Here is a 71928-nt window from a genome sequence, read left to right on the forward strand (position 1 = left end):
TGTACCGTTATATTTGCTAAACTAGCAAATACACATACGTTAATGAATCGTGTCGATTTACGTTTAGGTTCTCATATGTCAACGCATCCTTGGTAGGTCTTAGTTTTGATACTTTATGCTTTAGAAATATGTCAGTAAGGGGAGATCTTGGTTTCATGGATCGCCAGTGGGTTGTGTGGGTCTAATTTCAAGGTTGAACTTGGTCCCCAATTTTAGACTCTAATTCATGATCTACTTTTACCACATATGCTTGCAGACTGAGATATAGAGTGCTTTTCTGGGGGCAGAATCGTGACCTCCTGCTAAAACTGCTTATAAGTTGTAGTGTTTTACCAACCGTTGATTTAGCCTAACAAACTAGCAGCAGGGTTTGATAATCTTCATGGATAATTTTCTAATTAGCAACATAACTTATCAGCAGCTTTTAATTGACAGCAATTATAATTTGTAAGGGTTTAGCGATCCTTTTATGCTTATCCTCACTTTCTTATCTAGAAAGGTTTGGCTGTACTAGTGTTGAGACTTGTACTGATTGACTGATGGTATAATACAGTATTGTATGTACTGTTTTGAGATAAATTGACACAGCTTGAAGATTGAAGAGGGAGGGGGATGTTGAAGCTAATCCAAATTCCTTGTTTATTTTTATCTTTTGGGATTAAGTTTACTCATTGGATTAAGTCTATCATTATTTTTTATCTTTATCTAGTTGATAAAGGTTATCTAGTTGATAAGGTCTATCCTATAGATGTTTATCTTTTAATTGTTCTTATCGCCTGTACATATAAATACTGACGGTTCTCATTTTTACCGGTGCGGCCAACGTTAATCAAATTTTTTTTTTCTAATTATTCTTTTATAGTTTGCTCTATTTGTTTTTGTGAGTTTGCCCCATCAAAGAAAAGGAAGGAGAGAGAAGTCGAGAGAGATGGGTCTGATATTTGGGCAAATGATTTACTAACTTCAATTTGAAGATGGTCAATTAAAAAAACTCCTTTTTTTTCCTGCCTTTCTCTCTCTCTCTCTCTCCCCCCTCCCTTCCTCTCCCCCCCCCCCCCCCCCCAATCTCTCTCTTCCATCGCTTGATTTTTTAAACTAAGGGATGGAACCATATTAGTTCGCCATTGATACATTTCATAGTGGTATAATGAACTTGCTATCAAAGTTTTACACCCCCATGAGAGCCATGGATAGAGTTCGGAGTGGTATGATAAATTTGCTATCAAAGTGTTATATTCCGATGGGACTAGAGGCATCTTGTGCCGTTTCCATGAGAAAATGAGAGAAGAAAAAAAATATAAAAAAAATAAAAAAAAATGAATATAAAAGAAAAATAATGAAGGTAGAGAAAAAGAAAGAAAAGAAGGAAAAAAAAAAAAAGAGACAAGAATGGAAGATATATGATCGAGACTGCTTTCAGAATGACTCAGAATGGTTGCATATTCTATTCTATAGAGAAATTAGGACATCTTCGGATTTAAAACCTTATCTCTGGTTCTAGTATTGCTCAGCTTCAAAATCTCAAATTTTGATCATATTTTTGATTTAAAATCTGCAAGTTAATAAACTTGCCATATTGTCAATATATTCTACAAATAATGTCGCATAGATCAATAATAGTCCCACAAAATTTAAAATAATTCTTTTTTGATGAATAATTTATCTTTTTAGTAATTAAGCAAACCTTTTCTTTGATTTTTTTTTGCCTTGTTGATGAATAATTTTGTATTTTTTAGTAATTAAGCAAACCCTTTTCTTCGTTTTTTTTTTTTTTCTTGTTTTTCTTTTTTTTTATTTTAATAATTTGTTCCTTTGCTTGATGATTACACCGTATTTACTGTTAGCGTGGTTTGGCGTCCAGCCAACCTGCCTCAAATCGGTGTCGATGTCATCGTGAAAAAACCCAAGCGGCGTCCTCAAAACCTCCATAGAAAGATAAGAACAAGAGAAGACGGAGAAAAGGAAAACACAAAGACCCCCTTTCTCTCCGTCCCTCCGCAGTCCGGTTCCCTTTTCCAAAGGACACCAGACACCAGGAAGAAAGATAGAAAGAGAAAAGAAATATAATTCTCAAAAACCACAGCACCAGAAGCCCTACCAAGCTCGAACCTCAGGTCTGCCTATTTACCCATTCCTTGTGTGCTCTCTCCCTTCTATTTTATTTCCTTTCTTGTTTGGTTTATTCTTTGTTTGTTTGTGTTTCTTTTGAACAAGTAGAGGAGTAGAAGAGAGAAAGATAAGAGGAGGAAGGAATTGAATTAGAGACAATAGCGGATCTCCTTCTTACTCCCTGAGGATGGAAGGCTTCTCGCCGGCCTCTCCCCCGCGAATCTTTTGGAATTCCCGTAAGAGATCAGGTATATGTCCACCGTCGATCACTCCAATTCCAATTTCCGATCCCATCATCAAAAGACCAACCCATCCAATTAATCTCTCCTTAGCTGAGATCGTCTCCGCACACAAATCATCGATAATTTAAGTTTAAATTATTGATTTTATTATTATTATTTTTAAAATTTTTGGATGGGTGAGAGAATTATTGACAGAAAATTGGGATCCAAGGTGTAGAGGCTATTTGACCGGTAAATGCCGGTTTAAGGCCTCTGTGCACGTTATCATCCGTCATCACGCCATTTTTCTTTGTTGCTTTACCGGCACGACTCGGTCTATTTTGCCTTTGCGTGACGGTTCCATGCCATACCCATCCGATGAAAAAAATATTCGTTGCAACAATAATATCATATCAAATTTATAATAAATTAATAAAATTTTTATATTTTATTGATTATCATATATTACATCAATTTTTATAGATAATATATTAAAATATTCATATATTTCATTCATTTTTAATTTTTTATTAGTTTGTTACAACGATGGTGTGGTATCACTATCAGATATTTTCTCCATCTGGTCGTATGTAGCTGGGTTCTATTCTACCCCGTTTCTAATGAATTTTATTTTCGAGATATTTGCTGGAGATCTTTCCAGCCACCGGTGTTAGAGCGCAATTCAGTGGTCTCTTTTTTTTTTTTTTTCCTTCGATTTGTATGTTGTTGTTGTGGTTGGTAGCTAACTCAGTTCAGACTTTTGGTAGAAAAGATTTATGTAGATAGGTGATCATTGAGATATTGTATTCTTAGCTTGTATTGCATTGAAGACCATGTTTGTTGACTGGATATGAGATGGTCCAAAATGTTTGGAGCGGAGAATTTTCGACTAAAGCCTTGCAGCCGAAGTATGTGTAGGGATTTGGTTATCTGCCATTAAATGTTTATAATTTCTATCCACCCCATTGAATTCTCGTAGGTGCACCTAGCGAGAATAGCAACTGCGGGCCCGGAAGCATAGTTCCAAATTCCGCTTTTGAAGCACAGTCAAAAGCTTAAAAAATGGAGGCCGCACTTCCCTTTCCAAAAATTAGGGCTTCTTTTTACGTCTTCATGTAGGGTGGGAAGATCCCTAGGGATAAGATAGAAGGCGAGAGAGAGAGCCCAAGAAAAAAAAAAAAAAGATTTTTCATGTATAATCCTGCATAATCTCGGATAATCTTAGAAACATATTTAATTGATTTAATATTGATAAATCTAAAAAAGAGAGTTGAAGGTAGAAGTGAAAGTATGCAAAGACTTTTTCGAGACTTACTCTTTTGAAAATAAAAAAATTATTTAAAAATTTATATTTTTTTAGATAAATATTTTTTAGACAATATTTAGATAAAAAAGTAATTTATCTATATTTTTTTATATATTAAAAAATAATTTTAGATTCTGTTATCTATGTTCTTTTGTATTATTAGTTTTCTGAATAAGTTACTAAGATCCATCCATATTTTTTATAATACATTTTATTATATAAATATTATTATATATAATAAGATAATATGATATATTATCTTATAATATATTATATTATAATATTATAATTATAATATATTATATTAATATATATTATTATATTATTACTATATTATATTATATTATAATAATTTATTATAATATTATGATATAATATTTTATATTATATTATAATATAATGTATTAAATATAATATATTATATAAATATTATTATATATAATATTATATTATTATGATTACTATATTATAATATATTATTATTATAAGGTTAATGATATATTAAGAATGAACTCAAAAATTTATTTTTTTATTTGATAAGAAAATGATTTAGCTATTCTCTAGGTAGATAAGATTTTTTCTCATTTAATGGATAAATGCTATCCATAGAAAAGTAATTTATCCATCTTGAAAAGCATCAGAATATGGCTAAGTTGGTCAATGAAAAAATTGATCAATTTTTTTATAATTTTTGTCTACAAAAGAACAGTCCCTTAAGTTATTGATTGGAGTTACACTAAAATCCCAGCCACATACATCACTGCATGTCAATTTGACACCCATGCTTATTCATCTATCTAATCACATTCAATGACACACCCCACCTTATAATGGTTAAATATAAAAAATCATAACTATGGTGCCTTGGCATCATTTTCATTTTTTTATTTTTAAAAATAAATATTTTTTATTTTTAAATTTTTTTTAAAAAATATAAATATATTTTAAAAAAATTAATTATTTTTTAAAAATATAAATATGATGATGATGGTCCAGATTTTGATAATGATGGCAAAAACAACAAAGATAATAATAGTAGGGATCATAGAGGTGATGAGAGTGTTGATGAATTGGCAATATGGGATGATAGATTACTAATAGTATGGTGATGGTGATGATAGTTGTAGTGTAACAGGAAAATGATAAGATCAACGAAAGTAGTTGTAGTGATGGCACTAATGATGATAATGGTGGAAATGATAGTAGTGATAGAGATGAAAGCAGTAATAATGATAATAATGAAGACGATGGTGGTGGTACAAACAATATGGCAAATAATAGTGGTAATGGAGATAATAGTAATAATAATATTCATGATGATGGTGGCAGCATTGCTGACAATGAAGGTGATGGTGATGGTGGTGATGGTAAAGCATATAAACTTTTTGTTTTCAAAAATAATAAAATAAATTTTTGTCCACAAATAATGAGAATAATTTTTGCAAATATAAAATAAAAATAATAGTATCAAATCATTTTTTTTTTTTAAATCGTGGTTCTTATAATTCTACTTCTAAAGATAAAGAAATAAAACCGGTGTCAAACCGGTTCTAGATCTTCTTCTCTTGCTTGAATTAGTTGGCTGTTCCTGTAATGAATGAACTAGTTGACCGCTTGCCAATTCTATTTTCAGCCGGAGGGCGGAGCTTGGAAAATGCATTGAAGGAAGAGAGCCTCAAAACACCCACCAATCAATCTGAGGAATCCAGAAAGATGGACACCGCACCACCGCCCACATCAGATGATGACCCGAAGGAGGAAACCACAAAATCCACTTTATCCGAACGTCGTAGAGCTCTCTTTGAACCATTGGAGCCCACAAAGGGTGGCACCAATGGCTGCCGCACCACAGCAGAAGTCCTACTACCCCCACCAGACTTCGACTCCACATCATACCCCAAGGGATGGTTAGTCGGAAAGAAGCGGAAGCTTGTGAATGTTGATGTTGTGGAGAGCATGCGGAGGATTGCCATTCAAGAGATGAACAGAAAGGTTTGTGACTTCCCCAGTATCCGGATATAAACAAACTGAGGCAGTTCTCCCGTCTCTTGCTTGATTGATTGATTGATTGTGTGAATTGGTCAAACAGGACAGGGAGATCAATGGGCTTAATGAGCAGCTAGAGGAGGATGCACGATGCCTCGAGCACCTCCAAATTCAACTTCTACAAGAACGAAGCAAACGGGCAGAGGTGGAGAGGGAAAATGCCGTGCTTCAGGACCAGATCTCCATGTTGATGAACGTGCTCGATGAGACCCAAGACGTGGCAGAGGAAGCAGCTCCAATGAATCCTTAGCGCCTGCATACCCTTTTGTTTGAAATATTTTGTTATTTTGATGAGATGTGTTATCTATAAATTCCCCTATGAATGTATGTTTTGTTAGGATTTGACGCCTAGAGATTCAGTCCACATTGAGCCCACAGCGAGGTTCGCGGCGAAAAATGGAGTCCAACGAGATCAAGATCACCTGAATCGGAGCTCGGATGAAGGAGATACGAGCTTACGAAGTCGGCACGAAAATCGAGGCGGCGGAGGATCGCCGGCGACCGGCGGCGGACAGCAGCGGCGCGGCCGCAGGCGGCAGCGGCGCGGCTGCAGGCGGCGGCGCGCGGGACGCGCGACCCGGGCCCGCGCGACCCAGGCCCACGCGGGGGGGCGCGCGGCCCAGGCGCGCGCAGCCCAGACGCGCAGGCCCGCCCGCGGCGCGGCCCAGCGGGGCGCGCGGCCCAGGCGCGCGCAGGCCCGCGCGTGCGGGCCGGCCCAGGCCAGCGGGCCTGCTGGACCTTGCCCCGATCCACCGTGGACCGGGTGGTCCACGGCGCGGTCTGCGGACCGCGTGGGCGTTTCCCACGCGTTTCTCGCGGTCCACGGCCCTATTTCGTGGACCGGAGCGCGATCTAAGGGCCGAGGACGCTCCCGGTCTTGATCCGACGGTCAGGAGGGTTTCTTGACTTTGTTTAGGACTCCTAATCCCTCTCTAATCAAGTTTAAAGAGTGTTTAAACCTATAAAAAGCCTGTGAGGTAACAGAGAGCAGTGGTTTTCGGTTTTCTCGCCGCCGTACGAACCGAGTGGAGAGAGAGAGAGGCGAGGGCGCTGTGAGAGAAGGAGCAGGAGGCTCCTGGACAGCGGTCGCCAGGCTCTTCAGGGGTTCAGGGGGGTCTCCAAGAGAGAGAGAGTTTTTGTGAGGGGAACTTTATGTGAGAGATAATTGGGTGTACAAGGGTTGAGGGTGAGGTCTCCTCTTGTAAAATTTTCTTTTCATAGTGAAGTTTGCATGCCCCGTGGAGGCGAGCCCTTTTGTGGCTGATCCACGTATTTTGATTGTTTTTCCTTTTGTTTTGTTTCTTCTTTCTTCCTGCTGCATCGCGTGGTACTGAAAGGATCTTGGGAGGTGGTGTCCTGGCCAGACATCCACCCAACAAGTGGTATCAGAGCAAGGCGGTACAAGGACGCAGATTGCAGTGGTGGTGAGCAAGACTGAAGATGGAGAAAACAGGAACAATCAAGATGGAGATCAACCAGTTTGATGGTAAGAGCAATTTCTCCTTGTGGCAGGCAAGGGTGAAGGACGTACTCATCCAACAGGGGTTGTTCGAAGCTCTCTTGTGCGATGAGAAGCCGACCACCATGGAGGTGCGGGATTGGAAACGGCTACAGATGCAGGCGGTGAGTACCATCCGCATGTACCTGGCGGATGAGGTGGTGATCCATGTGCTGAGCGAGACTTCCCCGATGGTGCTGTGGTCGAAGCTCGAGGAGTTGTACATGGCGAAGTCTCTCACCAACACTCTTTTTCTCTGGAGGCAGTTTTACCAACTGCGGATGACTGAGGGACAGAGCGTGCAGGAGCATCTGAGCCACTTCCAGAAGATCCTCACCGACCTTCTCAGCATTGGCGAGAACGTTGAGGAGAAGACAGGGCGCTGGTTTTGCTGGCGTCGCTTCCCCCTTCGTACGAGTCCTTGGTGACTGCTCTTCTAGTGGGGAAGAGCACTATCAAGATGGACGAGGTCACCGCGGCGATACTCCAGAACGAGGTTCTCAGGAGGGAGAACCCAGCTTCGAGCTCAGGTGTCGATAGCTCAGCTTTGGTGGTTTCTGGAGGTGCAGGAGGCGGTAGACGGAGCGACAGGAGATCGCAACGAGGGCGGTCTAAGTCCAGGAGGGACTTGAGCAAAACCAGGTGTTACCGGTGTGAGGAGTTGGGGCATCTAGCCAGAGATTGTCCTCAACTGAAAAATCGGACGGTGGCTGCTGTAGCGACGGCCGACAGCGATTCAGATGGAGATGTCCTGGAGATATCTGACGAGGTATCTACTTCTTCCCAACAGTGGATATTAGATTCTGCATGCCCCTATCATGTGTGTTGCAGAGAGGAGCAGTTTGACTCCCTAGAGAACAGTGAGAGCACTGTATATCTGCCGAATGGATCGAGCTGTGCGATCAGAGGCATTGGGACGGTCAGCTGGAGGACACATGACGGTGCAGTGAGGAGATTGGGGGAGGTCCGATACATATCCAATTTCAGGCAGAATCTTATCTCACTTAGCAGACTGGATTCGAGAGGCTACAGGACGGTAGCTGGTGGAGGAATCCTGAGGGTGCTACGCGGCGATAGGATTGTGCTGGAGGGGAAGAAGGGGAGCAGAGGACATTATTACCTGGCAGGGAGCCCAGTGCGAGGTGGAGCATCGGGAGCCAGGTGGAGCCCAGAACGAGGTGGAGCTCCAGGAGGCGGATCGGGCATGAGACAGGAGACTCGGGAGGACGAGAGGCGACGTCGCAAGGTAAGATTCCTATTGCCGCAGGATGATGCCCTGAGCAGGTCTCAGGTCAGGAGGAGCACAGCATACGACGGAGATGGGATCGAGCAGCCTGGCTCGACTCCCATGTTTGCCCATCCATGATCAGCAGGAGATTGCCCCAGGGCATGGGGGCGAGGAGATCCAGAAGCTCTCAGAGTTTGAAGGAGGCCGAATATTGAGTCGAGATGGAGATTGTTAGGATTTGACGCCTCGAGATTCAGTCCACATTGAGCCCACAGCGAGGTTCGCGGCGAAAAATAGAGTCCAACGAGACCAAGATCACCTGAATCGAAGCTCGGATGAAGGAGATACGAGCTTACGAAGTCGGCACGAAAATCGAGGCGGCGGAGGATCGCCGGCGACTGGCGGCGGACGGCAGCGGCGCGGCCGCAGGCGGCGGCGCGCGGGACGTGCGACCCGAGCCCGCGTGGGACGCGCGACCCAGGCCCGCGCGGGGGGGCGCGCGGCCCAGGCGCGCGCAGCCCAGGCGCACGCGGGCCTGCTGGCCCTTGCCCCAGTCCACCGTGGACCGGGTGGTCCACGGCGCGGTCTGCGGACCGCGTGGGCGTTTCCCACGCATTTCTCGCGGTCCACGGCCCTATTTCGTGGACCGGAGCGCGATCTAAGGGCCGAGGACGCTCCCGGTCTTGATCCGACGGTCAGGAGGGTTTCTTGACTTTGTTTAGGACTCCTAATCCCTCTCTAATCAAGTTTAAAGAGTGTTTAAACCTATAAAAAGCCTGTGAGGTAACAGAGAGCGGTGGTTTTCGGTTTTCTCGCCGCCGTACGAACCGAGTGGAGAGAGAGAGAGGCGAGGGCGCTGTGAGAGGAGCAGGAGGCTCCTGGACAGCGGTCGCCAGGCTCTTCAGGGGTTCAGGGGGGTCTCCAAGAGAGAGAGAGCTTTTGTGAGGGGAAATTTATGTGAGAGATAATTGGGTGTACAAGGGTTGAGGGTGAGGTCTCCTCTTGTAAAATTTTCTTTTCATAGTGAAGTTTGCATGCCCCGTGGAGACGAGCCCTTTTGTGGCTGATCCACGTATTTTGATTGTTTTTCCTTTTGTTTTGTTTCTTCTTTCTTTCTGCTGCATCGCGTGGTACTGAAAGGATCTTGGGAGGTGGTGTCCTGGCCAGACATCCACTCAACAAGTGGTATCAGAGCAAGGCGGTACAAGGACGCAGATTGCAGTGGTGGTGAGCAAGACTGAAGATGGAGAAAACAGGAACAATCAAGATGGAGATCAACCAGTTTGATGGTAAGAGCAATTTCTCCTTGTGGCAGGCAAGGGTGAAGGACGTACTCATCCAACAGGGGTTGATCGAAGCTCTCTTGTGCGATGAGAAGCCGACCACCATGGAGGTGCGGGATTGGAAACGGCTATAGATGCAGGCGGTGAGTACCATCCGCATGTACCTGGCGGATGAGGTGGTGATCCATGTGCTGAGCGAGACTTCCCCGACGGTGCTGTGGTCGAAGCTCGAGGAGTTGTACATGGCGAAGTCTCTCACCAACACTCTTTTCCTCTGGAGGCAGTTTTACCAACTGCGGATGACTGAGGGACAGAGCGTGCAGGAGCATCTAAGCCACTTCCAGAAGATCCTCACCGACCTTCTCAGCGTTGGCAAGAACGTTGAGAAGAAGACCAGGGCGCTGGTTTTGCTGGCGTCGCTTCCCCCTTCGTACGAGTCCTTGGTGACTGCTCTTCTAGTGGGGAAGAGCACTATCAAGATGGACGAGGTCACCGCGGCGATACTCCAGAACGAGGTTCTCAGGAGGGAGAACCCAGCTTCGAGCTCAGGTGTCGATAGCTCAGCTTTGGTGGTTTCTGGAGGTGCAGGAGGCGGTAGACGGAGCGACAGGAGATCGCAACGAGGGCGGTCTAAGTCCAGGAGGGACTTGAGCAAAACCAGGTGTTACCGGTGTGAGGAGTTGGGGCATCTAGCCAGAGATTGCCCTCAACTGAAAAATCGGACGGTGGCTGCTGTAGCGACGGCCGGCAGCGATTCAGATGGAGATGTCCTGAAGATATCTGACGAGGTATCTACTTCTTCCCAACAGTGGATATTAGATTCTGCATGCCCCTATCATGTGTGTTGCAGAGAGGAGCAGTTTGACTCCCTGGAGAACAGTGAGAGCACTGTATATCTGCCGAATGGATCGAGCTGTGCGATCAGAGGCATTGGGACGGTCAGCTGGAGGACACATGACGGTGCAGTGAGGAGATTGGGGGAGGTCCGATACATATCCGATTTCAGGTGGAATCTTATCTCACTTAGCAGACTGGATTCGAGAGGCTACAGGACGGTAGCTGGTGGAGGAATCCTGAGGGTGCTACGCGGCGATAGGATTGTGCTGGAGGGGAAGAAGGGGAGCAGAGGACATTATTACCTGGCAGGGAGCCCAGTGCGAGGTGGAGCATCGGGAGCCAGGTGGAGCCCAGAGCGAGGTGGAGCTCCAGGAGGCGGATCGGGCATGAAACAGGAGACTCGGGAGGACGAGAGGCGACGTCGCAAGGTAAGATTCCTATTGCCGCAGGATGATGCCCCGAGCAGGTCTCAGGTCAGGAGGAGCACAGCATACGACGGAGATGGGATCGAGCAGCCTGGCTCGACTCCCATGTTTGTCCATCCATGATCAGCAGGAGATTGCCCCAGGGTATGGGGGCGAGGAGATCCAGAAGCTCTCAGAGTTTGAAGGAGGCCGAATATTGAGTCGAGATGGAGATTGTTAGGATTTGACGCCTCGAGATTCAGTCCACATTGAGCCCACAGCGAGGTTCGCGGCGAAAAATAGAGTCCAACGAGACCAAGATCACCTGAATCGAAGCTCGGATGAAGGAGATACGAGCTTACGAAGTCGGCACAAAAATCGAGGAGGTGGAGGATCGCCGGCGACCGGCGGCAGACGGCAGCGGCGCGGCCGCAAGCGGCGGCGCGCGACCCGGGCCCGCGCGACCCAGGCCCGCGCGGGGGGGCGCGCAGCCCAGGCGCGCGCAAGCCCGCCCGCAGGCGCGGCCCAGCGGGGCGCGCGGCCCAGGCGCGCGCAGGCCCGCACGCGCGGGCCGGCCCAGGCCAGCGGGCCTGCTGGCCCTTGCCCCGATCCACCGTGGATCGGGTGGTCCACGGCGCGGTCTGCGGACCGCGTGGGCGTTTCCCACGCGTTTCTCGCGGTCCACAGCCCTATTTCATGGACCGGAGCGCGATCTAAGGGCCGAGGACGCTCCCGGTCTTGATCCGACGGTCAGGAGGGTTTCTTGACTTTGTTTAGGACTCCTAATCCCTCTCTAATCAAGTTTAAAGAGTGTTTAAACCTATAAAAAGCCTGTGAGGTAACAGAGAGCGGTGGTTTTCGATTTTCTCGCCGCCGTACGAACCGAGTGGAGAGAGAGAGAGAGGCGAGGGCGCTGTGAGAGAAGGAGCAGGAGGCTCCTGGACAGCGGTCGCCAGGCTCTTCAGGAGTTCAGAGGGGTCTCCAAGAGAGAGAGAGCTTTTGTGAGGAGAACTTTATGTGAGAGATAATTGGATGTACAAGGGTTGAGGATGAGGTCTCCTCTTGTAAAATTTTCTTTTCATAGTGAAATTTGCATGCCCCGTGGAGGCGAGCCCTTTTGTGGCTGATCCACGTATTTTGATTGTTTTTCCTTTTGTTTTGTTTCTTCTTTCTTCCTGCTGCATCGCGTGGTACTGAAAGGATCTTGAGAGGTGGTATCCTGACCAGACATCCACCCAACATGTTTCACTCCGTAGCATCACTAGGAGACTCCTCTCATCACGCAGCGACCACGTCCCTCCATTTTGCAATTCTTTTGGATGGTAACCATGTAATTATTTAATACATATCTCCATACTTGTAAATCCGACCATCCAGCTCTCTTCTCATGGTGAAATATTTGTCACGAAACCTTTTATTCAGCCGAGAGAAACAAAGCAACATCTAACGAACTCAGTAATCATGGAGCCAATAAACTATTTAATTATTTATTTAAACATGAGACTTCCAAAGCATCTAAGAAGTCTTCAATATCCAAACTTAAATAGAATGACTACCGTTCTAAGCTAATTTTTACAGCAAACTCCCTATATAGATCAGGGAAAATCATCTACCTTCATTTTCAAAATCTTCAGCGATATCGGTTAGGAAGTGTGGCAGTGATGCTATGCGGGGAAGATTAATCAAAAGCTCCCCAGCGGATTCATTTCTAGATATAGGTGGTTGCGCACCATCAACAACTTCAATTGCTGTCACTGAATCAGATTCATCGACCACTATCCTGCGCTCACCATTAATTACCTGGAGGTTTTGAGGTGTTATCAAAGAGAGAAAGGAATTGACTCTTGGCAAGAGAGATTGTTCATCCAGGACAGAGGAGCCCTGAGAGTCATCGAGCAGTTGCTGGGATATATTCTCCAATATTTCTTGGGTTGGTAGAGGGTCACTGGATGAGGATGGATTGCCTGAAGCCATCTGAGTGCAATTTTCTATGTGGTTCACCAGATAATTCCTGGACATGGACTCTTTGGAGCCAGGCACTTTCAACTGATCCTGCCTGTTAGGTTCCTCAAACTCTTCTGTCTCACTGCTGTTATGCTCTTCCAATGACTGAGATTCTATTCCTGAATCAACAACCAATATTTTCAAAATAAATAAATAAAGAATGTGACATCACAAGCAAATTTTAACATATTAAGCAACCTGATGAAATAACAAATGGTTAACATTTGAGCCACTCACAACGTGAAGAAAATAAACCCAGCAAACATGAAAAATCCACCAGACTACATCCATCTCCCAAATCAGAACATCAAGGAGCATGGTGACCATCTATGAGCTACATTACAGAATTTATAAATAATGCAAAATATTGCAAGCAAACCTGGCATGCAACATTCTGATTGACACATATCAATATAATGAAATACAAGGTGGCAGACAACAGAGACACCAGTAAACTAATTGGTCCAGACTTGAATGTTTATTGGCAATGACAGCATATTCTAGACAAGTGTCTATTACCGACGAAGTATAGATGGCACAATACCCTGGGTGTCAAAATCCAATACCAACAACAGCAAGTGCATGCAAATGAGTTTCAAATTCAGGTATGGGTTAACAAATTGTTGTTTGTAATGAATTGCTGGAGCCTGCAGGTGGAGGAAAGGCAAATGAATTATCAACATTGAACTCTTCAGCCATAAAACCCAATGTAGACTGCAAAGATAGATGTCATATAGCAGATTATGGTATGTCATGTTATAGCCAGTCATCAAATATCTTGGTTCCATATCTGGGTAAAATATATTAGCATCCTTCACCAAGCTTCTAAAATAAAAAAAAGAATGCTCCATCTATTGTAATTGATTTTTCCCAGCTTAACATAACATCTATCTCAGACACTATAATAAACGCTGACATACTAACATCACCACTCATAGAAGAATTAAGCTCGAATAATTATGAAGCATGTACTCTAAGCGACTCAGATCTGACCAGTCAACTGTTACAAGTCATTCAAGATGAACAAATAATAATTATTCAAGACAAATAATTGAATTATTCAAGATGAACAAATCATTCAGATTTTCTTCTTCCTGAAGGACTTAAGAGGATAGATATAGCTATTCAGATAATTTGAACTACTTGACCATCATATACACCAAGAGCTAATATAGTCTTTTACCTGTGCTTGGTGAATCAGTTTCTTGTGAGACAAGATCCAGTGCTCTCCCAACAGAATCTAGTTCTGCGCTCTTCATGCATATCGATGAAGTGTGAGGTGAACCAGAATCACAGAATCCTGAGAAGGTGAGTCCCTTACTGTCCATACTGTCAAAACCATGACTTTTAACTTCAACTTGACCATCAAAAACAGGGCATCGAGGTTCAAAATACAGAGATTCCAACATAATATCTGGTTGTCGACTCAGTAAATTTAAACGTGGATCACATTGGACGAGCTTTTCAAAATTCTTGCTTAACAAGCTCTGGGAACACTTCAGAAAATGCCTCCTGCAGACAAAGAAGTTGATAAGCGTAAGATAACCTCCGGCTATTCACCTCTTGTGAGGTACACTGTTATTGGAAGAGAAAACACATGCAGCAGCAGTAAAGAACTGGACTTTTCTGAGTTGAGCATAAGCTATGGCACAACATAGTGTCTTTTTGCATTGTCCGACTCTGAGGGCCAAGCCCATACTGCATTTTGGAGTACAAACTATTCATTTCTTACTCAAGTTAGCACCAATCATATTTCAAGATGTTTCTGCAGGTCGTAAAGGTGTAATGGAAGACCTGATGACATTGAAATGACTAAAAAAAGAAGAAACAAAGAAAGCAATGGATGGTGGCTCCAAAACACAAAGGGTTCTAGATATCAAGTTGATTTGATAATCTACTGAAGAATTACAAACTTGAGCAATAAACAAGGTGGTTTGTATTAACTCAGATACTTATAAAAAGAACAGATACATATGAACCAAATTTTCTACTTAACAAAGAACAAACTATTGCATATTTCAGTGGTTGCCCACAATTCTATCATTTTGCATTAGTGCTTCTCTGAACAATCAGGGCCAAGACAACATTTGAAGGCAACACTACTTTCTTCCCCGACAAACAAAATTATACATATTATGCAAAGCAAAACATATCCCCAATATCCAATCAAAGCAACAGATATACTAACAAGCTACATCTCAGTATAGTACGCCAACAATGATAGAGAAAAGCATAAGCACAAAACACAAGTACAGCTTATTCTTAATGAAGCTTTGTGATCCTCAATATAATTATCATCATCAAAAAAAAAAAAAAAAAAAAGCAGGATATCTCGACCTACCAACACACAAGTCAACCATAGTCTACTTCAATCTTCTAGGCACCAAGCTAGCAGGCTATGGCCATAGATGGTTTATTTAAAAGTTAAAAGAAAAATAATGAAGCAGGTCTGGAATTAGGAGAACTTTTCTGTATGGGTCATCTGTTGTGGTACAGAAAAAGAATATTAATAGTACCATAAATCCAGAGTAAAGGAAAGAAAATTACATTAAAAAAATCATGAAATGACCCTTCAGCTTACAAGAAAAATCAATAACACCTAATACTCCAAAGCAAATATTACATAAGGATAAAATATACAAGAAGTGACTGTGGTTGTAACAAGTTGGTTTTCAAAATATCATTCAGTGTCAAGCTTACAATATCACAGTACTAAGCAGAAGCATGGCACTTAATACTCTGATCCCTTCTGCTATCTCAGATGTACTGCATTCTTTGAAAAGTGAATCAGCTGAGTGAAGACATAATTAATAGACTTTGTGCCAGGTGAGTTAGCAACATGCCTTTGAAGGTCTATGGGAACAGGTTGTTAGAAAGCAGTAGAATCACAAGAATAAAATTTTGAACAATATAAAGTTACATCATAATAGAGATGAGCATGCTGACATGAAAGTATGATTCAAGTGTACAACCAAAAGGTCAAACTTGACCATTTATATGAAAGCATTTGGTTGCACAATACAAGAGAAGTAGTAAAAGAAAAAAAAAAATCAAGATGATAGAAGCACGTACAATGAAAATCTCAGAAGGTGCCAATAAGGAGAGGGGATGAAATGAATGCTAAAGTGAGGAAAGAATGACTTGAGATAGCCTAAAGGAACTTGTCAGGAAAACCAAAAGTATGCGTTGACTTGAAGCCACCTCCAAATAGGTGGGATAAGGCTTTTGTTGGTTATTTTACACGTCCAAAAGCCAAAAAGTACATCATCAAGCTCATTTCAACACTCTCTACAGATAAGAATTCTTGGAAGTTGACTACTAACTTAAACAGCACAATCTTAAGGTAAATTTGTGGCCCCATTATATGCCGCTCTGTTCCTCAATGCTATCTTACCCAAGAAGTAGACACCAATGTGCAGAGGATCGATGGATAACAATTCATCAAACTTGATACAATATTAATCACCACTTCAAAGCCAAGTCATTGTAGGCAATCAAAAAGTGCAACATAGTAATTCACTTTATGAAGTCAATCCAATGGATGGGAAAAGAAACTACATTTAAGGTTGTCGTTAAGGTAAGATTTTTTTTTCCTTGAATTTTTTGCATTAATCAATGCAATAATTTTTTTGTTGATATCATATTGTATGTGCGACTTTGCATGTCAATGTAAGAGTACATGTGCCCTATAGTGTTTGATTGCATGGCTGAGATATAGTCCTACAAATAGGATTAAGCTGAAATCTTATCAAATAATATGATCACCACTAATGAATTCAGATTTCACACCACAGATTATGATCTACAGCATTCATGAATGTCAAAGACTTCATAACCAAAGTCTAGAAGGTTCTTTACCTAGGCATCAAAAGTCATTAAAGAACAGTTCTGATAGCAAATTACCATAGATTACTTATGGTGTAGAAAGCATCAAAAACAACAAAATACTGGTTGTTATGTGTTTCAAGGCACACAAGTTTATCAATCGCACCAATTCTCAGTTTAAACCACCACTATACATTTGCAATCCCAGCTTTCGTTACCACATGTTCACTTGATATAGGTAAGAAACATTTAAAATATTTGAGTTCTAGTGTATAGGCATTTTAAATGTGCTACTCAGTCGCTGCTAGATTGAAGTCAACCAGCATGTGCTTGCTCTAGGTTCGACCTACTAATATTCCCTCAACTGAGCCTCTTTAGGTGTATAAAAGCTACACTCAATGGCACAAAACTTGTTTCTAAACAAAAAGAATACAGAATGAATTCCAAGATCCTGTCCAAGTACATAGGTGTTTAGATTTACTCTTCAGAGTCTTCCTATCTTGACAATGGATCTTGATAATTCAACACCAAGATGACATTTATCCAGGTGGGATATCTAGTCTTATTTTTTATGTTTGTAATGGGAAAGGGAAGAAAAAACAACAATAATCTTTTGGTAAATGTTTTAGATAACATCTAAAATATTCAGATGCTCTATTTTTATTCAGGGAAAAAACATTTAGATGTGCATAGGCTCACTATAAGTGGGTCGGTTGCATCAATGCTTGAAGCAAAATACAGTTTCTCAAAATTCAGTTAAAAGCTATTAGTGTAAAATCTCATTGTTGTCTGGCTTAAAGTTTGATACGGTAAGCTTTTGATACTTCTATATGCACTGAATACAAAAATTAAGTACGAATAAAACATTACATTTAAGTAGTAGATATATGGATATAGCAATAATAATAATGGCCATTGACCCTCATGTGCCCCCAACACAACAACCAATAAAGTTGAAACAGAAATAGTTGGCTCTGTTAATGGGCCTCGGCAAGGATTATGATGCACCAATACATGCATAAACATCACAATAAACAATTTATATTTAAAATTTTCGATTATAAGACAAATCTTTGACTTTTCACATAAATTAAATGATGGAAACTTGATAGCATTGACCAACTTAAGATGATCTAACTTCACCTGTGCACACTTGCCTGACCACCGGTAAAATCTGTAGTTGCTTGCCACAAGGTATGCTTTCTAGGCTGAGGATCGGTCTCTTTATAAAAAAGAGGTGGTCTAGCCAACTGAACAAAAACAAGCAGAAAGATTTCTCAGGGGAACCAGGAAGTTATGCCTATTAGAAACCATCTCTTGAAACTTATATAACATTACCACTATATCCAGGGTTCCATCATCATTTTCAGGGTATCCTGCCTTCAGAGCAGTAATATCTGACCACTGGATTTCAATCTTGCTCTTGAGGCCACCTTCAAGAACCTCCCAAACAAGTTTATGTTTTGCAAAGTAGATTTTTGCCACTAAATCACCTTCATATTTTGACACCCGCTGTTCACAGGTACACTTCAGTTAGTCACAGGAAAAATCTTTACGTGCCTTGATGAAGAACTACTGGTAAAGAGACAAAGTACATAGGATTTTCTACCGATATAAATTAGAAATGATTAAATACAATGTTTCATCTTGGCTGATATCTTGACTATGCGGTGCACAGGCATTCAAGGGACTGCATAGTGCATATATGGTATGCGAGCTGTATATATGGGTGCATATATGCTTATGATTTTTAAACTATTCAGAATCAATAAAATATATTATCTACATAAAAAATAACTAATTAGCACTTATTGCTTAGCACTTGATACCTAATGGTAACAGCAACAAGCCTACAACACAATTGATGATATTAGAACTCTTAATATCTATATCAAGCCCACATGAAACTAGTGTTACATCAAGCCACAATATGGGCTAACCACATCCATGTGGATCCACATAATAGTTGGCAGTATATGGAGCCCCAACATGTTAAGTGAGCCATATTTGCAGTAGCACAATGTTAAGCAGGTCTCATATGCGATTTTATAATGCTAAGTAATCCATCTTTTTGGCCCATAATTGATATGGCTACATGTGGTGTGCATGTTCAACCATTTTCAAATATTGCAGCCAAGATATTTTCGTATCAATATCAAGAACCTACCAATGAGATCGCTAACATATTGGTGCTTATAGTCTTGGCTGATATAATATGAGAAACCCTAGGTTGGCCGAGATTTGTTAATCCCTATGTTGATCCACTTATAGGTTTCTAATCATGATAAAAGCTGACCGCTGATGAGATCTGGCCGACAAGAAGAAACAGGCACAAGTAGAACAGCTGGATATTGTGGCTGAGGTCGATGACAATCATGGAAGATAGTTTTTTTTTTTGGCCACATCTGGGCCACAATCCAGATAATGGGAGTGTGCTGGCGATGGTGATGAAGCAATTTGACCATGCCCCATTAAAAGGAGGGCTTGGAGGAGAGGAGAGAGAAGGGGGACGGTGTTGGTGATGATGGTAGCTATCAGTGGAAGATGAATTACAACTAAGTAGGATCAAGGGCTTGGTGGAGAGAAAGAGGTGATCTTGGCAGTGATGATGCTGGAGATGGTCAATGTTGGAATCAGGAGAGGATGAGATGGTATCAGCCATGGTTAGGAACAAGGGGAGGTCTTGATGGAGGAGAGGGGGGATAAGAGAGATAAAGACGGTCATTTTTTTAAATGATAGATATGGAAGAAAATCTTGTTTTACTAAATTGGCATCATTTCAGTGGTTTATAAGCCAAGACATCCTGTAATCTCGGTTCTTAAAAAATTTTCAAAGCCTTTGATCTTGATGAAGACAACCAATATCTCGGTCATTCTCAGCATCAGGTACCTATCGAGATCTCCAATGTATCTATATCTAGAAAATTGAAGTTATAGTCTTCCCTCTGCTCTACCTAATGACAATAAGAAATAATGAATGTTCTGTTCCACCTAATCAATTGCAGACCTCATGGTAACAGAAAACTATAGTTCAGAAAAAGGTGGGTTTACTAGAAGTTTTATGGCTATATTTTCATTGTATTTTCAATACATTAAATTTTAAATGAGCAAGCAGGGTCTACATTGTGGTGGACATCGATCAGATAGCCCATCAACTAATTGAATCAGTGGATGCGGGAAGCCATCAAAGCAGCATAAGATAACATTGCAGAATAGTCCATTGGGAGTTCTACATAATCATATACATCAAGAAAAAGGAACAAAAAGTAATGATTTCGCCACCAAAAATCAAATACTCTTACCTCCCAAGTCCCAATTGTTAAAAGGACCACAGGAAAGTTTGAAGCTTTCAGCTTGTCAGTAGTGCCAGAAACAGCAGCAAACTTAAAATCTATCTTCTTCCCATTATCAGTATTTTCACTTGCCAAGATGCACGACATGGTTCCTGAGTTCACTTGAGAAAGCTTCATCTGAATCAAATCCAATAGAGATGGACTCTTCCTAAGACGAAGACCTAATGGGCTAGGTTCGTCAAGTATATCATAAGGCATACCCTGCAACAAAACCATATCGAAATTTGACTCCCGCCCCTAAAATACATAGACTAATTAAAAGAAACAAAAACATGATTAAAAGATCATTAACAACTTTCGAACCTCACACCATAAAACCTAGCAAGAACCGAACTCATGATCTCAACATTTTTTTTTTTTTGTCTGAAAAAAATTGTAGAATTTTTTTATTAAAAAAAAAACATCTTACTTCTTCAAGCAAGAGAGAAGAATTCTAATTCTTAGTCAAAATTATACGTCAGCCGTTTCGAAAAAAGGTTCTAAACAGAGAAACAAAAAGCAAATAATTCAGATAATACGATTCAAGATCTCAACGTAACTATCTTATCATCTCTTGCAGGCGAATACTCCACTTATTCGAAACAAAACCGTGGAGAAAGGGTTCTACCTGCTGCTGAGGAAGAGTGTCGTCCCTCGATCTCTTGCTGAACGGACCATGCTCCTCATCCAAAAAGTCCTCGATCTCCTCCTTCGCCGCCGCCGCCGCCCCCCTCGGCGGATCGGAATCTTGCCGGAACTTGCCCGGACTCGGCAACTGCACCATCTAATGGCCCAGAGAATCAAGCGCCGGGAAACCCTAGAACCCGAATTCCACCGATCAGCCTTTTGAAGCCTTTCTTCCTTTCAAATTTTCCTTATTTTCTTGAAAGAAAAACAAGAAACCCTAACTCCGATTCTACCTCAAAGATTCGAGCTCATAAGGGAGAAGAGAGAGTGGGGTTAGAGGAGGAATAAGAAAGATGAGGCGTCTTTAATAATGGAGGAAGCCATCGCTTCATGTTTAGTAAATATGAAATAATTAAAAACATAAATAGGAAAGAGTGCCAAATTTGGTAAATTGACGAGCGGGCCGTATCCCAGGGTTTCCTACGAAATACAGAATCATTGTATGTGGACAGAATCATGACTGTTTGGAGAAATCAGCTGGTTCAATTATTTCCAAAACTATTCATGTCATCCCCTTCTCTTGAATGCATGTACCAGTAAAATATGACTTAGTACATAAGGTAACAAATTTTATTTAAACGAACAAAGATCAAACAAATGGATTGCAACTGCTCGATTGGCTCTTTAGTCACATAAATCTAGATTCATATCTTATGACAGGTTACAGCTACTCAGTCAATTAGACCATATGTACATTCAAAATTATGAGCAATCTTGGTTCGAAAAATCAATCAATTTTTCAGCGAGTTCTATATCCTCTAGAAGGTGGAAACTTTGTTTCCATCTTGAACCTACCTACCATAGGTGGAGTCGGCGAGATTTGAATTCAATTTCTCATATAACCTTTTCGTATATTGCCAACGATGAAGAATGGATGTGTATGCGTATAGTTTTCATGTAGCTTTTTTGCATCTCAATTTAAGATGTTTGCTTGTTGCTTGTGCAATTCATTTATGTGATGTTTTAGTTCCAATAGATGTACTGGTAGAGGCATGGGATCATGCTATAATAGAATTCTTTGGTTACTCATATTTAGGAAGATGAAGGAGGGGAACAGGATGATCTAATTGCTTGATGGCATCTATCTTTTGTATTTGCTAGATTTTTGAGAGTACCAGCCAAGTCTTGCGTAGCTTCCATGTCTCACAGACTTATAATAAGGCTAACTTTGTTGGTGATTGGTTAGCAAAATGAGGGTATGACAAAGTTCGGAGACACCACATGGAGGGGGAAAAGCTTTTCGATTGAGGAGCTGGTTTTGATTGATCGACTGGGTTGTGTTTGCTAGATGGTGATGCGACCACTTTGTTTCTCATCTAGAAAGAGTGAGAATGGTATCTTAGAACTAACCTTGTATGATAATCAGGTCTCATAGCTGACCTAAATCATATTTCCTTGTTAAGATATCTTCCTAAAATTGTTCTCATAGATTTATTTTATGGTCAAGATTTCAATGCCCAGCCAACTTGTGTAATGTGCTTAGTCTTTCTTTTGTTACCATTTCAGGGTAATAATGCAATCTATAAAAGGGAATTGCGATAGTTGAAATAGTTAAAGGCATTTATTAGAACTACAGTTAAAGCAAAATACGTACTAATCAACTACCCATATTTGAGATGAGTCAATGTTTGAGTCTCGTGAATGCTATCCAAGAAATCAGGGGATTTTAGCAATCCTCTAGCCAAAGTTTGGTTGCTGGACTTGGAGATCCATCGCTGGAAGCGGCCGATAGAAGAGATCGAAGGAGGACCCTCCTATGTGTTCTTATAAAGAAGATAATATCTTTATTGAGGATAATTCTTAATTCTTATATTTCATTGTTCTCCAATATGAGTATATATAGATTACAAGGTCTAGCTATTGTAGCAATTACAAGAAGAAGGAATATCTCGATTACATACTAAGTAAAGAAAAATCAAATATAGAATAGCTAAACAAGAAGAAAGACCAAATAAGAGAGAAAGACCAAATAGGAGTGCCAGCCAAATATGAATATGTGTTGACTTGCTAAACATAGGAAAGAGACTGCAAGCCAAAATAGAATGTTGGGTTGGAATGATTGTGTGCTGATACACCCCCTCAAGATGAAGAATCGGGAACACGAATCTTCAGCTTGTCCTTTAGGAACCTAAAACGGGAGGTACCCAAGGGCTTGGTGAGAATATCGGCAAGCTGATCTTGGGTGGAGATGAACTGAACAGATAGTTGATGTCTTGCAACACGTTCACGAACAAAATGAAAATCAATTTCGACATGCTTCGTGCGAGCATGAAAAACAGGATTGGCCGACAGATAAGTGGCTCCAATATTGTCACACCATAGAATCGGAGGACCATGTAAGGGATGGCCAAGTTCCTGAAACAATGACTCAAGCCAGATAAGTTCAGCTGATGCATCTGCTAAGGCTTTATATTCAGACTCGGTGGACGAGCGGGAAACTGTTTTCTGTTTACGAGATACCCAAGAAATGAGGTTGGGACCGAGAAAGATTGCATAGCCTCCAGTGGAACGCCTATCAATCCCACTACCCGCCCAATCTGCATCCGAGAAAGCTTGGAGAGAGCGAGAGGTGGATCGGCGAATGTGTAACCCATGATCAGCTGTAGCTTGAAGGTACCGTAAGATGCGTTTGACCATAATCCAGTGATCAGTATTAGGAGACTGCATAAACTGACATACTTTATTCACTGCAAAGGAAATATCCGGACGTGTCAATGTAACATACTGAAGAGCCCCAACAATGGAGCGATACTGTGTGGGGTCCGGATGGGGAGCACCCCCTGAATCAGAATCTTTTGTCATGGCCATTGGGGTCTGAACAGGTTTACAATCAACCATGCCTGCCTTTAAAAGAAGATCTTTAATGTAGCGGTTTTGAGATAATAATAATCCAGCAGAATTCCGAACAACCTCAATTCCTAAGAAAAAATGGAGATCACCAAGATCCTTAATAGAAAATTCCTTAGCAAGCTTTTGAAGAAGAAGAGAAATCTGACTGGAGTCATTGCTGGTTACCAAAATATCATCAACATAGATGAGCACATAGAGGACATGAGACCTCATCCTTAAAATAAATAATGAATGATCAGTTTTGATGGCAACAAACCCTAGTCGGAGAAGAAATTGGGAGAGATGGTGAAACCAGGCACGGGGTGCTTGTTTTAACCCATATAAAGATTTGTGGAGATGACAAACATAATCTGGATGGTCGCGATCCTCAAACCCTGGCGGTTGGGACATGTAGACTTCTTCTGTTAGGTTTCCATGTAAAAAGGCATTATGAACATCTAATTGCCGGATGGACCAACTTTGAGATATTGCAATACTTAGAATAAACCGAATGGTGGTAGGTTTGATAACCGGACTAAATGTCTCGTTGTAGTCGAGGCCAAGTTGCTGATGGAACCCTTTAGCAACTAGACGCGCTTTGTAACGCTCGAGAGATCCATCAGCTTTTCTCTTGATCCTGTACACCCATTTACACCCGACCAAATTCTTTCGATGAGATGAACGTGGAACAAGAGACCACGTACCATTGCGAATTAAGGCATTAAATTCTTCAGTCATTGCAGCACGCCACTCAGAGTGTTTAGAGGCTTGAGTAAAGCAAGTAGGTTCTATGGTGAGGATAGTGGTGGTGAGGGCGGATGGCTGGTTGGAACGGGGTCGAAGTACCATGGAATGTGTACGGGTGGGTTGGGCAGGTGGGTCAGGGGAGGTTTTGTCTTGCAGGGAGCTAGTTGTAGGGGAAGGCGTAGGAAGGGAAGGTTTTGCTGATGAGGAGAGGTCAGTAAGTAATCTGGTCCGAACAGGTGCAGAGTCGTTAATGCTAAAGGGGCTTGGAGTGGGATCGGTCATAGGAGAAAGTGTTGAGGCAGACCGAGAAAAGGGGGATGCAGCCGATGATGAGTTGGACAGACGATGCAAAGGAGAATGTGGAATTGGTGGAGGAACAGATGGTAGTGGGGTGGCCTCTTGTAGAGGATGAAGTAATGTAACGCCCCAAGGTGGGGAAGAGGGAGATGATGGTGGTGGACAAGTTAATGAAGACTGAAATTGAAAAGGAAAGGTAGATTCGTCGAAGCGAACGTGCCTAGCGATATATGTACGATTTGTTTTTAAATCGAGACATCGATAGGCACTATGAGAGGGACTATAGCCGAGAAACACACACGGTTGAGACCGATACTCCATTTTATGCCGATTGTAAGGACGAAGAAGAGGATAGCAAAGACACTCAAAAATTCGTAGGAAGGCATAGGATGGTGGTTTGTTGTGAATGAGTTCGAAGGGGGATACATCACTAGAGACTTTAGATGACATCCTATTAATGAGAAAAACAGCCGTTTCAAAGGCATAGTGCCAGTATGACATGGGCACGGATCCATGAGCAAGAAGGGATAGGCCGGTTTCCGTAATATGACGGTGACGACGTTCGACAGCCCCTTGTTGCTCATGGGTGTGAGGAGCAGCAACACGATGGGTAATGCCAATTTTACGAAAAAATTGAGGAAGAGAGCGAAATTCTCCTCCCCAGTCAGTTTGGATTGATTTAATAGTACGAGAGAAATGCCGTTCAACCAAGGCTTGAAATTGTAAGAAAGTAGAGAATACATCAGATTTGCGCATTAATGGATAAAACCAAATATATTTACTTTGATCATCAACAAAAATTATGTAGTAGCGGTGTCCTAACAAAGATGGAGTAGGGGAAGGACCCCAAACATCACTATAAATAAGATCTAATGAAAACTGACTGCGACGATGGGACGGAGGTAAATGCAACTTACTAGACTTGCCTAATTGACATGAGGGACAAAGGGAACGAAGATGTGCAGACTTGCAGGATAGATTATTGGTCTTCACCATGGAGCGAAGCAAGCGATAATGGGGATGGCCCAAACGATTGTGCCAGCCATCAAGAGTGGTGCTCTCGGCTACGTGAACAGATGCAGACAACGGAGAAGGGCTGGAATGGAGAGTGTATAATCCTCCTTTACTCGGACCGGATAACACTATAGTCTTGGTAGTTCGATCCTTCACAAGAAAATGAGAGGGGTGAAATTCAAAAAAGACATTGTTATCTTTTGCAAACTGTTGTACGGAAAGTAAATTTTTAGAAATAGAAGGAACGTGTAAGATGTTAGATAACTGAAAAGAAAGAGAAGAGTAGGGAGAGGAAAAAGAACCATGACCAATATGTGATATATGTAATCCCTTACCATTGCCTACATGCACCTGATCAGGACCAGTGTACTCATCATAGGAGGACATAGAATGAATGTTAGGAGTGATATGGTGAGATGCTCCTGTATCTGGGTACCAAGTGAGGACAGTGGAGGGGTGAGGGGTAGGGAGAAGTGGTGGATTAGGGTGATGTTGAGATGGATTTAGATTTGGATTTGGATATGGTGAATATGAGAAATTGGCATGGGGTTGTGGAGAGGAAAAGTGTGGATATGGTTGCTGAGGGCGATAGAAGCAGGTGGCATTAGAGTGGTTGTTACGATTGCAAAACGAACACCATTGAGAACCACGGCCACCAGGTGGACCAAAACGACCACGACCTCGATCAAACTTGCCACGTCCTCCACGACCTCTAGTAAAGCCACGGCCAATAGAGGGCCTAGGGTCATTAGAAGAATGGACAAACCGTTGAGCAGTATTGACGATAGGATTGGTAGGAGTGGCATCAGCAACAGTTAATTTTCTAAATGCCCGCATGCTTTCATGGCTAAGTAACAGCCCATGAAGTTCAGTGTATGTCGGAGGGGTGTGTCGGTTGAGAATGTCAGGGATCGCATCCTGTAGATCATCACATAGAGCATGCAATACATGAAGATTAAATTCGGTTGGCTTGAGGGCATTACCAGAGGCAGCAAGTTCATCAGCCACAGCTTTGGCACGTCGGAGCAGAGAGGTGACGGTCTCATCTGATTTTTGACGTAGATTCTGCAACTCTAGATGCAGAGACATGAGCCTGGTAGGAGATACTGAACCAAAGGCTTCATGAAGAGTGGTCCAGCACTCAAAACTAGTCTCTTTGTCAAGAAGAAGAGGAACCAAATCTTCAGATAATGAAGCAACAAGAAGGCTTACGAGTTGGGCATCTTGTTGTTGCCAAGCAGTAGCGGCAATCGGATCGGTGGGCTGTGGGTGAGAGCCATCAAGGAACCCAAACAGGCCTTGACCCTTTAAGAAGAGAGTAATTTGCTTTCTCCAGATCAAAAAATTGGATGCATTTAATTTGATAGATAGAAAATGCTGTGCCGATGGAAAGGTGAGAGGGGTCGTTGTGTTGGGTGGAGGAGGAGAAGAGGGATTGGAGGAGGTGGAGATAGATGAACTGGTGGCCATGAGAGAGCACAGAAGGAGGAAGAAGAAGAGATGCTCGTTGGAGCTTCAATGGCTCTGATACCATAAAGAAGGTAATATCTTTATTGAGGATAATTCCTAATTCTTACATTTCATTGTTCTCCAATATGAGTATATATAGATTACAAGGTCTAGCTATTGTAGCAATTACAAGAAGAAGGAATATCTCGATTACATACTAAGTAAAGAGAAACCAAATGTAGAATAGCTAAACAAGGAGAAAGACCAAATAAGAGAGAAAGACCAAATAGGAGTGCCAGCCAAATATGAATATGTGTTGACTTGCTAAACATAGGAAAGAGCCAAATAAGACTGCAAGCCAAAATAGAATGTTGGGTTAGAATGATTGTGTGCTGATATCTTATAAGGTGGATAATCAAGCAACAAGTGAAGGCTAGATGGAAGATAGGAGGGGAGAAGAGACGATTGTAGTAGCTCAAGTCATTTAGTATAGACGGTAATATCGCTGGGAAACTAATTAGGATCCGTTTGGGTGGAATATATCAAATTATGGAATAATATGATGATTCATGAGAATTATTTATCTAAAAAAATAATTACAAAAAAAATAATATTTAATATATTTGATTGGTAGAAAAATTATTTCAAAAAATGATATTAAAAAAAATTATTATGTTTAGTTGAAGATAATCCTATATAAGAACTAGATATTAAAACTCGTGTGATGCACGGGATAACAAAAAAAGATGGGAGTATATGAAAGAAAAGTTACATATTTTTGTTAAAGCTAAACAGAATAACAATTGAAAGTAATTAATTGATCTAATATTAAAAATAATTAATAAATAATTCTTTCTCTTAATGATTAATATATTTTTTTATTAAATTATAATAAATAATACTAAATACTCAGAATGTCATTTGTCAAACACTTAGAATGCCAATTGTCAAAAGATCACCAACTTGATCCTTCCTATTAAATTATAATAAATAATACTAAACACTCAGAATACCACTTATTAAATACTCAGAATGCCACTTGTCGAAAGATCATTAATTTGATTTTTTTTATATATATTATATATTAGATATGACGAAAGTTATAAATAAACTCTTCAACATAAAATAATTTTTTTTAATACTAGGATAGTATTATCATCTCCAATTAATTTTTATATAATAACCATAATCACAAAGCCTTTTATATAATTCCATCTCTATCTTAATTTTTTTATAAAAATTTTTTATTGAATTAATTTGAAAAAATATTAAAATAAATTTAATAATTATATATATAGCTTTATTAGAAGACTACCTGTCAAGCCCCAAACCCAGCACCTGAGTTGGACACATGACACGGCCACACAAACCCTAGAGCAGCGCCCTAAGGATCATGTAAGACCTATTAATTTAACACTTCAAAAATTTTAAATAACTAAATAAATACCAAATCAATCCACCGAGTCAAAACTTTAAATCAAATGTAAACTTTGTTTAATACAATTTATTCACATGTTCATTGATATCAGAAAACTTAAACTAACTAAACTACTAAAGGCTTCTATTCTTATTTGCTCTCGCCCAAACCGTCCAAACTAAGCATCCTGTGAGTCTAAAAAAAAATAAGAAAAAAATATGAGCTTCTCCAGCTCAGTAAGAACCACTGCACATGTACATCAAATCAGTAGATAAAAATAATTTTTTTTTTGAAATTAATACAATTTATGAAGACTCATATGTATATGATAACTGAAATATTATCATAAATATGTATTTAATAATATGGGTCATCACATATCATCAAGCAAAATCTTCACTCATTATTGAATTACATGTTATATGTTTCGTCCTTTCATATCTTCAATTGACAATCTTTTATCCCTTTTTGGCTTTGGACTAACCAGGATCATGCGACGATCTTTTATTCGGATCGATTTCTGTGATCTTCCTCGGATCGAACTATTTATGATCTTTCTCGGATCAAAGTGGCCATGATCTTTCTCGGATCAAATCATTCATGATCTTTCTCAGATCAAGTTCTTCCATACATAAGCCTGTGGAGGCTGTCCCAAGCATAAGCTCCTGGCTAGCTATTCCACATGACAAGGTCAATCCAAACCATATTCCCTTTTTTTTTATAGACGTATAACATAAATCAATTCAATTTTGCAGTGTACTAAAAAAATAAATATGTCATAACTATATAATCATGCCATCATATGCGTTGATGAAAACATATTCATGCTCGCAATCACACAAGTAAATATCAGCATTTCACATATGATAAATTCATTGATCTCAAATCCAACGATGCAAAACTAACAGTAAAATAGTATATACATGTGATGATGATCATGTATAATGATTCTTACCTCGATCAATGAGAAATCAATTTCACAGCCTTATAGTCTGAAAATCAAAACCCTACTCGTTGTCCCCCTGGTCGTTGGACTGTTCTCCTATCAAACAAATCAATTTAACCAAATAATTTTTTTAAAAATATATATATTGAGGTTTATCTGAACTCTTACCTATGTCCTCCTCTTTTTTTTAAAAAAAATTTATTTATTATTTTTATTTATTTTATATATATGTGTATGTATATATATATATTTTTTAATTTTTATTTATTATTTTTATTTATTTTATATATATATGTATATATATATAATTATATTATATATATATATATATTTATTTTTTTTATTTAGAGAAGAGAGAAGAAATTTCTTCTCCTCTTCCTCACGCTCGAAAATAGGAAATCCGAGCCCTTTTCGAGCGCCTCCCCTTAATCCGGCCAGATGGGCCATCTCCGGCCACCCTCCCCGACAGCTCCAACGACGGCGAGGCTACCATCCTGGTGGCAGCCTCATCCCTCCTTGCTGCCGGCGACGGAAAAAGAAAATCAATTGAAACAAGGGTGTCCCTGTTTGAGCCCGAACCGGCATCTCGCCGGCTTCCAAGTACATCGATGATCGAAGGATCAAAAGGAGAAGAAGAATACCTTGCTCCGACGTCCAAAGATAGCTCCAACGACCCCCCTCTCTTCCGATCAACCACCCACGGTATTTCCTTGAGAAAATCCCTCAAATTTCTTCGAAATTTTTGTTGTAAAATCCTAAGGGAGGAAGGGGGTCTTTATAGTGAAGGTTTCCTACCCTAGCCGGACTCTTCGAGTCTGATTTCATCGAAAACGGGAAGGAAGAAGACTCCGATTAGGAGTCTTCCTCCTCCTCTGTAAATTTTTTTTTTTCTTTGTTGGGCCGTCTAAGTTTACAGGCCCAAATACCTGGGCTGTTACAATCTCCCCCTTTAAAAATTTCGTCCTCGAAATTTACATACCTGAGTTTTCAAAGAGTTGTGGATACTTGATCTTCATTTTTGTCTCGAGTTCCCATGTAGCCTCTCTCTCGCTATGATTGCTCCATTGGATCTTCACATAAGGAATACTTCGATGCCGTAACACCTGATCCTTCTTGTCAACAATCCGTACTGGATATTCTTCATAAGTCAGATCCTTCTGAAGATGCAAAGGTTCATAACTCACCACATGACTTAGATCTGGAATATACTTTCTCAACATTGATACATGAAATACATTATGTACACCAGATAAAGCTGGCGGTAATGCTAACCGATATGCAACCTCTCCAATCCTGTCTAAAATTTCAAAAGGGCCAATATACTTTGGATTCAACTTACCCCGAACTCCAAATCTCATGATACCTTTAGTAGGAGAAACTCTCAGAAAAACATGATCGCCAACTTGAAATTCCAGCTCCCTTCTTCTATTATCAGCATAACTCTTTTGCCTGCTCTGAGCCGTACGAAGTCGTTCCTGGATCATGTGTACTTTTTTCACTGTCTGTTGCACTATTTCTGGTCCCAACACTTTTCTTTCTCCCACCTCATCCTAACAAATGGGTGATCTACACTTCCTTCCATATAATGCCTCGAAAGGAGCCATCTAAATGATTGCTTGGTAACTATTATTATAAGCGAACTCAACCAATGATAAGTGATTATCCCATGCACCGCCCAAGTCCATAACACAAGCCCTTAACATATCCTCTAGGATCTGTATGGTTCGTTTTGATTGTCCGTCAGTTTGAGGATTAAAAGCTATACTGAAATTTAACTTGGTACCAAAGACTTTATGAAGACTCTTCCAAAATTGAGAAACAAATCTACTATCTCGATCTGACACAATAGTAACTGGTACTCCATGCAGTCGTACTATCTGCTCTATATACAAGCCTGCCAATCTTTCTAAGGAAAGACCAATTCGAAAAGGTAAGAAATACGCTGATTTCGTCAATCGATCAATAATTACCCATACAGCATTATTATTCCGAAGTATTTTAGGTAACCCAGTCACAAAATCCATAGTAATATGCTCCCATTTCCACTGAGGAATAAGAAGAGACTGTAATGGTCCTACTGGTCTTTGATGTTCGACTTTTACTTGTTGACATACCAAACATTGGGCTACAAATTGTGCAATATCCCTTTTCATACCAGACCACCAAAAATTTCTTTTCAAATCTTGATACATTTTTGTGCTTCCAGGATGCATGGTGTAAGCCGAACAGTGAGCCTCCTCTAGGATCTCATCCCTTAATCCTGAAATCTTGAAAACACATCGTCTGTTATCGAACCTCAATGACCCATCCTTATGTGTCCAAAATTTTGTCTGTATACCGGATGCCACTGCTTCTATGACCTTTTGTAACTCTGAATCCTCCTTTTGAGCTGCTTTAATCTTTTCAATCAAAGTAGGCTGTAGTACAAAATTTGCAAGTTGAACTTGAGAATTATATAGTCGTATTTCTATTCCTGATTTCTCCAAATCTACCAATATAGGCTTTTGTGAGGTAATTAGAGCAGCCAAATCACCAAAAAATTTTCTACTTAGGGCATCGGCTACAACATTTGCCTTCCCGGGATGATAATTTATTGTCAAGTTATAGTCCTTCAATAGTTCCAACCACCTTCTTTGTCTCAAATTTAACTCCTTCTGAGTAAAGATGTATTTTAAACTTTTATGATCCGTGAAAATCTCGCAATGCTCTCCATATAAATAATATCTCCATATTTTTAAAGCAAAAACCACAGCTGCTAATTCTAGGTCATGAGTAGGATAATTTTGCTCATATGACTTCAATTGTCGAGAGACATAAGCTATCACATTTTCCTTTTGCATCAGAATACAACCAAGGCCTTTACGAGAAGCATCGCTATAAATAGTGAAACCTTCTGTTCCGGATGGAATGGTTAAAATTAGAGCAATCACTAATCATCTTTTTAACTCTTGGAAGCTTTGCTCGCATTCATCTGTCCATTCAAACTTCACTTGTTTCTGTGTTAGATGAGATAGAGACATGGCAATACAAGAGAAACCTTCCACAAACCTTCGATAGTAGCCAACCAACTCCAAAAAACTACGTACCTTCGATACATTAGTAGGTCGGCTCCAGTCAACTACTGCCTCCACTTTTCTTGGATCAACTGAAATACCATCCTTGGAGATAACATGCCCGAGGAAAGTAACACTGTTCATCCAAAATTCACATTTCTGTAGCTTTACATACAGCTTCTTTTTCTTCAGAGTTTATAATACAATCCTCAAATGTTCTTCATGTTCGAGTGAACTTTTTGAGTAAATCAAAATATCATCAATAAATACAACTACAAATCGATCCAAGTATGATGCAAACACTCGATTCATAAGATCCATAAAGGCTGCCGGTGCATTGGTCAAACCAAATGGCATGACTAAAAACTCATAATGCCCATATCTAGTCCGAAAGGCTGTTTTTGATATATCTCTAGACTGTATCTTCAACTGATGGTAGCCAGAATGAAGATCAATTTTTGAGAAGACCTGTGCCCCTTGCAACTGATCAAACAAATCATCGATTCGTGGTAAAGGATATTTGTTTCGCACTGTTACCTTATTTAATTCTCGATAGTCTATGCAAAGCCGAAGGCTACCATCTTTCTTCTTCACAAAAAGTACTGAAGCTCCCCAAGGTGATACACTAGGTCTAATGAATCCTTTATCCAACAACTCTTGTAATTGCTTTTATAATTCCTTCAATTCTGCTAGAGCCATTCGATAAGGAGTTTTAGAAACTGAACTCGTACCAGGAATCAAGTCAATAGAAAACTCAATCTCTCGATCAGGAGGTAGTCCAGGCAGGTCATCTGGAAAGACATCAGAAAATTCCTTCACAATAGAAATATCCTGTAACTTGAGCTTATTATCTTGAGTGTCTAATACAGTGGCTAGAAATCATTCGCATCCTTTTCTAAGAAATTTCTGAGCACGAATAGCTGAGATGAACTTCTGGTGAAAGAAGGGTTTAGTACTCTTAAAACTAAACTCTGACTGATCTGGAATTTGAAACATTATTGTCTTTTTGAAGCAATCAACTGTAGCATGATATGCTGCTAACCAATCCATCCCCAAGATTAGATCAAAGTCCTTCATCTCTAAGACTAATAAGTCTGCTTTCATCTCCCTATCTTCAATACTTAGTACACAATCTTTGCAAATTGAATTAACCAAGATCACCTCTCCACTTGGTGTGCAGACACAGAGATTATTTTCTAAAGGTGTAGGAGACATCTCATTGGTCTTCTTAATAAAACTAGTTGCTATAAAAGAGTGGGTAGCTCCAGAATCAAATAGAGCATAGACATCGTTGGATGTTATTTTAATCATACCTGTCATATATTCATTTATCATTCAGGGCTATATATCCATATAATATTTTATGACATATATATAAAAAAACTTAGAAGATCGGTTCAGTATCTGTCACCACTGAGTTAGAAGCATTAGCATCCTGTTGTGTAAGTGCATAGACTCGTCCAGGTCTTTGATTTTTGTTGTCCCGCATCTTGTCCTTGTACATCTTGGGATGCCCGATTTGCGGGGGTATTCTGATAATTTTGAGGCATCTACTGACTCTGTACTCCTCCTCCACTGCGGCATACAATTGCTTTATGACCATCTCGTTCATATTTGTAACATTGTCCTCTGGGCCACGTACAATCTCGTCTAAAATGAGGTCCTCCACACCTATAACATATAAGGCTCCCTTGAGATTGTACTTTATCTTCAGTGGCAGTCTGACTTGGTTTTGGGGTCTTTGGTTTGAAGGCTCTGTTACTTTGACCTTGAGAATCAATTGCTCGACCTCTTTTCTTCATATTTTTCTCTCTTGCTACTTGAGCATCATTAAGTCCTTTTTCTATTATTAAGCATTTGTTGACAACTTCCTTATAAGTGGGCAGCTCAAAAACAGTCACTAATTGTTGGATTCTATCCCTTAATCCATTCTCAAATTTTCTGGCTCGAACATTTTCCTCAGCTATCAATGCAGGGGCATATCTTGACAATTCTTCAAATTTGGCTGCATATTGAGCAACTGTCATGTGGCCCTGTACCAGTCGATCGAACTCTCGAAATTTCTGGAGTCGGATACTCTGAAAAAAATACTTCTCATAGAAGACCTTTCTAAATTCTTCCCATGAAAAAAGTACATCATTTGGTCCCATCTTTCCAATTTTCATCTCCCACCAATCGGCTGCCTCACCTTGTAACATAAAAATGGCAAAAGTGCCTTATCTTCAGCAGGACATCTTAAAGTATGAAAAACCTTCTCTATTGCTTTTAGCCAGCTTTCAGCTTCTATAGGATCTGAGGTCCCTGAGAATGCCGGTGGTGCATATTTTTTGAAATCTAATAAATTGATTTGACGTTCATACTGATTTCTAGCTCCTTGTTGCTGCTAGGACTGTCGCTCCTGAAATATTTGTTGTATGATCTGCTGTTGTTGTCCCTGTTGCACCTCCAATATCCTCCTCATATCTTCCCTCGCAGCCACTTGTTGTTGAACCAGTACTTGCATTAACTGAGCTGCAGTAATTTGTTCCCCAAGTTGAATTTCAGGTTCTCCTGTAATTTCTTCCCCGGGAGTGACTTCTGCAGGCTCAGTAGGATGTTCTTGTTGTGGTGCATCATCATCCGATGAGGGTGGAGCATTTTTTTGTTGTATAGCTGGCTCCCAAGCATTAGAGCCATCCGCAAAATGAGTAGGTCTCCGATTTTGCCCACGCTCAGTCCCTCTTGCCATGTCAACCTACACAGTTTCACTTTAGTCAAGAATTTAAGAATAATATTTCATATTAGTCAATTTTCATCTAAAAATCTATCCATATACTCTCTCTCTGAAATGAACCTCAAGATTCCTAAACCTAGGCTCTGATACCACTCTGTCAAGCCCCAAACCCAGTACCTGAGTTGGGCACGTGACACGGCCACACAAACCCTAGAGCAGCGCCCTAAGGATCATGTAAGGCCTATTAATTTAACACTTCAAAAATTTTAAATAACCAAGTAAATACCAAATCAATCCACCGAGTCAAAGCTTTAAATCAAATGTAAACTTTGTTCAATACAATTTATTCACATGTTCATTGGTATCAGAAAACTTAAACAAACTAAACTACTAAAGGCTTCTGTTCTTATTTGCTCTCGCCCAAACCGTCCAAACTAAGCATCCTGTGAGTTTGAAAAAAATAAGAAGAAAATATGAGCTTCTCGAGCTCAGTAAGAATCACTGCACATGTACATCAAATCAGTAGATAAAAATAATATATTTTTTTGAAATTAATACAATTTATGAAGACTCATATGTATATGATAACTGAAATATTATCATAAATATGTATTTAATAATATGGGTCATCACATATCATCAAGCAAAATCTTCACTCATTATTGAATTACATGTTATATGTTTTGTCCTTTCATATCTTCAATTGACAATCTTTTATCTCTTTTTGGCTTTGGACTAACCAGGATCATGCGACGATCTTTTATTCGGATCGATTTCTGTGATCTTCCTCGGATCGAACTATTTATGATCTTTCTCGGATCAAAGTGGCCATGATCTTTCTCGGATCAAATCATTCATGATCTTTCTCGGATCAAATTCTTCCACACATAAGCCTGTGGAGGCTGTCCCAAGCATAAGCTCCTGGCTGGCCATTCCACATGACAAGGTCAGTCCAAACCATATTCCTTTTTTTTTTTATGGACGTATAACATAAATCAATTGAATTTTGCAGTGTACTAAAAAAATAAACATGTCATAACTATATAATCATGCCATCATATGCGTTGATGAAAACATATTCATGCTCGCAATCACACAAGTAAATATCAGCATTTCACATATGATAAATTCATTGATCTCAAATCCAACGATGCAAAACTAACAGTAAAATAGTATATACATGTGATGATGATCATGTATAATGATTCTTACCTCGATCAATGAGAAATCAATTTCACAGCCTTATAGTCTGAAAATCAAAACCCTACTCGTTGTCCCCCTGGTTGTTGGACTGTTCTCCTATCAAACAAATCAATTTAACCAAATAAATTTTCTAAAAATATATATATTGAGAATTATCTGAACTCTTACCTATGTCCCCCTCTTTTTTAAAAATTTTTTTTATTTATTATTTTTATTTATTTTATATATATGTGTATGTATATATATATATAATTATATAATTATATTATATATATATATATATATATAATTTTTATTTATTATTTTTATTTATTTTATATATATACGTATGTATGTATATATATATATATTATTTAGAGAAGAGAGAAGAAATTTCTTCTCCTCTTCCTCACGCTTGAAAACAGGGAACCCGAGCCCTTTCCGAGCGCCTCCCCTTAATTCGGCCAGATGGGCCATCTCCGGCCACCCTCCCCGGCAGCTCCAACGACAGCGAGGCTACCGTCCTGGTGGCAGCCTCATCCCTCCTTGCTGCCGGCGACGGAAGAAGAAAATCAATTGAAACAGGGGTGTCCCTGTTTGAGCCCGAACCGGCATCTCGTCGACTTCCAAGTACATCGATGACCGGAGGATCAAAAGGAGAAGAAGAATACCTTGCTCCGACGTCCAAAGATAGCTCCAACGACCCCCCTCTCTTCCAATCAACCACCCACGATATTTCCTTGAGAAAATCCCTCAAATTTCTTCGAAATTTTTGTTGTAAAATCCTAAGGGAGGAAGGAGATCTTTATAGTGAAGGTTTCCTACCCTAGCCGGACTCTTCGAGTCCGATTTCACCGGAAACGGGAAAGAAGAAGACTCCGATTAGGAATCTTCCTCCTCCTCTGTAAATTTTTTTTTTTTCTTTGTTGGGCCGTCTAAGTTTACAGGCCCAAATACTTGGGCTGTTACACTACCCAACCAAACAAATTCTAAGAAGGTGTCTAAAGAGGAGATAGCCCATCTTTGAGCAAAGTTCTCAAAGGCTTACCGATGAATATGGACATTACCTCTTACCGTCAACAATCTGGACAGAATGTTAACACTGATAAATCTTATATCACTCTTAGTCTTAATTTGACTCCGGCTGTCCATAGACAAATTCTTTCAGTAAGTGCGAATCAATATCAAAGCTGGCACTTGGTCTTATCTACGAACTCCATTGATGAGTAAGGGTCTTCCTTACATCTCCAATTTGTATAGCGTCTAAAACGCTTGTGTCATTTGGTAGCTCCTTTGATGAGATAGTTTGAAGAAGGCCTTGTCATGGAAGAGCAGGAATAACTTGATCAGAATACTTCAGTCCGGACGCCACCTCCTGAGGAATTCTTTCCAATATGACATCAATAAAAAGACATGCATCTTGACAAAATTGTATATGTGTCTACAAAAGGGCGTGTCATAAAATTATTTCTTTTGTAGTTACATCATGGCAAGAATGTGTTAGAGTAGTTATCATGGCCAGAATTAAATTTGGTTCGGATTTGGAGTTCGAGTAAATTGTCAATGTATCTTTATGAACATTGGAATTAGGATATCTGCCTGCATCTTGCCTAATTTAGACTCCTACTAATGAATCAAGGCCATCAATTACTGATCCATGCTCTAAGATAACCATTAAATTCAGATAGTTCTAGCACTTCCAGAATTACACTCTTTCAAATAATTTTTGTCAAAGAAAAACACTAACCAACTAATTAGTTTGAGAATTTGTTGGCAGGGCTCATCGGAAGGATTGTACAAAGATTAGAATGATGGTTTCCATCAACTTTGTGCACAGAGAAATATCTTGAGACGGCAGTGAAAGCCACACAATCTACTCAGGCATTTCCATCCTGCCAACGGTCATATGCTCATATCAAATATTCAAATTAATTTGTGCTTCATGCTTAAGCATGATATATATTAGCTTACATGCAAAATAAGCATTAAAGATATAATTTCATAGTTAACTGCCTGCCTATAAAACTAGATCCTTGTATAACAAGTCTTCTTCTTCTTTTTTTCACATTTTCGATAATATACCGACCAAGGTTACTTCCAGATACTATAGAGTATAGAATGCATGACTAATGAAATCACTACTCAGTGCTTGATAAACAAATCTTCAGGTTAGAATTTCTACCTGTCTCTGGGGGAGGTGATGGGGACCCTTCCGGGCAGGCGCACCCATCAGATGGATATTCGTTCTGTTGGACGCCATTGATTGCTACCCAAAGTCAACCCTGTTCCCTGGTAAAAATGAATTAGGAAGACCTTCCCAGGGTTTACTGCAACAAATAAAACAGCTATATTCTCTTGATAATCTAACTAGGATATTTTTGTGTCCGCAGCGATGGTCTTTGTGGAAGTGTAATCAGCAAATCCTGCATGCCAGGGGAAGAACAGCAGCTGAAGGCCCAGCAGATTTGTGTGCCAGTGGGAGGGCATGCACATGAAGCAACCAAGGGCTCTGTGGTGGAACTTCTGGTCTAATGGGACTTGGCAGGACCCAACTCCCATTGGTATCTCAAACTATAGCTCAATTTGGAGGAATCTTCCCTTATTGTTTACCTACAAAGAATGTGATTCATCTGGCTCCCTAATTCTTGGCAGTGATTCCTCTGTTTATAGAAATTCAACTCCATTTGCAAATACTAGAATGATTTCTAATCCTCGGCAAGGCCCCTTCTATTTTCTTGACCTTACTGGAATAAGCATTGGCGGGGTGGCTATTCAAGCTTCAGAATTTACTAATGGTAGTGTTCTTATTGACTCAGGGACAGTGATTACCAGGCTTGTGCCTTCAGTCTATAAGGCACTAAAGACCGAGTTCCAGAAACAATTTTCTGGCCCCCCTGGCACCTGAGTTTTCTAACTTGGACACTTGCTTTTGCTTGGCTGGCCATAAAGAAGTGAACATTCAAACAATCAAGTTTCAGTTTGAAGGTGCTGTGGAAGTGGAGGTAGACGTCAGTGGAGTCCTATACTTTGTTGAGCCAGATGCTTTTCAAGTCTGTCAGGCTCTTGCAGCCCTTTCTTATGAAGATGAAGTTGCAATTATTGGGAATTATCAGCAAAAGAATTTGAGGGTCATCTACGATGCTATGGAGTCAAGGTTGGGTTTTGTAGAAGAGAGGTATCATTATAATTAAAAGAGCCAAAAAGGATGTGAGAAGCAAAAATAATCAAGAGGTGGTGTGAATATCACATATTCAAACAATGAGGTTTCCAAACTCTGTGGAGTAATAATCACCAGAGTTTTGCTAATTGGGAACTGCAAGGCATATGTAGAGGAGCACATCAGCCTTGCACCACTACTATAATCTTATATTTATTTCCATATTTCTTGTTTTTGTTATATTTGACAGGGTGTATGTTCTACTGATTGATGTGATCTTGCAATTTTCATCAAAAGAACATGAAAATCATTTTAACTGGATATTTTTTTGGATACAATATAAAAGATTGCCAATGTAGCTTAGAAACAATATCAGCAATTAAATTAGCAACTCAGCACTCCACAATATACCAGAATCATAACTTAATTAATAAAAGTAAATTATGGTGCAAAATTAACAGACATTAATTATGACGTGCACTACATGTCATTTGAATTCCATTTAAGGCTATTATGAGCAAGACACCATGCCAAGATGTCAAAAGATTACAGTTATTATGAACAGCATGCTAAAAACATTACCATATAAGATTTTTAGATGAAACCAACAAGCAATGCAATTTATCATGGCCAAAGCAGAAGACTTCCAATCAAGGAACAATACCAAATATTTTGAGATACTTGATATTTATACTGAAACTAAAGCAATTATAGAGCAACATGAAGGTGCAGATTGCAAATTAATTCAATTTAATTTCGCCAGCTCAAAAAGACATTATGCAATTAAATGAGAGGATTAAAGCAACCATGAATAGCATACTCACAAAATGACCAGCAATTATATTTAAACATTGTAAGACGAAACCAGGAAGGGGATGCAGTTTCTCATGGTGAAAGCAGAAGATGCTCTTTGGTGGGAATGTAACTTAACCGATGCTTGTATAGCCATCACATTATATTGAGGGAAAGGAAATTTTTATAAGTTATCAAAGGATGCTGATGATGTATGGTATAAAATATTGACAAGATAACAATAAAATGGGATTCCAGGGTGTGTTAGAAGTTTGCACTTTGAACCATATATATATATGTATATTTTTATAGTTTAATATATATGGGCTCTAGCTATTGTTTTACAAGTGGGTAAGCAATAAGTACCTTGTGTCCATAAATGATCCCAGAAGACAATTAATTTCCACCAAATAATTTTCCATAGACAAAGACAGCATGTTATGAGAATGATTGTTAGAAGAATATTACATGTAGGAGAAATCATGTAAATTCTCACTAATTTGCATGAAAATAAAATCCAAACCTTGTAGTGCAAACCCTTTTTTTCTTTAATTGATGCTCTGTGGACTACAAAAATATATAACTGGTATGGAAATAGACAACAAGATGTGTGGCACAAATTGCTAGAACAATACCTTATCCATACAGAAAACTTAGTGAGTGTTTTAAAGATAACCTGCCCCTATGATAAGCTAGAAGAAAGGCCTGGCCAGAAAATAGAATTAGAGCTTGAGCAATCCTTGACAAGACTAAATATGGAAAGCAACATAAGCTCATAAACTGCTTTCAACACTGCTAGGTACTAAGTTTGACTGGAAATGACTACATCTTAGTTACTCATAGATACAAAACACAAGCAAACTAAAAGCAAATTGTAGACTTAATAGCTTATGAGATGACATAAAACTGAAGATATGATATTGTATGGATATTTTGGGCTAAATTTTGACACCCATGAAAATACAAAGAACTTGGAATATGTGTAATATTTACCATGCTATGCCTCTGAGAAAATAAAAGACTCCAAGACAAATCAAAATAATGAGTTTGGTCTTGTATCAAATGTTCAAGTAAACAACATCACTTACATTAAGGTACACATGTTTAAAAGGCAGCATTTGCAGAACCTCAATTATAAAATCCACCAAGCTCATGTGCTCTACCAACTTTCTGTCTCCCATTCCCAGGGCAATAAGTGGTATAAGTATTACTAACCAGTACAAGCAAATAATAAATAGCATATTCTGATATCTGATACTAACTGAATTGCATTGCCTCAAATATTAGATGATACATAAAAGTCGACTTACATGTTCAATCTCGATCACGTAGATTGTCATTTTAATATAAATAGAAAGTTTAGGTTCATACATCAAATGAGGTTGAGATAAATACCTGACTATTTAGAAAGATGTCAGAGTTAACTCCAATCATGTTAGATAAGTAGGTTCCCTTTTAATCTACTCTATCAGGTTAACTCCAATCATGTTAGATAAGTAGGTTCCATTTTAATCTACTCTACTTTCTTGATAATCTAATCTGCTTGCCAGAAGTAGAAAACTATTTAGCCAACCCAAATTGTAGGATTGGATAGGATAAGTTGATGTAGTTAAACTTCAGCAATGTGATCAATTTTTGCAGTTTATAGGTTATGATTCTAGTCCCAATTTGGTAAACATGAATTTTTATAGCACATTTCAGTAGTCAAGGTCTACATAACATATTATCCTCATTGTGACTTTCAAGTTAATTACTGAACTTCGTTATAAATTGTATGGTTTTAGATACTAGACTGTATTGGTTCAAACAGTGCATATCATACGATACCATTAGGGAAGGGTGTTCTGCCAAATTAGCACCTTTACCATATTTGTTGGCATGGTGGTGAATTACACCATGCAGTATTGGTAGCAGTCCAGGACCCCATACCGAGACATAAAACCTTGGCTGAATGCACATTAACCCCCTTTTTGGTGAGAATGTCCTTTGACGTTTTATAAGTTCAAGGAGAAACAAAGACAAGATATCTAGAACTAACAAAGACCAACATAAAAGAAGAAAATCATCCAGTATCTTGTTGTTTAATCAGCCAGATACCTAGTAATTTTTTAATTATATGTTTTGTTTCAGTATTCTTTCTTACTTTTTAACCTTTTCAATTATGTCTAAATCAGGCCACATATATCCAGGAGATCTACTGATTCACATGAATATATATATCTCCATACCAGAATGTATCGTATTTCGAGCATGACTGAACAGCAACAAGTATAGGATATTTGAAGCCTTATATGAACATATATCACACTCAACCTGCACAAATAGAAACCATATGTACGGTAGAATAAAAAGATATGGCTGTACTAGGAAAATATATCCTGGGTTCTGTTATAGTCAACTTGAACTGGTTCTTTTAACCCAACAGTATACAGGGGAATTGAATACACGACAAATCTTTGACAAGAAAGAAATAAAAAAACTTCAATTATTCAAAGATCATGATATCCTAGTAAAAACAATGAAGTTGAATGCCAACAGGCTTTCTTAACTCTGTTTGACTATCTGTGACCACCACATTGTTACACAAGAAGCAACCCAGTCTTGTTATTTGTGACCAATCAATGCACCTCTGAGCTCAATTGGATGATATATGGGAAAATGTTTGATGGAGTCAAAATATCAAGCATGTCCCAAAAATGATAAATAGGTAATTCTCCTGCTTCACCATCAGCTTTTGTCAACAAGTGAGACAAGTTCGATATCAATTACTGCTGCTTCATGAGCTTCTATGTTATCGTTTCCAGTAAGAATGTCAGCAGGAAGAATAGTAGAATTTGGATCGCCTTTAGGAATCAGAAATAAAAGAGCTAATGGTAATGCTCTCATTATGTTCCTAATCAATATAGCAGCCCAGAGATTACCAAATTCCACTCGAGTAACCTTAAGCATATGAAGCAGTAGGCCACCACCCCATGATGATGTAAGCACGCCAGCATTATCAATGGACATAAGCAAAGCAAAAAAGGTGCCCTCAATGCCCGGGGGACAGAGCTTGGAGCTGAGTACAAGTAGCGGCATCCACTTGAGCCGGCCAACCATTTGAGAAATACACTCATCAATCACAACAAAGAAATAATCAGGCATCCCAAACTTCAGGTTTAGACGAAGAACCAAAATCAAATCCATCATTCCTGATAAACTAGAAAGCAACTGACCCCAGAAAAGCAAGCCACAGAATGGATAATCCTTCAGAACATTTTGGTAGAGCAAAACTCCAAGCAAGGAACCCGCTGAACCAACAGCAAAAATGAAGCCAATTGCTCCCTGCATTGAGAGTTTCCAAAATTCTGAGGAAGAAGTTACCTCACTTAAACCCTGGATGTTCCAACACACAAAATGTAAAAAAATACCTGAGAGAAAGATGGACCTGAAGCTGAATCTGTGTACCAATAGAACATTCCTTCTTGGATGTTCAAGCTGAAGGCAAATGACATATACATGTAGAAACAAGGCCTCCATACATCAGGGCATCTTAAAGTTGTCCACATAGTTTGGCTGGCTTGCACGAACTTCTGGTATACCTGAATGTCAGAAGGGTTTTTAAGAAGCATGTGTGCCAAGATGCAAAATGAACTGTATTATGAGCCCCAAGGCCGAACAACATATCTCACCTGTTTATAAGGAAAGTCTGGTGTGTGCATCTCCTTCAGCACTATTCCAACTGAAAATACCAGTGCAAAAGGGATGCCCATCAAACCAAGTACCCCCTTTGGGAAAAAAGGAAGTGAATAATCAGCAAAAAATAAACTCAATAGGAAGACTTTATACGTGTAGTGCATAGTTGTAAATAGATAGTTGAAAGTGGCAACGATGATCAAATTTCCCTATCTCACACTTATGATTGCAAGCCATAAAGTTTTAATGGCAGTTTAAATAGGGATGAAATCAGAAGCTAACCTGAGAACCAATTGCATGAACTAGTAAACCACTGATGGAGAAACCCAGAAGTCTTCCAATTGATGAACTTAATCCACATAAGCTTTGCATGTCAGCAGCAAGTGCAGGGTGATTTATACTGTTTTGAGCAACACAGGCATCTATAGTCACATCTGCTATTGCCACCCCAGCACTTCCGGCAGTCATGGCCAACAAAGCAAACACAACATGCAGTTTTTGGTGCAGAGACAGTGTAAGCATAGAGGTCACTCCCAAAAGACCTATATTCACCAAGAAATACTCATCCCGTGTTAGATATAGTAGTGGAAACTAAGATGTTGATGGAGACGCATCAAATCATACTGAGATCATGGAAAAAGATATTCATTGACCCAAAATGTAATGTAAGAAAAGGAGAAAAAGACGTGAATATTCAGAAAGCTTTGCAGAGGCAGAACAATTATCAAGATCATTCTCTATTTTTTAACTAATATTCGAGCTTGTATATTAAACATGAGTAGAACATATATCCTAGACATGAGACATGAAAACAATTAAAACTTAAAGAACCACAGAATTTGCAAAAGATGTTAATTTAGATCAGAGACGGAATCATTTATATTTAGGTGTCATATGGAACATAAAGATCAGTTTGTCAAAATAAAATTTGAATTATTACATTCATGCTTGTAGGATAATATTAGGAGTGAATTAAATCTATAATAACAAATTTACAGATCAATGATTAACTCATCTAGAATACTTCTTTCCCACACTACTAGCAAAAAAGGAATGTCAAAATGCAAACCCACCCTCTGCTAATTTGCAGGTAACAAGAGCAAATAACTGAGATCTATACCAATGCTGCATGTTTACCACCGCGTTCTCCAAAGAGCAAATTTGAATTCACATTCTTCATATGTTCTCAACTAGCTTTGTCCTATTGGGAAATTTGACCTCCCATTGGACCAAGTCTGTCTTGATACATTACCAGGACACTCAAGTAACTATCACTCATAATCCTAAAGGCACATATAATGGAATTGGAAGCACACATTCAGGACTGAGAATGGATTCACAAATTAAGACCCATAAGTGCCGGGAAGGGAGCGACATAACAAGAACTAAGGGAGCCGTTGAAACAAAGACGAAGGCCATTGCATTCCTTCAAGAAATTGTTAAATCACATGAACTAGCTAACTTCTTAACTGTACGAAAGAAAGCAAACAGCATTCTGAGGTTGAGTTGCTTGCCTGCGAGAATAAGATATGGCCGCCGGCGATACCCGGCCATAGGAAGAACATCAGTGAGAAGACCCCACAGGGGCTTCACAATCCAGGGGAGGGAAATTATCCCATGATACACCTGAGCTGCCGATGGCTGCACCTTCTGAACATCCTTCCAGTAGTAATCCGAGGCCACTCTCCAAATGGCGCCGCCCAAGCCTTGGCTGATTCCATACACGGTGACCACGCCGAACACAAAGCTCCAATGCATCTCGTCCGCCAGCATTCGGAACCAGCTGAGAGGGGACCATCGGCACCGCGGTTCCACCTCGATAGCTTCCTTCTCCTTTGGAGCGTCGCCGGTGAGTCCAATTGTCTCCTCCACACTCTCCTTATCCTCAGAAACCTGAGAAGCCATCGGGGCTCCCATTTTGGAAACCAGTGGCTTCCGTTCTTTGCCCAGATTTCCTCAGGAAACAAGTTGAGATATGTGCAGCAGACGGAGATCTTTCACTGAAACTTAGCTCGAGTCTTCCACAAGAACTTGGAATTTATATAAAAAGATGGCATCTTTAGATCCAGATACCAAAGAAACAATATCCCCTCGAATTGATCCTCCTATTTGGATATCAAATCTGCTCGCAAATCTTTGAGATTCAGGAAGGGGAAAAAATAAGGTGTTTTGCTGTGAGTTTTCTCGCATCGACCGAGCAAAAAGAATGCAAACTGACCTACAAATCCAAAAAAATTGGACAGAGAAAGCGTCTAAATTGCTGAAAAAAATGTTCCAAGACGAGCAGAAGGAAGTCTTAGGACAAATCGGATTTCTTAACAGCGTCAGGATCAAGCCGTTTGACCAAACCCCTGTTGTCTGAGAGGAACTTAATGTACATTCTGCAAGAACCCAGACGCACACCCAAGTACGTACATATGGTGGAGAGCTTAGGGTGGCGGCCGGGGCCCACCTGTTGGTGGAATGGTATGGGAAGCTCGTTTGACGAAGTAGGTGCCCTAAGTTATCGCAAGGGGTTCTATCTTTCGCGCAAAAGGAGTTCACCTACTATCTTCGTGCCAATCCACCGTTGGATCGCGCAACGATCGCTTCAAGAGCTGTGCGGTTGCTGCATGACGAAAAGAAGATCATTCATTCTTTCTCGCGAAAGATACAACCCGAACCCAAATTTATCGCATGCGAAAGAAACCAAATTTGTTCCGGCTTAATCTATTAATTATTACATCTTTAGGACACGTGGCAGAAAACCATTGGGTCCATCTTGTCGGGCGGGGAAACCTGGGTTCTCCCATGTGTCTTGATCTGGCGCTCGAGGTTCCGGGGCACCCATCGGCGAAGTAAGGTGATCTGTCAATAGGGTGGCAGGCACCCTCCTCGTTGACCGAAATGGGTTCTAAGTAAACTATGGCGTTGTTAACATTTATTTTTGGGGTGAGGATGGTGTTGTTTACATCGTATAGCCATTGTTTTGTTCATTATTTTCTAATGTTTCCTAAGATGCCGTTGGATTGATTTTTCTTCCTTTCAATTCTTAAGCTTGCTATCACTCGAGTATTTTGGATGACCAAGTTATGTCAAATTAAACTTACTTCTCTTTGATTTTAAGGTATCTGCCTGTGTATCTTATCTGCTTCCTCACTGGCCTTCCAAGACACCATCTCAATCCAGATTTTTGTTAAACTGATTCTTTTGTGTTCTATCTTTTGGAGAATGTCGAATGTGGAATGATGCTGAAAGCTTTTGTTTGGAAAATCTTCCTCAAAATGAGATTATATATATATATATATACACCCATGATTTAAAATGGTAGGGTGTCAAAGGTGTACTTTGTGATGAAACACCATATTTCAATAAATATTTTCACCTTCTCCAATAAGCTGCACAAAAGAAGTAGCTAGAGTGAGGTGGTTACTCTGCCTTCTTTCTGTCAGCACCAAATTTTGGAGGGTGACAGCGGAGCAGAAGGATTTCTAATTCTCACTCAAATTCCTGAGTTAAATATGTGCATGATCCAGCCACATTGTAGGATTTGGAACTAATAAACAAACCTGAGATTCGCTCATAGGTTAATGACGCATGCGGGCATTATGGAATATATTTTTTGGTCGATTCTGAATATATTAATCTGAGAAGATGCAGGAGAATATTATGCAGCAAGCAAAAAGATAAAGCGACTAATCGTAGACAGCAAGATGAAGGATGCAAACTCATTTGTACTGGCCGGTAATCTGAGTTGTAAATGGTTATTATTACAGAGTATGGATGAATGCCTACTCTGCACGCATAATATGTGGTACATGCATGGAAAAATTAATATGGAGCCTTTAGCTGGCTGAGAAAAGAAGGTTGAGGAAGAAAGGTTGCCTTTAATCCTTGGTTAGTGCATATCGTCCATCAATGAAATCATAGCATTACTTATGCAGTCAAAATACCATGCCAGAGGGTTATCTAGCATAGTTCCAGCTCCTGATTCGTATTGAAAGAATAGAGATCAATTCATTAGTGCAGGTGTTTTATAAGCTCTTTTTGGTTGCGGTCTTTTTCCATGCGTAGAAGAGAAATTTTTTGTTTTGATAATTAAGGGTGACCCCTAGATTACGATCTCTTGAAACATTCAACCCCTAGGTTGGGGTAAAGCTGGTGGACCAGGTTAGAAGGCTTTGAAGAGTAGCTGCCATGCGTGCAAGACAGCTGCTGGTTGATTGTTCTCGCGCATGATATAGGAGAACTTGAAGCTCTGCAGGGTGCGAGCCGGGTGTTTTAACATCTCTTTGGAAAAATGTTTGAGCGGAGAAAAGTAATGGATGCTTGCAGTTGGCTTTAGAGAGATTTTTCCAGCCTTATATGGTAGTTATATATTCATATATTTACAATCATGAACCCAAGTAGAAGCAGCACAACCGGTCGAGCAAAACAGCACTGTAGCACACATTTTTTTTTTTCAATTTTTTATTTTTTTGCACTCGAATTTTGGTCAAAAACTGACCACTAGCTTATTTGCAGTCCCAAAATTCAAACAAAACGTAGGACGGCTATACTTGAAACATTTATTAAGATATGAACGCTTTTCTTCAGAACAATTTTCTGATCAGTTCTTTTGATCTATTACCAGCACAATCAACCAGAAAATATGGTCTCTATTGGTCTGACGTAAACATCTTGGTGGATTAAACCATCAGCTGGCCTAAAAAGGAGAGGGAAGAGTGGGGTCTAAAATAACAAAATGTAATGAAATTTTGATGTCATTTCCCGTGTTTAGAGCGTCCCATCTTATAAGACGGGGCCTTGGTAGAATCAATAGAGTAGAGGCCCTGGATAAACATTGATCACTGAATTTTTATGCAAATTTTTAGGCCTGTCAAAACTGTAGGCAAACAGGATCGACATTATGTTGGTTGAGCCAGTCATCCATTTCTTCTACAGTTGAATGTTTGTTTTGCTAATCAACCAGATTTTTCTTGCTCGAGATTCCAGTTTTACCTTTCAGAAAGAAGTATCATAGTCATGAGTCGTGAGAGAAAGATTTGGAGAGCTTTATAAACTTTCTTTATTTAGGCCTCTGATTCCTATCAATGGCATCAGCCAATGTCAATCTAAAACTTTTTCAAATTCTTTCACAACTTTTTAACTGTCCTGGTTCTTGTCCCCTCTCTGTATCTATGTAAGCCAAGACTCCATTAATTTGTACTCCATAATCAGAATTCGACCGCTCCCCCAGAAAATTGCTTCTGTTTCCATCCACTTCAGTTTTATCAAATGTCCGCTTTGATTCCCTCTTTACCGCATGTGCTTGGAGATTTGAGCAACCTGTAGCCACAACAGATCGATGATGCCAAAAATTATCATTATGATGCCTTTTAGCCATCCATATGGTGCCGGCACTCTTCTCCAAATGAACAATCACTTGCTTCAACCAATAATTTCTCCTTGCAGTGTCGGGAAAAGAACACAACTCCAAAGAAACAGCCCTCCAATACAACTCCAACTCTTACGCTCGCTGTTTTTCTTTTGCCCAATTGTTTGTATCTTGTGATGGGGAACCCGCTTCCCGTTGTTTAGCTCCCCCACACACCCCACACCGCCCCCCCCCCACACCTTTTTTTTCTTTATTTTATTTTTAGGATCTCTTCTTCAGTAGAGTCACCTAAATATATTTTTACGAGTCATATTTATTCATTTCAAAAATTTTATTTTTTCTTTGAAATCTCATTCCCATCATATTCTTTTCTTTCTTACATCAGATCCTAGCTAAATGAAACATCAAATCTCTTATTAGATATAATCACTTGATAATATTTTTTCCGGACATGCCGATCTCTATAATAAAATAAATGGTTCCTTCCCCGTGAATTTTTAATCTGCGTGTTCATTGTATAAAATCTGTCAATCAAACGAGAGACCATAGCCATACAGCTTCCATTCATGTGCAACGCACGTGCCAACCATACAATAGGGTCCTGTTATTCTACAAGCAGAGGGATAAAAGAAGTTTTTTTTTTTTTCTCCGGTACAGAAAGGGGTCAAAGACCCAAAGGAAAAAAAAAAAAAAAAAAGAAAAAACATTAATGACGATGAACCTGAACTCCAACTTTGTCATCCCAAACCTGAGTTCTTATTGTGGTAGCATGGAAAGTGAAGTCATCAAAAACTCCCTAGTCCTGCTAAACCTGGCTGATTTGGCTCTCTGAACGCATGGGTGGCAGCAAGGAAATGCAAAAAAAGGCAATGTAAAAGTTTGTCGACGCATAAAAAATAATAATTCTCAACATCGATGCATAAACTCAAGTTGCACACGAGTATTGTGGTACAAGATTTTTTTGTCTGACCAACTCATGGAGATCATGAACAATCTTGAAAACAGCATCCGGCCGCGCTAGTTTTAAGCAATTCTGCGACATGGCTTTGAGTTCTTCAGATTTTGGACCAAACCACTCGGCAACTATCTTTGCTATCTCTTTTGGTGACTTTGAGAACTTCCCGCATCCATTTTCCACTACATAAGGAACATTGCCAACTTCCTGTCATGCAAACATTCGATACTACTAAGATATCAGTTCCATTTTTGAGAAAAATAAATTAAGTTTACGAGAAAGATCAAATGAATTCTTTGAATGAAAATTGACTTAATGTTAAAAGAAAAATAAAGCTCATGTATAATAGTATATTATATAATAGCCTGATGCTCTATAAGGCATGTGATTTTGCATTTCCCATAACTTCCACAATAAACTCTCGAGTCAAAGTAGGCAGTGAATAATGCTCTAGTGAGGTTGGAAAAAATCACTTGGCCTGAAAACTGGAGTTTTCATGAATTAGCTAGCTTACATCTTAACATGACAGAGGTAAATATGCAGCTAACTTAAGCTAAACAACGAGGAAGAATATCCTTCACCGAACAAAGTTTTAAGAAGGCTAATAAAAGAACTAATGGAAAAGTGACCTTACACCTTCAGCAATACAAGCTACGTCCGGCACTGATGCTCAAAGAGTAACAAACTTCTGGAGATAGATGACAGTTAATCGAGTCTGGTGGTTTGAACATTCAAAATCATGTTTCTTACTTCTTTTTCTTTAAATTTCGTTTTCCCTTTTATTTTTTGGCTAAGATTCAAAGGTTCTATTTAACGGGAAGTATTTCACTGCTTTTAAGAACTGAAAAGAACAGAGAGGGAGGGAAAATTATGCACTATAGAGGTTGTATTAGACGTGTTTGACTTCATGATTTTTAGTTCTGTTTCCAAAGATTCTAAATACGTACAAAATACGTGAACTCCAGTTGTCACAAATTTTATGGTTTCGACTTGAGCCATCCTAGGTGTTTACAGGAAAACCAATGCTTCCACTATAGCTTATGAGACATGGAGAACAGCTACATTCCTTTTCTAGGATGCTTTTGGATGGAACAGTGCATTGAACAAAATAGATGTCCCACTTCCCTCAGCCTTCCACAGTTATGTTCCCAACAAATTTTGTGCCAGCTTAATGCTTGCATTATTAGATAACAATGTGTTTCTATTTGGCCATCATAAGCTGTGAATCAGAAGCAAAATCTGGCAGGGCACCACCAAGAAAATAGCATCTAAAGCAAGCCAAGAACCATGATCATCATCATAAGACACAAAGCTATAAAACTACAAGTAGGGCGAGAGTGGTGCTGTTTTGAGAGAAAAAAATCTCAACATGGTAGGTAAACATCCAACTGAGCCATACAAATTAAAATAAAGTGGTGTTTCGTCCAATAATTAAGCCATACAAATTCACTGGACAGAGTTATTTTCTGTATGAGGAAAATATTTTTGGCTGTCACTTTCCGTAACACCCACAAAAATATAGTACTAAGATTAATTATGTGAATGGTGCATGGTCAACATCATGTAACAGCAAAACCAATGAGATCAAACTTGTAGAAAATAACAGTATCATGTGGCTTACTTTAATATGCCTCTATTCAAACCAAGAACAGATTCTTCTTCAAGAAGTCATAACTTACCTGCCCTGCAATGTAACCATTTAAAATAATAGGAAGACCGCGAATCATGGCTTCTGCAATGGTTCCTGGTCCTGCCTGTGGACAAGAATTGAGTACATATAACAAAAAAATGAATTGAAGTTGCATGTTAGGAATCTAAGAAATTGATAGAATAATTACCTTTGTGATAATGCAGTCGCATGCACCCATGCATTCTTCCATTTTAGTAACAAAACCTTTTACCTGGATTTCAAAAATTGCCGTGAACAAAGAGGTGAAATGTGGAAGACATAAGAACCAACGAGAGCAGCATCCACTGAGTTCAAAAAACTTACAGCAGCAGTCGGCTCAATAGTAATCATGCACAGAGAATTTTAAGTTTGCTTGTATATTTAGTAGATGTTTAAAATAGGCAAAACCCAATGACAGTGATATACAGTAGGAAGCTAAGCAAACACCAAAGAAACTTTTCCTATAAACAATATGAAAGCAGAATGTTATTTGTTCCAACATTGACAACTGAAAAAGAATCACTAAATTGCAGAAAGCCTGGCCAGCAGCAGCCCCTTGGCATACAGCATTGCTTCCACTTGAAATCATGCTCCTGCAGCACATATAACTTAATAGCATGTATAATTCTATGACATGGTCGAACCAAGAGACATCTAATTCTAGAACCAGTGAAATAAGTGTTTTTATTTTATATATTTGTAAATGATAGAAATTACAAGGAATATGCAAATGTCACACACTGGGTCTTATGTGAAGGTTCAACCTACATACCAAGAACTCATGCAACCTGTCTGCTGATGTCCCTGCAACGGCAAATCAAGGCTATTTTCTATAAAGAGAGTAACCTGACCTCTTTAGGAAATTATAACAACAATGGATGACTGCATATTCAGGACACTCGCCGCTTAACCTTGTGAACAGTTCAGTAAATATGAATCACACTAGCAGCAAGAACTAACAACAATGCAGCAATGCCTATGAATGGATTTTTGCTCTCTTTCAATGAACGTGGCTGTCTTGTGAAGATTGGAGATGGCAAATCTGAGAACCAAACCACTGATTAAGACAGTGTTCCCCTGGACAATGATAAACTTAGTCACAAAGCTCATTGCACAGAGGACTTAATACCCTATTTAGAATCTTAGCTAGGCATTGCTATGATGCAAATTTATGCAATCATATACTCGGCACCTTAAAACCAAGAAAAAATTGATACATTATCCTTCAACATTTATTTCTTGTCAGAGGATGCATTTTCACAGTTCCTCACATAAAATGTCTGCTGTTTAGAAGAAAAGCAAGAATTACTATCTACCTCAACATGACTAAATCAATAACAGAATCCATCTTATGTAAATTATTGGATGGTGTGAGTAATCTGAACAAGCATGCAAGCAGATATCTAAGGTTGATTAATATACCTGAACAGGAACTTTCCAATCAATTGACTGCACCCTGTTATAAAGCCTTTTATTCCGGCCACATATGACAAGGATCTGACCAATGGGCTGTCCAAGATTCTCATCATATAATGTATTTCCAAGTGCCTGAGCAGTAGCCTCAATGGGACCCATGCCTTCCCCTCCTCCCATCAATAAAACAGCAGGTAAATCCTCATCCATTCCTAACTCTTTTCTCAATACATCCTGATGACAGATGAAGAAAACAAAACTGAAGAACCCAATGAAGCATGATCCAGAAATTGATCAAAAGGACATTCAATTCCAAGTATAAAGAAACACTGGTTGATAAAGTACCAATAATTGTGATAAAAAAAATGTCATACTTTTGGTCGGACTGGTTTAACAAAAGAAGGACGCACTGGAAGGCCATAGACCTTTATCTGGGAAGGCTGCAGTCCAGCTTTTAATGCCCTCTTCGCCACCTCAGTAGAAGGGCAATAACATCTTGTTACAAGCTTGTGAAACCTAAGGCAAACATTGAAAGAAAAATCATTTTACTGAACAAACATGAAACAGTAATAAGAGACTGTAACAAGTTGCATCTCATCTAATTTTTCTTTGAGAAAACAGGAAACAAAAAGACAAAGCTTTACCATTTAGCATCAAAACGATGCCATGTTATAAGATCAACCTACCATGTCGGATGGCAAGTGCTCAGATCTGTGACAACTGTGGTAAACACAATCTTCTTTAGCAAACCTTTTGCCCTTAGGATTTTAAGAGGAACATGCTGCATCAGAGGATGTACACTGATAATAATATCTGGCTGGTATTTCATCAGTCCTTTTGCAACTTCCCTGTATAGACAGCAGCAAAGTGTCATGCTTTCGGCAAAGACCTCTTGGTTAAGAAGTACTGGCTTCCCAGGCTCCTATGGTGTTAATATTAGTCACATTAAGACCAAAATAACTTATCAAAAAAAAGGTATTACTGAACAGATGAGTTTCTGCAACATAGTCATAATAATAATGTGCTTGACAATAAAAAGACAGAGAAATTTCAAGTCCTCACAGCCATTTGCAATCTCCATTACAATATGTCAAAAGGTACAAACTCTGATATTTAGCTTTAACTGCAAAGTGCACTGTTTTTTCTCCATCAAATGTCGACAATATTTCAACTAAAAAAAAAAAAAAACAGTTGACCAAGTTCAAATGCATCATCCAATTTCTTCATTAACTTTTGTTGTCTAGAAATTGTTTTAAAAAGTGGCAAATGTTATACAGATGGTTAAGTAACTGCATGGTGCATATTAGTACGCAAGCTGGTCATGCAGTTACTCTTTTAAAATATTTAAAATAAATAAAATTTATTAAATGGACTAAAAACAGCAAAATAGTAGTAATATTTTTCTAGATAAATAATCGCAATATTAGTAATAATTACAACTAACAATCAGTGACGACTAATTATTATGAAATACCTAATACTAACAGAAACAATTATAATATAATTAATATATTACTGACATCTATATCAGGTCCATTTGAAACCCTCGTCAAACCTAATCATCAATTCGAACCTGTTCCATCCACACAGATTCATAAGAATGGGCTTCCACATAATTCGAAATGGAGCACCTTTCAGCCCATATGTGGTATAACCACAATAAATAATTGTATATAAGCGAATCAGTTGGATCAAGGGATCACATCTGCATACACCGGGCACATATGCAGCTGCATGAGTGCATTTTAAAACATAATTCTTCCATCAATTAGTCATAGCTCATTAAACCAGTGAGTGGGTTCACTTTTTTATTAAGAAATTGCTACAGCCTCCATCTTATCTCCTATTCTCCCCAAATAGGTTATCTACATAAACAGATATGGAGTCATTGTCTCCACTTCTCAATTGCAAATCAGTAAAGCCAGCATCCTGTCCTTCAAAAATATGGATATACATAAATAGGCCAATGGCAGTAAGCAAATTCCTTTCATAATAGTTAAAAGCAAAAAAAAAATTGACTTATCCATTCTAATCATACTCTTCTGCTGATCTCTTTCTCTATAACACTCTTCTGCTGAACTCTTTCTCTATAACTTACTATATCACTTTGCTCATAGACGATGTGAAGCAATCCAACAGGTCACCACATATTTCTTTGTCCATCTAACACTATATATTTTTGAAATATTCAACTCTAATTTCCTCTATGTGTAGCTGTGCATGTGGTTTTTGTATAGCATTCATTATGTCTCACATGTTGCCTTTAAAAGGATATACAGAAAGATGGAAATTAAACAATTAAAAAAATGATAGGTGGGGGCAAAATCTTACACTTCATTACACAGCGTATCTGGTAAACGGTTGGCAGTTTGTAGGCGATAATTAAGTATACATCTCTCTTTTCTTTTTTTTGTTTTGGCCCACTAATAGGTTCGTGCTTGCATGTCAATCCCCCTTTCCTCCCTTCTTTTAAAGTATCAATTCTCAATATCTACACATTATAGATTTCAACTCCATTTGTTACAGCTTATCTTTTCCTCATGTGAAACAGGACCAAACCGGCCGGTTCAACTGGTTGAACCGAAAACTGTTTGCCTATCCAGTCTGGTTCAAAGGATACTTTAAATTTGGTCAAACCCGAAAGAATCGGATGATCCAGTTAGACTAGCTGGTCCAGTCCGATTCCCACATTTTTTCCTTTTCTGTTCGCAGTGGGTCTGATGTAATTTGGTAATCAACCCATCCTCCATTGAAGGCTTCAACAATTCAACCCATCTACTAAATCCCAGTCCTCTTCTGTCATCCTCTTCCACCAAAATCCAGTCTCCACTCTCCACCCATCTGGTTGCCAAATCCCTGCATCAATCCTTCGCCATGGCCCAGCTGCTTCACCAGACCGGAAGACTGCGATCCTAACTAACTTCGAAGAGGAGGAGAAGAAGACACTAGATCAGCAACTCAAACTCATCGCTGAAGGTATACCAATCCCATCCCCTCCCCCCTCCCCACCCCCAACCATCTCCATTTCATTTGATTTTCCCTCCCATCACGATGGCCCTTTCATTTGATTCTTTCCCTCTCGCATCTCTCTCTCTCATTCTGATTTGAAGATTTCTTGCAGTTTTTTTTTTTTTTTTACATGACAAATTGGATTTTTTTTGTTTGAAGTCTTCTCGAAACAATGGAAAAATAAATAAATAAATTGGGCATCTAGAAGCTCAATTCTTCTCCAAATGTGAGAGAAAGATAGAGAGTATCAGTCCAATTTGATGGGAATTAGGGTTTTTGTTTAGTTAAACATATTAAGTTTCAGTCCATTTTGTTTAGCTAAAATTAGTTCAATTCCTGGGCTTTTGTTCAGTTTATGAGTTTTTTTTTTTCTGCATAATAACTTATGAGAAGTTGTTGAAAATTGCTCTAATGTTTGTTGGTGGGTTAATTTATAGCAACATTCCTGCCAATAGTTGCCATCCATGCATAATAACTTGCTGGATGAACCTAGTCGTTTATATTCGATGTAACTTTCAGGCTGGCATAAAGCATGGCACTTGTTCAACACCATAAAGTATGGCATTAGTTTTTCCTGACTGTCATTCACTAGTTTTTTTGGAGTTTTTTTCTCATTTTTTCTGATTTTTTAACACATAATTAGGATGTCATCATGATGCCATGCTGATGTCACAATTCAGAACGGTCATTCCTACTAGTCTGACCAGTCAACCTAGGAGCCGGACAACTTACCTGTTCATTATCCGGTCCAATTTTAAAAACATTGCTATACTAGTCCCTGATCCTCCAATTCCTTTTTTATCTTTCCAAACTCAAATTGGCAAATGCCTCCATTTTAGTCTAACCCCATGACATCAGCATCCCAAATTCAACATGAAGCCTTCTCACATCAATTTGTTCCTGGAATTATCATTACTTAATCATTCCCAGCTTTGCAGCTATTGATATAGCATGAATATCCACCAAATACTTTATGATTTTTATGTTTTGAGAGTTCCTAATTATCATTACATAATCATACGCATCCTCTTCTTCCTTCTTTTATTCTGGATCATCAAAATTCATTCACACAGTGAAATTGCAACCATCCAAAACAACAAAAACACAAAAAGTAGCATTTTGAGAGAATAGGGAGGGAGGAGTGATCCAAAGATGTTCTCACCGAGCTATGAAAGTTGAAGTTGCCGCAAAATGTGGTTGATGTACTAACCGTGGGGCGCTCCCATAGTACGTCATTTTCCACAAAGTCCCATGCTTTACCAAGAAATTGTAGCTCCTGGGCAATTGGTTAAACGGCCAAGGGGTGTGGTCGGTCCATAAATCCGTAACAAACACCTGCATGAAATATTGAAATCACATCTATCAAAAGTCAGCAAAGAAACAGCAATATATGTACAAAAAAAAAAAAGAAAAAAAAGAAAGAAAGAGAGAAACAGCAATATTGACAAACAAAAGAACGCACAAGTTCACACCCAAACCAAATCAAATCAAGAATACACAGCTACATATTGAATCAACCTGGTACTCATCACCAAATTCTTGATTGAAGGCCGCCTTAATGGCCTCCGCCGAAGCCCGGTGGCCACCGCCAGTATCGCTCATCAAGATCAAAACTTTCTTCGGTGCCTCAAGCTCCACGCCATTAACGGGCACCCCATCGTCTTCCAAGACAACAGGTCCCTCTTCCCCCAAAGGGGGCTCCGCGGTATCATTAGGCGGTTCCCCGAGCCCAATGGAGGCGAACCCTATCGGGGAGCGGTCACAGTGAATTCGAACGAAGCGATTGAACTCGCTCCAGAACCCATGGAGCTTCGAAGAGCTACCTGAGAGCCCACAGGAGGCGGCCGCCCGGTAATTACGTCTCCGGGCCAAAGGAGAGCAGATGAAGCCATCGATGTACGAGGAGTTCAGGGGAATTGGAGAGGGCCTGGTGGGGATAAAGGGGGAAAGGGGGCATTTGGGGTCGGAGGAGAGGCATCGGAGGCGGGAGAGGAGGTCGAGGAGGGTGAAGGGCTCTTGGGCGATCGAAGAGGGCGGCATGGATTTGAGGAAAAGGACATGGGGTTTATAGGGTTTTAAGGACCAAGGAAGAGAGGGTTTAATGCGATGGAGTCGTGACGAGGCGAGGGAGGGTGAAAGGGGTGAGCTTGGCGTTGGGATCAGAGAATTTGGGGATGGAAGGGGAGCCACAGGTTTTGTGATGGATTTCTGGTGTAGGAGTTAGGAGAATGGGAATGAAAGATAATAAGAGATGGCTTTTGGGAGCTACCTGTATACTCTTCGAAACATCCATCATTCCAAGGGAAATACTTATTATTTATTCTATTTCAAAACAAAGGTTGATTTTTTTTTTTTTTTTAATACAGAGCAGCAGCAGTGTATCTCAACGATGATGTATGAGGGACATGGTTACAGAAGCGCACTGGGACGTGTACTCTGATGTATTGTGACACCTTGAGCCAAAAAATAAAATAATATCATGGCATACGTTTTAACTAAAAAAATAAAATAAAGCCCATTGCCATATTAAGGCAATTTAGGCCTTTTATCATGTTCAATGACCATATTTTGTAATTTATCTGCAGCACAATTGGAGGAGGTTGGTCATTTTTATTTAAATTCTAAGAATTATATTTAGAAAAATTATATTTGAAAAATCTAGTTTAACTAAATTAGTTTGTCATTTTCTGATTAGGGCCGGAGGAGAAAACAATTACTTGCACATATTAACATTATTTTTATTATTTTATTAATCTAATAAAATGGTATAACAATCCGGTAGCTTATCCAAATAAGCTAATCAAAAAATATTATTTAAATTTTTTATTTCTATATAAATATTTTAAATTTTTTAAATATATAATCGATAAGAGATTAAATACATACTTCCACATTTTCTCACATACCCCCTGCCTCTATGTTCTAGTTTAAATTTTAATGTCCTTGATGGGTCAAGAATATAAATATATTCAAATCTAATTATAGATATCACAAATTTAATTTATAAATATTATTATTAATTCATAATCAATCCAAATATATTCATATTATAATATATTTTTATCTAAATAGATCATAAAAATTGAAAGAGTATATGAAGACCCATATGGTGTGTATATAGCTCTATATCAGCCATGCATTGGATAGATTTTTGATAAGCTAAAGAATTTAAGATAACAAATTTCCGCATTGACTTTTTGGAATAGATTTTGAATTATTATTAATGATATTGTATTTATCATAATATTTTGTTGGGAAAAAGAAACAAAAAAAAAAAAAAGCAGCTATGTTGCCCCTGTTACACCAACATAATGTGCTGGCTCTTATGATACCAGCAAATGTTTAGCCTGACAGCCCCTGGTACAGCTTTCTAACAGCCTCGGTAATAACATCAAGCACTGGCTTTTTGTGAGGACACCGAATGTCCGGCTTGACAGCCCCTTGCACAGCCTTGTAATGCAAGTTCGTGTGTTTGAGATGCCTCCAAATGTTTAGCTTGATGGCCTCTTGTACAGCCTTAATGCCTAATATCCTAAATCCTAATAATTTGCCATCTCAAAGTTTACAATATTCCAATCTGGAATATTCACTACACCTAATTGAATACCTTATAAGAGTCAATATTAAAATCAAGCACCTTTTTTGAATATTCTAATATCCATGTAGCATCTTTTCTAAATATCAGAACAATTTCCCTATGATGGTCTTATTGATTGCTTTATCAACATGAAGCATATATATATACAAGTGATTTTCTCCTACATTCCCACGTACATCTCTTTTACATGTATCCTCTTCTGCAAGTTCGCCATGTAAAGTCACGAGTTGATATAGATGGTTAGAACATCTGAACATGTATACATGTAATTTTCATAAAATACATTCTTCGTCACAAAATCATGGCAAATCTAATAGTCTCTTTGGATAAAAATGACATCAAGCTCTATATAATGCCATCTTATATATACTTGCAAAGAAGAAAGACATCAAACATCATCCAATGTGATCCAAGCCTTGTTCGGATTTCCAAGGTTTGCTATAGAATTCGCATCCAAAGGACAAAAAATGCATAAGAAGCTCCTGTCTCTGTTTTAATACGGAGCTAACAATCTAAAATTGAGGTTCTTTAAGCCCAAATAAGTTGTATGAGAGCAACTAGTTTTTTAGAGCCGTGAGTTTGTTTCCAATGCATTCATACATCCATGTGCCATCGAAAAGTGTAGTATTTTTCCTCAGCCGTGACCACCTTGAAGTCTATTATTTAGTCACCTTTTTCTTTTCTCCAAAAGGGACCACTCAAACAAAATGTCAAAAGTACGAGTAGCTGCACTCGTTTTGCATGTGATTTAAGAATCTTTGGCATCAACACCACTTCTGATTTCAAAAGTCCAGTGGAGATCGACTTTAGAATATGTTAATTTCCTTTTCAAACAGATTTGAGAGGATGATGATGAAACCATAATTTTTTAAGTCATCAAACAGGAACCACACGTGTGACAAAATGTGAACCAGAAGTTAGAATCGGCTAGCTAGTTTCGTTTCCTCAAAAATGTGTCACAAAAACATGAGCTTAGTGCAGTAATTCAATCATGAATGAGTTGGTTTAACCATTAGATCAGATGGCCCATTCCTTGGCCTCTTTTTTGTCTCTAGCATGGGAGAGATAGAAACTTCCTAAAGTTCTTGGATTAAAATTACATAGAAATTAAGAAGAAAAATATGGAAAAACATCTCAAAGATTTTATTATCTGTATTTTAATCATAACACCATGAAGGCATGAAATTTTAACACCCAAGAGACTACTATTATTTTTGTACCTATACATGAAATGGGCCACAACTTGGTAGGTCGCCCATGTGCAAAATAAGTTAGATGTACATCAAGTCAGCATAAAATATATTCGGACGACTCCAGTGGAGTGCTCGCTATAATTGATGCTATCGTACTGGTCTAAGTTTTATTTAAATTTAAGCCAATTATGCTTGCAGCTGTCAAGAATTGGACCTTGATCCATCCTATCATTTTTTTCAGGTTTGTGAGGCCCGACTTTTTTTTTTTTTTTTAATTCAGCCTTTGTTTCTATACATGATAAAGGATTTAACTTTTTGAAATTAAGTTTTGTCAATGAGCATTGATGAGTAACAATAAAAAATTATATTTTTATTTTTTTTATTATTTCTTAGAATAAAATATATATCTTGATATTTACGCTATATATATATATATATATATATATATATATATATATATATATTCTATAATAGCTAATTATATATAATTTTATAAGATATATGTTAGTACAATATAGAATAATAAAATTAAGCAATAGCCCTTGTTACTGTGCTAAAATGATGCTTAGGTGATTAGGATTGCTATTCTCCATGCAAATACGATTGGGATCATTTTTTCCTCGTGCTAAACTTGGTCAAATTTTTGTTTTCTTTACCCATTGTCGAAGTAACATGAGAACATGTAGATATGATTGAGGTTGGGTGACGACCATTGTACACTTAAGGGCAACCCATGAAAATCATGTGGTACGAGATGAACTTTGAATACCTAACACCTGTTTATAGAATGAATTGATATTTGGAATAAAATTAAATACCAAACAAATTTTGTTGCTAGGAATCTTTGCCGTTTAAAGCTATACATTGAAAAAAAAAAAAATTTAAGACAGCATCTACATAGATCGAATTTGTTTTCGACAGAGATCCTCCGATATTTAAGTCAGAGAGAGAAATTGGTGAACAGGAGTTTTATATAAGAAGTAGCAGAGTTTTGACCCAAAGTTGGCTTACCAGCTCTGTTTTTCTTACCCTCTTTTATAGATGAAGTTCTCATAATCGTCAGATGTGGTCCCATATTTTATGACCTAAATCATCGGGCCATAATCGCGTAGTAAATCATTAATTCCCATTAATTGCACCGTGATATGCAGTCGGTAACCGTTCGTGATGCTTATGGTATGTTTGAGTTGACTAGCCGACCATATGTCAGTAGAATCTGTGAGCGACCGTCGGCTATTAGTTCTGTTATGCCGACGGTCAAGTCGTCTGTCGTTGGTCGGTAGTCGGTAGTTGAATATTAGTCGGTCGACCGATCTTAATCGGCCAGCCGACAATAAGTCGACGTAAGTAGTTTGATCGGTCAATGAAAAAATCAAAACTGTCTATTTGATCGATGCATAATTGGAGTCATAGAGACCAAAATCGGGGTCGGTCGGTTTACCCCAACAGTTGCCCCCCACTATCAAGTCTAAAGTGATCCGATGTATAAATTGTCATGTGGTTTATCACGTTGGATGAAGAGAGTTCTATCACATTGAGCTCTGATTTTGATTTCATTTTCTTCGAGATACGGATGATCGACTATTTTATCGTATTGGCAGGTACAATCATCTTCACACTGATCGGACGATTTTGTATCAGTTGTCAGTGTCAGGCGTTATTTCGAAAAGATGATTCGGCGTCAGATGATATGATTCTGACAAGTAGATTTGTTTCATGTGTCCGAATGTTATTGGATCAGAATTATTCATGCAGATAGGAGTCACGTGGCTCAATCTGGGGCAGATGCATTGAACCGTCCGATCAATGGTCGGTCCAGATGTCGCCACGTGTCATCATCTGGTAGATCTTCGATTTGACCGCCTTTATCTAGGTCGTTGAGAGATCCTATATATAGGGTCGCTCTCAGCCAAATTTTTACTTTTCACTATTTTTGGTGCTGGAATTCTGCCGGATTGTTGCCCCAATGCCCAAAGTTATCACTCCCAACTTTTAGGTTAACTTTGTCTTTCTTTTGAGTCCTTTCCTCTAAAGTCTTTGTCTTTTTCAGAGTCATTCTCATGGCTAGGACTTCTCCTTCTCGAGAAGATCGATCGAAGAATCTGACTGATGAATCATATTCGAGTTCGGATATGGAAGCCTCTTCACTTTCGGAATCGAATGTTGAGTGACTCTGGGAGCAGTTTTGTATCCTGGAGCAGTTTCAACTTTTTACCTCCGAAATCGATGGTCGGGTGAATAACCCTCCTTCAGGCCAGGTGGCCTTCTATGTCGAAGATCTTCGGACGGGTCTTCGATTTCTGATCCTGAAATTTGTCTGAAATATTTTAGATTATTACAGACTTTATCCGACTCAGCTGGCACCAAATTCGATCCGGCTAATAATTAGTTTTGCTTTGTTGTGTTGGATGTTGCCAACCATGCCTCGTCCTTCTCTTTTTCGAACCTTCTGTCCTCCAATCTCATCCAAAGGTCCAAGGATGATAGTTTTCAACCCCCGAAAAGGTCTATCCTTTATTACTGGTCTTCCATCGTCCATTCATTGATGGAAGAACCAGTTCTTCTTTGCTTCTTCTTCCCTTCCTTGGAGTTTTTCTTCTCGTTGGGATGATCCATGAACCGGTCCCAACGACAACAGTCGAGTCGAGGTCGACGATCAGAAGAACTTTCACCGACTGAAAGACATGTCAGTGTCGAAACAGAAAGAGCTTGTAACCGAACAGGCCCTTTATGACGCCGACCTTAGTTCGATTTCTCATCTAGGTATAGTATAGTTGGTTGGTTATTTCTGACTTTTCTTTTACTTGTTGAATTGTACTGATCTCCATTGTAATTACAGCCATACAGCAAAAAGTGCGAGTGTCGAATGTTGATATTCGTCAGCACGCTGTCAAGAAGAGGACAACATCTAAGGCCAGGCCTTCGCGACCGTCGAAGAGGCATCAAGTACCAGCTCCAGTCGGCATTTCACCATCGGTTGTGGAATCCGATGCCCCATCGGCATCGGTTCCTGAACCAGTCCTGGCACTGTCGGCTCCGACAGTGACACAGCACAGTGCTCCCTGCTGTGTCATCCGAGGAAAGGGCGGCAAGGAGAACTACTGAAATGACATCGGTAGTCCCACCACCTGAGGAGGTTCGGGCCAAGGCAAAAGAGCCCGAATAATCTACGGCTGTGCTAGTTGCTCCTTCAGTTGGGATGCAGTCAAGCTTAAGCTTCCCCTTGCTTTCAAACATGGAGCCACCGACAACAGATTGGGAGAAAGCTCCGATAACGTCGGTGGAAGAAGTTGCATCGGAGGGCCATACGGTTCATTTCGACCTTCAAGTGCCTGTCGATGAATCGGCCTTGGTTAATTCTATACTGGCCAAGCAACTGTGCCAGGATACTCTTCTTCTGACTGATCGGAGGCGTCGGAGGAAACGATCAGTGGTCGAGATGTTTTCGACCTTTTATCCGACAATCATCGGGGTGATTTATTTTTTTTTTAATCCAACTTATCTTCTGTTTGCAGTTGATTCACGACATGTCTAATCTGGAAGCCGGCTATATGAAGTTTGCCGATATCCGTAGTGCATGGAAGAATAAAGGGGCATCCGCCAATGCTGAGAAAGCGACTGCACTTGAACAACTCAAGTCGATAGCGGAGCGGGAAGCCAAACTTCTGAAGGAGGTTTTCCGACTAACTGACAATTTGACATCCTCGGGGGCCAAACTTAAGTCGGCTTACGAGGCTATTTCAACTCTTGAGTCACAGGTCAAGAGCAAGAAATACTCTATCCACCGACTTCGACGAGAGTGAGACTGATGTATCGAAGAACTCGAAGTCAAACGTGGACGTCATCAGACCAGCCTAGAAAGGTTGGCCCTAACCGAAGAAGAATTATCCTCTGCTGGAGTCAATGCTGATTTGGCAAAGGTGGAAGCGGAGTCGGCAAGAGAAGCACTGAGTCGAGCAGTCAAAAATTTTCGATGTTCGAAAGAATTCAAAGAAGAGATCTTCGAAAGTGGCTTCGCTTCATATTGCATCGGGTATAAAGATGGCCGAGATGCTATCAAAAAATTATATCCGAACCTCGACTTGAGCAGCATCGTCCCTCTAGGATCGAAAGATGGAGTTGCTGAAGAAAAAGCCGCTCCAACACAAGAAGAAGCATCGATCGGGCTCGAAATTGTTCAAGTCGACGATGCTACCCCTGAACAAAAGAACAAGAACGGTAATGAAGCTTAGTCGGTGTATTTTGCTCCTTTTTTTTTGTAGTCTGATACTTGTAGTCAGACTTCGGTCCAATTTTGTAACTTTTTGTTGATAATGAATGAAAATATTTTTAAGTTTGAACTCTTATTTTTTGGAATATCTGCAATGTCTGCAATGTAAAATTACCACCAAACATTGATCGATAATATGATCATTCAGTAAGACTCGTAAAATATCAGTTGGTCACATAGTCCTCGACGTATTTTGATAGTAAGTTGAATATCTAATATCCAACACTTGGTTGAGTTTGTACGTCGAATCATTTGATAATCAGTGGTAAGCCGAATATCCTTCGACCAGCTATAGCCATGTTGGTATAATTTCAATTTGACTTTTGATCATTTTGACATTTCTGTTTTGCTTAGTTGGGACTAAGTCGGCATATTAATCTTTTAACTATAGTCAGCTTTTACAATAGAGAGCTGACATTAAAAATTGAAGTATAATCGACAGTTCGGCTTTTGTAGTGAAAGCCTGTAGTTGATGTCAGTTGAGATTGTAGTCGGTATGTCGATTTTTGCAGGAGAACCAAAATACAGTCATCACTGAAGCAGTTGATTCTTCGACTTTTATAGTGGAGGCTGAGATAAACTTTATGTCAAAGTACAGCAGATAGCTCGGCTTTGGTAATGAAAGCCGACATATAGCCAGTAGTTGACAAAACTTGTCAAAAGCTTATGATTCTGAAATTATGATTGTATTTCAAATAATGTACATATCGATGACTTTATTGATAGTATATCTTCAGATTATCGGTATTTCATGTTCGGAGAATCATCAATCCTTCGAGGGTTTCTAGCCAATATGCACCTGATCTAAGAGTTTTAGATATTCTGTAAGGTCCTTCCCAGTTCGGGGATAATTTTTCTTAATCTAAGGGTTTTGAGATTTCTACTTTTCTTAAGACCAAATCTCCTAATCAGAAGACCTTCGGCTTGACTCTTACATTATAATACCGGGCTATCCTTTACCGATATGCAGCCATCCGATCTTGAGCTTGCTGTCGGAGTTCTGGAAGGAGATTTAAGTCGGCTCTCCGACATTCAGAGTTGCTCGATTCACTATATTGTTCGACCTTTGTTGATGGTAATTTGATCTCGAGTAGTATCATTACTTCTGTCCCATAAGCTAAATTGAAGGAAGATTTCACAGTCGGTATGCGAGGAGTCATTCGATGCGTCCATAAGATCGGATATAATTTTTCCACCCAGAGGCCTTTGACTTCATTCAGTCGAGTTTTCAGTCTATGCAGGATTATTCAAATTGTTACTTCCACTTTGTCATTTGACTATGGATGGCTGACCGACATGAGTTTGTACGTAATATGAACTTTGTATAAAATTCTCTGAAATTTTGGCTGTCAAATTGTCTACCATTATCGGTGATGATGGTGTGTGGCAAACAGAATCTGTAAATGATGAATTTCTGAATGAAGTCTTTCATCTTGCTTTTAGTGATTTACGTCAGAGGTTCGGCTTCTACCCATTTGGTAAAGTAGTCAATGGCGATCACTATAAATTTTTTCTGACCAGATGTCAGAAAAAAAAGATCAAGTATGTCAATCTCCTATTGTACGAAGGGCCATGGTGCTACAATCGATGTCTGCTGATTAGCTGGTTGATGTTGTATTTGCATACTTTTGACATGGTTCACACCTTCGGATGAGTTCAGCTGCATCTTTTTTTATGGTGGGCCAATAATATCCTTGTCGCAGAACTTTATAAGCCAGAAACTTGCCCCCCAAGTGATTTCTATAAATCCCTTCATATACTTTTCTGAGTGCATAGTCGGTATCTGTAGGTCCCAAACACTTCAGCAAGGAGAGAGAGAATGATCTTTTGTAAAGATAACCATTCATTATTATATATTAAGAGGCTATCCATCGAAGTCGTTTAGCCTCTAAGGAGTCCGCAAGAAGGGTCCCATCGGTCAGGTATTGAACGATTGGATCCATCCAGCTTGGTTCGATAGTGAGCTGCAATACCTCCTCGACTTTATCGATACTCGACTGTTCGAGGCATTCAACAAATGTCCGATCCAGCGAGTTGAAAGTGATAGTAGCCAGTTGTGAAAGTATGTTGGCTTGAGTATTTTCGATTCTTGAAATATGAAAGATCTCGAAATATTTCAAGCTTATCATAAAATCTTTCACCTTCTGAAGGTACTTCATCATAATGGGATCGCGGGCCTCAAATTCATCCTTGATCTATCCAGTAATCAGTTGTGAGTCGGTGAAAATCTTCAAACTGTCGATCTCAAGCTCCTTGGCTATCTTTAAGCTAGCTAAAAGTGCTTCATATTTGGCTTGATTATTTGAGGCTTTAAAGTTGAACCGAAGGGCGTATTCAGTGACTACCCCTTCGAAATTTATGAGTATAAGGCCAGCTCCACTACCTTGTCCATTAGATACTCCATCAATATGCAGCACCCAGGTCGACCTTAGATCGAGATCGAAAGTCGTAGCCTCCTTTTATTATATTATCATCTATATCTTCTGACTTATTGTCAGATGTAGTACATTCGGTGACAAAATCGGTTAGGATTTGTGCCTTCATGGACGATCATGGGCCATATTGAATGTCGAACTCGTCAAGCTTTACTATCTACTTTGCCATCCAACCTGACGTGTCAGATCAATGTAAGATTACCTTCAGCGACTGATCTGTCAGAACTACAATCGGATAAGCTTGAAAGTACGGACGAAGTCGTTGTGCCGATATGATTAAGGCGTAGATCATTTTCTCCACTCTTGAGTGTCGGACTTCGACATTGTGAAGTACTTTGCTGGTGTAGTAGATTGATCGATGGATTTGATTCTCATCCTCCTGGACGAGCACCGAACTAACTGCTTCTGCTAAAATCGCTAAGTAGAAATACAATGTCTCTCCGATCTTTGATTTTGTGAGCAAAGGTGGAGAAGCCAAGTATTTTTTTAAGTCTTCAAAGGATTGTCGGCATTCATCTGACCACGAAAAGTCCTTCGTCTATCGCAAAGTTTTGAAGAATGGTAAGCATCTCTCGACCGACCTAAAAATAAATCGACTAAGCGCGGTAATCTTTCCATTGAGTTGCTGTATCTCTTTCTTTAAACTCGGGTGCTTCATGTCGATAACAGCTTTGATCTTTTCAGGATTAGCCTCGATTCCTCATTGTGAAATAAAAAATTTGAAGAATTTTTCAGAGGTTACCCCAAATGCATATTTAGTCAGGTTTAATTTTATTCGATGGCTTCGGAGTGTGTCGAAAGCTTCCTTCAGGTCTCAAACATGATCTGAAGTGTGGAGACTCTTCACCAGTATGTCGTCCACATATACTTTCATGTTCCATCCGATGTATGTTTTGAAGATCTTATTGACGAGCTATTGATAGGTAGTGCTGGTATTTTTTAGACCGAAAGGCATTACTTTGTAGTAGTATATATGCCTTTGTCGATCACAAAAGTCGTGTGCTCCTCGTCTTCTAGTGCCATGTGGATTTGATTATATCTAGCGAAGGCATCCATGAAACTCAAAAGTCGGTGATCAAAAGTCGCATCAACCAATTGGTCAATCTTTGATAATGGAAAGCTGTCCTTCAAACAAGCTACATTCAGATCAGTATAGTCGATGCAGATTCTTCATTTCTCATTGGTTTTTCTTACCATTACCACGTTAGCAAGCCAGTCAGGATATGTAACTTCTCTGATGAAGCCTGCTACGAGGAGTTTGTCAACTTTTTCATCAATAACCTTTTGTCTTTCAGGAGCAAAAGGTCGCTTCTTCTGTCTCACCGGCTTAACATTTGGGTTGATGTTAAGTCGGTGAGTTATTATTTCTGAAAGAATCCCGAACATGTCGGTGGTTGATCAAGCAAAAATATCGACGTTGGCTCTGAGCAATTTTATTAATTGTTGCTGCTCTGAGTCGGATAATTGTGATCTAATTCGGACCATTTTCTCGGGCTCCTCTTCTTTAATCATGATAGAAACTAGTTGTTCAGCAAGTTCAGCCTTCTCCTGATTCTTTCTTTGGTCCAATTTGTCGACAGACAAAGAGTCTTCAGATTTATTATTCTGGGTGGAGATAAGGAAGTAACGTCGAGCGAGTTGTTGATCTCCATGCATCTCTCCGACTCTATATCTTGTCGAAAATCGGACTAACAAATGGTATGTCGAAACCACTGCTCTCAGAGCATTAAGCCCAGATCGTCCGAGTATGACATTATAAGCCGAAGGTACTCGAACCACCGTGAACGTTATGAAAACAATGCTCTATTGTGGTTCGATCCCAGTGATCAAGGGGAGAAAAATTTCTCCCTCCATTGTGACAGCATCTCCTGTGAAGCCGATCAGTGGCATTAAAACTCTTCTGAGTCGGTCAGTTAGCAGTCGCATTCGGAAGAAAGTCGAATAAAATAAAACATCAGTTAAACTTTCATTATCTACAAGGATTCTTTTTACATCATAGTTTGCTATTGTTGCCGAAACAATAATAGCATCATCGTGGGGAATCTGAATTCTCCGAACATCTTCTTCTGAAAAAATTATTACATTATCGAGTCATCATCGTTTTACTGACTTTTCTTCGAAAGTTGCCCCCCTGTCCAGTCATTCGAAGATCATGTTGATCACCCCTGCAGTCGATTGATTATTTCCAGCTTCCTCAGTTTGCAATTGAGATCGTCGATCAGCAGGAGTTTGAGTCGACAGATCTCTCTGATATTTTTTGAGGTAGCCTCATCGAATCATAGCTTTTGACTGTTGCTGCTGGATTTGTTGCTGTTGGAGGCTTTTGACTGTCTCCGTGAGGACATTCATCTGCTACACAAGTGCAGCGATCTGGACATCCATGGTGATCACAGGACGTGAGGAACTAGACTTTGCTACTGGAGGAGGGGGAGGAACCTCTTCCCGACAGAAAAAGTATCTCGCCGATCCAGTTGTAGTAAAATGCTGGGCCCTGATTTTCGTCATAGTGAATACGATCTCGACCCCTATCTAGCGCACCAATCTGTTGGGGCCAACTCTCCATCGCCTGTCGTCGGGAACGAACACCTGTAAGACAGCGTCCACACAGATCGAATTTGTGTTCGATGAGGACCCTCCGATGCCTAAGTCAAAGAGGAAAGCTAGTGAACGGGAGTTGAATGTAAGAAGTAGTAGAGTTTTGGCCCAAAATTGACTTACCAGCCCTGTTTTTCTTATCCCTTTTTATAGATGAGGTTCTCGTAACCATCGGACATGGTCTCGTGTTTTATGGCGCTAAATCATCGGGCCATAATCACATAGTGAATCATTAATTTTCACTGATTGCATCGTGATATACAGCTGGTAACCGTTAGTGACGGTTATGGTATGTCTGAGTTGACTAGCCGGCCATATATCGGTAGAATCTGTGAGCAACCGTCGGCTATTAGTTCCGTTATACCAACGGTCAAGTCGTCTATCGTTGGTCGATAATCGATAGTCAAATATTAGTCGGTCGACCGATCTTAATCGGCCAGCCAATATAGATCGACGCAATTAGTTCGATCGATCAATGAGGAATCGGAACTGTCTGTTTGACCGATGCATAGTCGGAGTCATGGAGACCAAAGTCGGAGTCGGCCGGTTTACCTCAATAATTTTCATACTCGGCCTCTTATATATCACAACATTTTTACCTAGTAAGCATAATAAGATCTTATAATGGAAACTGGTTTAATTTAGATATTAGCATTTATTTATATAAAATGAAATAATAAAAGAAAAATAAAAAAGTTGAGATTCATTTTGAATATTTTTTTTTAATTAGGAGAAAGATTCTCGCAAGATGTCAAGGACAAACCAACTTATTAGAAAAAAAGTTGCAACGCTCTAGCCAAGTATTGTCTTTAGAAAAAAAACAAAGCAAAACAAAGTATCCTAAAACCACGATGTCCTAAGAGAAGAGATGGTCTACAGTTCCAGAGAAGACTAAAACTGAATAGCACTATATCAATCAAATTAAATATATTATTAGCATCTAATGTTCTCTTTATATAATTATTATCAGCATGTCACATGCATTTGTACATACCAAATAACTAGCACAACCAAAAAGAAAAATGAATAAAAACTCACAAAACTACTAAGCTAATTCTATAGAGAAATTACAACTTAAGCTGGCTAGTTCATTCCAAAGTTAATACTGGCTCAAGCTACCGTTCGGTTAGTATCCAGTAACTCAATAGAGCACAATCTGAAATACTCTTTCTCTATCTTTTTCTTTGTCTCGCTATTTCTCAAGCTTTTCAAAAATATCATGGTTTTTAAATATTTAAACAATAATTTGTTTCATCATGTAAAAAGAAAAAGTAATAATGATATCATCTTGATGTAATTTTATATCTTGCTGATATCATCATGACATTATCATGACGTGAATCAGTAAATTCTTTCCACTTAACATTGCACTGCTTGAGATCCA

General features: G+C 39.4%; 4 protein-coding genes and 1 pseudogene across 8 annotated transcripts; 2 read left to right on the plus strand and 3 right to left on the minus strand.

The window, feature by feature from the left end:
- The first annotated feature begins 1950 nt into the window (after positions 1 to 1950).
- LOC105037603 (protein HEADING DATE REPRESSOR 1) lies at positions 1951 to 12304 on the plus strand. 2 transcript variants are annotated; one of them, XR_012136673.1, is made up of 5 exons: positions 1951 to 2114; positions 2218 to 2357; positions 5270 to 5628; positions 5726 to 6015; positions 12201 to 12304. XR_012136673.1 is itself a non-coding variant. In XM_073248277.1 (4 exons), exons 2-4 carry the CDS (start codon positions 2297 to 2299, stop codon positions 5930 to 5932), a joined length of 627 nt encoding a protein of 208 aa, XP_073104378.1. In that variant the 5' UTR covers positions 1951 to 2114; positions 2218 to 2296; the 3' UTR covers positions 5933 to 6019. The 2 variants fall into 2 exon arrangements, 1 of the variants encoding a protein (XP_073104378.1); XM_073248277.1 differs by lacking the exon at positions 12201 to 12304 and having other exon boundaries at positions 5726 to 6019.
- Positions 12305 to 12394: 90 nt separating this feature from the next.
- Positions 12395 to 21037, minus strand: LOC105032330 (uncharacterized). Its single transcript, XM_010906750.4, has 6 exons — positions 20722 to 21037; positions 20064 to 20315; positions 18100 to 18273; positions 17905 to 18011; positions 14120 to 14448; positions 12395 to 13055 (listed from the first exon to the last, which is right to left on the minus strand). Exons 1-6 carry the CDS (start codon positions 20875 to 20877, stop codon positions 12538 to 12540), a joined length of 1536 nt encoding a protein of 511 aa, XP_010905052.1. The 5' UTR covers positions 20878 to 21037; the 3' UTR covers positions 12395 to 12537.
- A 17782-nt stretch (positions 21038 to 38819) lies between these two features.
- Positions 38820 to 42604, plus strand: LOC140857184 (aspartyl protease family protein At5g10770-like; annotated as a pseudogene).
- A 133-nt stretch (positions 42605 to 42737) lies between these two features.
- LOC105039543 (probable folate-biopterin transporter 2) lies at positions 42738 to 46425 on the minus strand. Its single transcript, XM_010915724.4, has 5 exons — positions 45566 to 46425; positions 44334 to 44593; positions 44048 to 44143; positions 43787 to 43957; positions 42738 to 43700 (listed from the first exon to the last, which is right to left on the minus strand). Exons 1-5 carry the CDS (start codon positions 45966 to 45968, stop codon positions 43104 to 43106), a joined length of 1527 nt encoding a protein of 508 aa, XP_010914026.1. The 5' UTR covers positions 45969 to 46425; the 3' UTR covers positions 42738 to 43103.
- Positions 46426 to 50304: 3879 nt separating this feature from the next.
- On the minus strand, positions 50305 to 58698 carry LOC105039544 (monogalactosyldiacylglycerol synthase 1, chloroplastic). Of its 4 annotated transcripts, none has more exons than XM_010915729.4 (8): positions 57972 to 58695; positions 57616 to 57788; positions 54131 to 54292; positions 53819 to 53960; positions 53454 to 53678; positions 52201 to 52263; positions 52042 to 52112; positions 50305 to 50569 (listed from the first exon to the last, which is right to left on the minus strand). In XM_010915729.4, exons 1-7 carry the CDS (start codon positions 58491 to 58493, stop codon positions 52086 to 52088), a joined length of 1314 nt encoding a protein of 437 aa, XP_010914031.1. In that variant the 5' UTR covers positions 58494 to 58695; the 3' UTR covers positions 50305 to 50569; positions 52042 to 52085. The 4 variants fall into 4 exon arrangements, with proteins under 4 accessions (XP_010914031.1, XP_010914027.1, XP_010914029.1 ...); XM_010915725.4 differs by having other exon boundaries at positions 52042 to 52116; positions 57972 to 58693; XM_010915727.4 differs by lacking the exons at positions 50305 to 50569; positions 52042 to 52112; positions 52201 to 52263 and adding an exon at positions 52468 to 52624 and having other exon boundaries at positions 57972 to 58698.
- Positions 58699 to 71928: the final 13230 nt, after the last annotated feature.

This window comes from Elaeis guineensis, chromosome 1 (assembly GCF_000442705.2).
Source record: "Elaeis guineensis isolate ETL-2024a chromosome 1, EG11, whole genome shotgun sequence".
Classification (NCBI taxonomy): domain Eukaryota; kingdom Viridiplantae; phylum Streptophyta; class Magnoliopsida; order Arecales; family Arecaceae; genus Elaeis; species Elaeis guineensis.

Excerpts from the sequence above, each read along its gene's own strand:
- LOC105039543 (XM_010915724.4), bottom strand. The coding sequence starts at position 45,968 with ATGGGAGCCCCGATGGCTTCTCAGGTTTCTGAGGATAAGGAGAGTGTG. Across the intron at positions 44,594-45,565 it reads GCCATATCTTATTCTCGCAG|GTCTTTTGGGAGTGACCTCT; the intron begins GCAAGCAACTCA and ends TGGTGAATATAG. Across the intron at positions 43,701-43,786 it reads CAGGTCCATCTTTCTCTCAG|GGAGCAATTGGCTTCATTTT; the intron begins GTATTTTTTTAC and ends CTCTCAATGCAG.
- LOC105039544 (XM_010915725.4), bottom strand. The coding sequence starts at position 58,493 with ATGCCGCCCTCTTCGATCGCCCAAGAGCCCTTCACCCTCCTCGACCTC. Across the intron at positions 52,264-53,453 it reads ATTGGAAAGTTCCTGTTCAG|GTAAAAGGTTTTGTTACTAA; the intron begins GTATATTAATCA and ends TTTGAAATCCAG. Across the intron at positions 52,117-52,200 it reads GCGACTGCATTATCACAAAG|GCAGGACCAGGAACCATTGC; the intron begins GTAATTATTCTA and ends TCTTGTCCACAG.
- LOC105032330 (XM_010906750.4), bottom strand. The coding sequence starts at position 20,877 with ATGGTGCAGTTGCCGAGTCCGGGCAAGTTCCGGCAAGATTCCGATCCG. Across the intron at positions 14,449-17,904 it reads GGTCAGGCAAGTGTGCACAG|GAGGCATTTTCTGAAGTGTT; the intron begins GTGAAGTTAGAT and ends CTTTGTCTGCAG. Across the intron at positions 13,056-14,119 it reads AACTGATTCACCAAGCACAG|GAATAGAATCTCAGTCATTG; the intron begins GTAAAAGACTAT and ends TTGTTGATTCAG.
- LOC105037603 (XM_073248277.1), top strand. The coding sequence starts at position 2,297 with ATGGAAGGCTTCTCGCCGGCCTCTCCCCCGCGAATCTTTTGGAATTCC. Across the intron at positions 2,358-5,269 it reads GAATTCCCGTAAGAGATCAG|CCGGAGGGCGGAGCTTGGAA; the intron begins GTATATGTCCAC and ends TTCTATTTTCAG. Across the intron at positions 5,629-5,725 it reads TTCAAGAGATGAACAGAAAG|GACAGGGAGATCAATGGGCT; the intron begins GTTTGTGACTTC and ends TTGGTCAAACAG.